The sequence below is a fragment of the Bidens hawaiensis genome, unplaced genomic scaffold (genome assembly GCF_021521415.1).
Source record: "Bidens hawaiensis isolate Kalapana, Puna unplaced genomic scaffold, B.hawaiensis_p1.1 tig00419396_1, whole genome shotgun sequence".
NCBI lineage: Eukaryota > Viridiplantae > Streptophyta > Magnoliopsida > Asterales > Asteraceae > Bidens > Bidens hawaiensis.
Window position 1 is genome coordinate 73,428 of NW_027504847.1, and position 72,089 is coordinate 145,516.

At 39.4% G+C, this 72,089-nt stretch overlaps 1 protein-coding gene and 1 pseudogene across 1 annotated transcript; both read left to right on the plus strand.

The window, feature by feature from the left end:
* Window positions 1-10,481: 10,481 nt before the first annotated feature.
* Window positions 10,482-14,561, plus strand: LOC143608623 (putative protein S-acyltransferase 7). The gene is made up of 5 exons (XM_077083620.1): window positions 10,482-10,731; window positions 12,322-12,504; window positions 12,588-12,884; window positions 12,955-13,188; window positions 13,968-14,561. Exons 1-5 carry the CDS (start codon window positions 10,648-10,650, stop codon window positions 14,409-14,411), a joined length of 1,242 nt encoding a protein of 413 aa, XP_076939735.1. The 5' UTR covers window positions 10,482-10,647; the 3' UTR covers window positions 14,412-14,561.
* Window positions 14,562-32,002: 17,441 nt separating this feature from the next.
* Window positions 32,003-46,425, plus strand: LOC143608618 (putative disease resistance RPP13-like protein 1; annotated as a pseudogene).
* The last annotated feature ends 25,664 nt before the right edge of the window (window positions 46,426-72,089 follow it).

Sequence of the window (72,089 nt, forward strand, 5' to 3'; positions counted from 1 at the left end):
GTAGTTAATGACGTTGATCAAGTGTAATTAACTATTTACGTTACTCCTCAGGTTCTACATACTTCCCTTCATGATTTCACTTGTGCTTGTTTATACTCTTAAACAGTTAATCAGTTAAGATCAATTAATCCTATCCCTAACCTGCACTCATTCTTCATTTAGCAAATAAGCCAACATTAACATACACCATTTACCATACACTTTACCTTTACTGAGCTTGCTTGAGTGACACATGGCTATCTTGAACTGGCATCTTCTTTCTTTCTCATTTTAAATCCCATTCTCTGTTCGAGTCTAAGCATGTAGGATGCTTAAATCTCTCGAACTTATGCTCTGATACCAACTTGTAAGGCCCCGAACCCGGTGACCTTACTTTAGCGTCGGATTTACTCATAAACACAGTCCTTCAAATCAGAGTTTATTAAAACTTTTCACGGAATATAAAACATCAATCATTTGTTACAAAACATTAAATCTTTTCCTTGATACCATGACACAAAACTTTATATTTAAAACATCTTTACTTCTTTCTTCAGATGTCAGCCGTCCAATCCATGCCGTGTGTCATCCTCATGCTAACTCTGTAATCAGCTCACCTGCGTGCATACTAAAAGTCAGCTACGCTGAGTGAGTTCTAGTTAACCAAGCAACTTATCATACAACCACTACATGCATCATATACGTATCCGCAGATACGTAGTCCACTATCTAACCTGCTTACATTACCACTTAGCCTCTTATTTACGCCTACCACTTTGCCACCCTGCCACTTTAATAACGTGAATCGTTATGCCACTTTGCCACTTTAATAACGTAAAACGTTATGCCACTTTGCCACTTTAATAACGTAAAACGTTATGCCACTTTGCCACTTTAATAACGAAGGCACGTATAGGCTTACCCTACCACGTACTATCGTTATGCCACTAACACTCTTACTAGACTCTTGCCACTTCTAACACGCTCTACCTTTACTTGTCTACAACACGCTTCATATCATTTACATAATAAGCAAGTCACATCAACAATCATACGCACATAATAACGATGGCACGTACAGGCTTTCCCTATCACGCGCTCACGTTATGCCACTAACACCCTTACTAGACTCTTGCCACTTCTAACACGCTCTACCTCTACTTGTCTACATCACACTTCATATCAGTTCGGTATTTACGTAATAAACAAGTTACATCATATCATTCATACACACTATCAACCACTTGGAATCTACTATCCTTGGCGATACGTGCAATATCCGAAGATCGTTCATGTACCGACAAGCATTATAAAATATATACCTCGTATAACATCTATAGCATACACTTACCACTTAAGGTAAGTGTATTCACACTTCACATCGAGTATGCACACAGCCCCGAAAACATAACAAGGAAATGGGGCTAGAAACTCACCTGAATTCTGCTTCTTCCTCTGGTAGCTGTAAATCCCTTCTTTAACTGAGCTCGGCTGACTGTACAAGTTACACGTATCAATACTCGTCTGATCTAATCTGGTGGCCTAGTATTAGCTTACTTTAACTTATCGCTTTATAATTTATTTTCTAATCAAACTTGGCTTTAGGCGAAGTTAACCCTCGGGCGAACTTAGCTCTAGGCGAAGTTAAACCTCAGGCGAACTTAGCTTCAGGCGAAGTTAAACCTTAGGCGAACTTGGCTTCAGGCGAAGTTATCCTTAGGCGAACTTGGCTTCAGGCGAAGTTATCCTTAGGCGAACTTGGCCCTAGGCGAAGTTATCCTTAGGCGAAGTTACGCTTGAAGGCGAAGTTACGCTTGAAGGCGAAATTCATCAGGCGAACTTAATCTTGCAGGCGAAGTTATCGCGCTGCAGATCTGTTTGCCCATAAATCCTTCGTTTCTTAGCCAAATAACTCGATTTTGGTACCCACGGAATCGTATGATCGGCGCCTACAAATCCCTACCATCAAATCGGCCTAAAATCGACTTTTTAGGGGTCCGATTTGGGCAGTTTGGGTTTCGGGTCCGGTTAACCCATCCAATCCTAACCATTTTCAGTAATATTAGCTTTGTTGGATTTGTTCTTACCTTACCAACTCAGATCTATCAACAAAATCTCGGGTCTCGGCTTCGAATCTTGATCGGTTAGAATGTGTGTGTTTTGAGTGTGTGAAGAAATAGATGTAAATGAAGATATTTTTGGGATTTTGGGGGTATTTATATCCCTGAAATCCCATTCTTATTTAACCCATCTCAATTAATCCACGTCCACAACCCACATCCATTACCCAACACTAGCCCGACCCATACCAACTCCTACTCTTTAATTTATTTCCTGATAACCCGAGTAAACTTTCCCTCTATTATTAAGTAATATAATTAATATTATCTTGAAATTTCGGGATGTTACATCTTGGCTTCAATTCCCTGCAGGTGCTAAGTATGTGAAGGGTTTTGCCTTAACACTGTACTCGCACCTGTCTTATAGTTACTTGGTTGCCAAGGTAAGGGGTATTTTCCCGCTTACTTTTGAATCTTTTTGAAATTTTGAAATTCGAAGAGTTGGTGAAAGGATAAGAACAGTCCAAACTGTTGAAACGTCGTCCAACGGTTTCTTCTGACAGTGTCAGGACGTGCAGGAAGTTATGGCGACGTGACAGTATATGGTCATTCCAGGCGCTTTTTCAGGCGCGTGGGCGCGATTTTTCGGGCGCGTGGCCGCGAAATTAATGGCACGCGTCCTTTCAACAGCTGTTGCCAGCTTGCTCATTGCCACGTGTCATAGTTTCATTGCACCTGCGATTTCTCTCTCTTCCGCATTAAATTCATCGCATTAATTGCGATGAATATATAAAGGGGGAGAGGGTCTTTTATAATTCACACTCACTCTTCTCTTCTTGTAAACGATTTCCGGCGAATACTTTCTGCCAAGCATTCTCCTGAAATCACTCTTCTTTACCTCCAAACCATGTCTTCTACTCACGATTTTGAAGCTGCTGCCGAAGAATCTGACGTGCACGTCGAGATCCCGACGTCTACGTCTGATAAAGACGATAAGAGCACTGCTGGAGAATGCCAGTGTGCTCTTCCGGCCGACCTCTATCGGTACGTCGTCCGGAAGTTCATGCTCGAGTCGTTCGAGCCTGAGTTTCCGGAGCCACACCAGACGGTGTACGATGCCCCCAAGGGCAAGATAGGGGTGTACGCTGCATTCTTCGTTTATGGGAATCTCAGGTTCCCATTGACGAAGTTTGTATACCGTGTCTTGGAGAGGCGCGGCGTGCATCTGACGGAGGTACACCCGATGGCGATCGCCAAGATCCGCCACTTTGAGTGGGTGTGCCTCATTCTGGGCGTGGAGCCCCACGTAGATCGGTTGATGACCTTCTACTCCTGGAGGTGCATCCAGGGTTGGTACACCTTGGTCAATCGGATCAAGGGGTTGAAGATCTGCGCTACCGAGAGCAGTCTTCGGTCGTGGAAGCGTGAGTTTTTTTATATCTCCGCTCGCGTCGTCCCCCTTGCGATGACCTTTAAGAATGGACGAGCACTCCCCGCCCTTCACGCCCTCAACTACCAGGAGGCGGAGTGGTTCGCCAAGATCTCCCGGGTCTAGACTCCGGTATACCGCTTTGCGGAGTCTGGGATGGTGATGCTTGGGATGAGCCGGGTGTGGAAGGAGGCGTCGCAGGTTCCCATCGTCCTCGAATACGGTTTGAACTCTGTCCCTGCTCTGTCTTCTTTGTTGATATAGGTTTTTCTTCTAACTGTTTATATTTTTTTTTTTATTTCTGAGGGGAATGACTTGCAGTCGCTCCTGCATCCGCGGGAGGCTGATGGTCCCGCTCGGATGGGTACTCGTGCTCTAGACGAGAATGAGTTGCCCATCCTTGAACAGACGGCGGATCGGTTCGTGGAGGTCTACCCGCCAGGCCACGAGATCCTGAGCGCCAGGCGGCCAGGTAAGGAGTTATTCAATCCTCGACCTCTCAATGCTGAAACCTCTGCTGTAATTCCTCTAATCTTGTGTTCTGATGAGGAATCCGCAGATGGTCCTCCGTTGGTGCGGAAAAAGAAGGCTGTCGGCGGGAAGGGGAAGGCGAAGGTTGCCTCCACTGCCGATCCGGTGCATCGGTCTGATTCAAAGACCGAAAGCAAGGAGGTGGCGGGGAACCCTGGTGGTGATAAGACCACTGCTCCGGAGGCTGAGACGACCGTCACCTCCGAGCAGCCCAGGACAACGACGGTGAGCGGCGTGAAGAGGCCGGCTCCATCGGGTTCGTCCCCGCCTGTTCGCACTTTTAGGCTCAAGAAAACCCGTAAGTACAAACTTCCTTTACTTTTAACTTCATATCTTTCCGCCATTATACTTATATCTTCTTTGTGCAGGCGTGGATGCTACCGCATTCCAGGGTGGAGCGGGGAGGAGCACCTCCGGACCCATGACGGTAGGCTTGGTCAACCTACCTGAGGCGATGACCCAGGCGGCTGCGCCTGCTTCAGTTGGTTCAGTTGCTCACCCAGTTGAGCCAACTGTTCCAACTGTGATGACATCTCCGCCGGCTGTCAGTGCCATATTTACTGAATCTTTCACTGAGCCGGCGGTGACTATTTCTGCGGGTACTTCCGCAGCGGCGACCACGGTTGTGAGTTCACCTCCGTTGGTTTCTACCGCGCCGGCCTCCATGCCTCTGACGTCGGCAGCTACAGCCAATCATTCAGGTATGCTTGGGGCTTCTCGCCAACCTCTGCCTCCTTCCCATCTGCCTGACCTCTTGGATGGATTTCCCTTGGGTTCAGGTGATGGGTTTGGCGGCTATCGGCCTGTTGTCGACCCTACAGGTGCGTAGGGTTCTTTTGGCCTTTTTTTTTTTATATATATATCATCTTTTCCTAACTGCTTTTTGTTTTTTGCAGTGTCGGATTCCAATGAATTGTATGTTCCATGATGGAACATCCGCCGAGGAACAACCCTTCGCACGGCTGTGGAGTGCGTGGAGTGGGCTCGTCACGCAGCTCCCAGTGGTGCGTTGGGGGAAGCAATGGCTAGCTACCAGGAGGGTAGGCTAACCAACGAGCTTCGGATTCTCCTGGCCTGGATGCAGCCGCGCGTCGAGCTGCTCTGTCGTGAAAATGACAAGTTAAAAGCAGCTTGTATTCAAGAAGTAGCTCAGGCGCGGGCTGTCCGGGAGGAGAACAAGAGGCTTGCCGCAGTGGCTGCGGAAAAGGAGAAGGCCTTCAAGGCCCTCGAGGTTGAAGTTCAGGCCCGTCTCGAGGCCCGTTCCAAGGCGGCCCAAGCTGTTAACGAACAGCTTCAGCTGGCTAAGGAAACTGCACGGAACGCAACCGAGAGGGCCACCAAGGCTGAAGCTGTTGCTGAGCCTCTACGCCTCTAGAATGAGGAACTTAAAGCCAAACTAGAGGCGCTCCAACAGGCTCATGATGCCTTGGCGATGGAAGACGCCAAGAAGCTCCAAGAGATCTTGGACCAGAGGGGGGTACTTGACCATACTGAGCGGAAGCTAAAGGGCGTTGAAGAGGCTGCGGCTAAAGAAGTGTTGCTTGCCAACCTCAACAAAAGTGAAGCCGAACGCGCCCGTAACCAAGCTCAAGCTGCCCTCCAGGAGGCTCTGGTTACCAAGGAATGGCTTCTTCGAGAAGCGTTGTCGCAGGTAAGCTTAGCTTCCTAATGTCTTCACGCTTTTCTTTGTAAATAGAAAAGGTTTTGATACTTGTATTTTTTCTTGTAGGTTGTGCATCGAGTCTTCACGGACACATCATACGACGATGCCATGAGCGCAGCCCTCAACGCTTCTCATGAGGATGGGGAAAAGGCCGGCTTCCTGCTTGGTCTAGGGTTCGTTGAGAAAGGCATCCCGCCTTCCAATTTCCCTTTGTATGATGTTGATACTGAAGCTGTATATGACCAAGCAGTGAATCAGTATGCCGCCTTCCCGTATCCGGTGGTGGAGAAGGTGAACGAAGTTGCTGCTGCTGATGATGGGCTAGCTATCCTTAAAGCATTCCTTGAACCGCCACGCTCTACTGATGGTGCTGGTCCAAGTGGAAGTGGTCCTGAAGCTTGATCCTGAAGATCCCTTCCCACTGTTAGGATAGGTTTACCTTGTATAGATTTATATTCTTGTAGGCGGGTAGTTACCCGGCCTTCTTGTAATGAATATTATGAAATATAAATCTTTGTGCGGGTAAGACCGCTACTTTCACTGGATGACTTGCTTTATAAACGTTATATGACTTGCTCATGCATACTTTAGTTTAAATTAGCAATTTTCCAAGTGTTTAGAATAAGTTAACCTTTGAACGTGGTAGATAATAGGTTGAAGTTTTGCTTCCTCCTTCGTGATTGTGCGGGTAGGACCGTCACTTGCACTTAGTAGGATGGCTAAACTTTACCTATATCTGACCTGCGTGGAGGTTTTCCTCATCTTTTAAGAAATTTTCTAAGTGTTTAGAATAAATTAACCTTTGAACGTGGTAGATAATAGGTTGAAGTTTTTCTTCCTCTTTCGTGATTGTGCGGGTAGGACCGTCACTTGCACTTAGTAGGATGGCTAAACTTTACCTACATCTAACCTGCGTGGAGGTTTTCCTCATCCTTCTGTTAGAAATTTTCTAAAGTATTTTGAATAAGTTAACCGTTCGACGCGCGGTTGTCAATAGGTTCGGTTTCCTCTCATGATTTCTGCTGTTAGGACCGGCACTTTCATTTAGTTGGATGACCAAAGTTTACCTATGACTGACCTGCGTGAAGGTTTGCCGTTTTTTGGGTTTATGCGGGTTTTGCCGCCTTCCCCACGCAACGACTTTCCACGTAATTATGCGGTGAAAACCGGCATATCAGTGTTGAGTAAATTAACCGTTCGACGCGCGGTTGTTAATAGGTTAGTGCAATTTCCTCTATCATGATTCGTGCGGTTAGGACCGGCACTTTCATTTAGTGGGATGACTGAACTTTACCTATGACTGACCTGCGTGAAGGTTTGCCGTTTTTTTTGGGTTTATGCGGGTTTTGCCGCCTTCCCCACGCAACGACTTTCCACGTAATTATGCGGTGAAAACCGGCATCAGTGTTGAGTAAATTAACCGTTCGACGCGCGGTTGTTAATAGGTTAGTGTTCAGTTTCCTCTATCATGATTCGTGCGGTTAGGACCGGCACTTTCATTTAGTGGGATGACTGAACTTTACCTATGACTGACATGCGTGAAGGTTTGCCGTTTTTTGGGTTTATGCTGGTTTTGCCGCCTTCCCCACGCAACGACTTTCCACGTAATTATGCGGTGAAAACCGGCATATTAGTGTTGAATAAATTAACCGTTCGACGCGCGGTTGTTAATAGGTTACTGTTCAGTTTCCTCTATCATGATTCGTGCGGATAGACCGGCACTTTCATTTAGTGGGATGACTGAACTTTACCTTTAACTGACCTGCGTGAAGGTTTGCCGTTTTTTGGGTTTATGCGGGTTTTGCCGCCTTCCCCACGCAACGACTTCTTTCACACTTATGTATGCGGTGAAGACCGGCATATCCGTGTGGAAAGTTCATAAGTATAAATGTAAAATCATCAGCGTCGATGTTCTAAGGAGAATCATTTCCATTAGAAGTGGCTCTGGGCCTTTTCTTTACAAATTTGGATTTGATCTACATGCAAACTGTGTAATTGAGCTCCCTTCCATGTTGTTGTGATGGGAGTGCCATCGAGCCGATATGCACCTGGTTCGGGATCTCGTTGTTTACGCAGTATGTAGTCTCCGGCATTGAAGCTGCAATTTTATTCGTGTTTTCCCCAGCTAGGGTTCTACACGCATCAGCCTGCTAAGCGTTCGTTACGCCACGAGGTGTGCGAGCGTCCCATCTCTGACAAATGCTTCGACGATGTCCTTTACGTCTGTGCATTCTTCAGTGTTGTGGCCTTTTGTCCTGTGAAAGTCACAGTATTTGCTCCGATCAGCATTGTGACGATGTCGGATTATTGGAGCCTTTGGCCATGGGAGCTCCTCAGTGGCGAATATCTCGGTGACGCTTTTGGTGAGTGGCGTCCATCTGGAGTTCTGGTTCGACTGTACGTTATCCCTTCCGCCTAACCGATGTTGCAAGCCGGATGAGGTGTCAAAGTTTACCCTTGACTGCCAAATGCCTAGCTTCCGCTTTTTGTTTAGTCGGGCGGTAAGGACGTTGTCTTCTCTTGTTTTCTGGGTGTAGAGGTTTGTGCTCTGGGGGAGATCTCTACCCAGTTGCTTCTCCGTTTCCGCAAAGCGTTTAGCTGCTGTCATGATGGCATCCCATGTGGATGGCATGCCATCTTTACCCGTTAAGGTGCGGATGAGCTCTGGGTCGTTCGCGCCCTGGATGAAAGCAGCGCGAACAAGATCTTCGCTAATATTACCCAGACTTAGCTTCTTTGAGTTGAAGCGAGTGATGAAGTCTGGCAAAGGTTCATCTTCCTCTCGAATGCATTTGAGGATTGTCCATTGCTCTTCGGTATACTTTCTTTGTTGGCTGAAGTGTTGGCTAAATTTCTGCTGGAAGTCTTCCCAATCGTAGATGTGGTGGACAGGTAGACGATCGAACCACGCTCTAGCTGCCCCAACAAGCGTCATTTGGAACATGTAACACCACGTAGGTTCCGTCCAACTACTGACGGTTGCCCCCGCTATGAACCTGTTCAAATGATCGTCTGGATCAGATATACCATCGTAAGTGCCGATGTTGGACATCTGTTTGGCACTTTTCGGGACGATTGCTTCCGCAATGTCCCTTGCAAATTTGGACGTTCCCGCCTTTGCAGCAGTTGGTGTAAATATTTTGGAGAACTCACGTGGGTTTCCACCCGCGTTTTTTGGTTTGAAGGTTTCTCCAAAATGCCTTCTCGGTTGGGAGTCCGTTTCCTTACGCTTCCCTTTCGCCCTATGACGAGGGTTTGCGTCACTATCGGATTCCTCCGAATCATCGTCAAAGTACTCTACGAATTCATCAACCTGTTGGAGTAAACGTAAGCGTTCATCCAACTCAGCTTGGAATTCTTTTTGACGTGCTTCCGCCCACGCTTTAACTTCATCGAGTGTTTGGCGGGGGAGCCTCGTTCGTTGTCTCTAACTGGGTATCGGTGAATCCCAGTGAGCGATTGTTTACTTCACTTGCCCCAGCTTGGGTAACTGGGGTAGTGTTCGTAAAATTTACTGCACTTGCCCCGGCTTGGGTAACCGGGGTAGTGTTCGTAAAAACTGTGTAGTCGCCGGTATTCCCCCCAGTAGCTGGGGTTGTGGTTACCGGAGTTTCTTTAACCATCTTTCCAGAAGTTTGAAAAAACTGAAAAGAAATTAAGTTCTAGCTTTTATGCACGGATGGCGCCAATGAAGAAACACTAATCGACCCCGGGCAGATTACGGATAATCTGGGGGTTAAATAGATGTTTCCCACGAGGGGTTAGACCCGGCAAAAATGGTTCTTCTGATAACCTGCAAAACAGACACCGTGAGCTCGTCACTGAGAAGGGGGGGGGGGGTACCTCCTTGTGACCACCCTCCGGCGTGAGAATCAGACTAGATTGCTCTTGAATATAAGTGTATATTAAGAGATTGCTAGAGCAGATATCAGGTATAAGATGTAAGATATAAGATAAGATGAGATGATCATACCATTTGGGGTATTTATAGCCGAAGGTAGGTTTCCAAGAGGGTATAGCCGGTTGAATAGTATTCCTGTTCTACCAACTGTGGCCTACGCACGTGCCATGCTGGTAGTTGGTGGGTAGGCAGCGGCTGACAGTGACTAGGCCTGCTGTGTACTATTCCTTTTCCACCAACTGCAGGCTATGCACGTGGTATGACAGGAGTTGGTGAGTAGGTAGCGGCTAATAGTGACATACAGTACAAGAGCATGCTGCTCGCCATACTGTTGTCAATGGGCTGTCGTATCTCTGGTCAGATCTTTTGCCCATACCTCGTCAGGTACAGTACAAAAGATCTTCCAGTATCGTACGGACTGACTCATTTGGGCGGGAGTATTCCCCCTCCCGCCTTTGTGCGGGATTGTTCCCGGCTTTGCTCATTCCTTCAGGTGACTACTGAATTATTGAGAGCTAAGTGCCTTGTGCGTGTAGCCTTGCTGCGCGGGTGACCTTCCCTGATGGCTTGTATCCGCAGCTGCGGGAACAGGCGGAGTACTTCACCATTGGGAGGCGTTTCCTGCGGGAACAGCTTGCGTACTGCGCGTAAGGACGTCACGTCTCTGAGCATGGTGGGTCCTGCGGATCCAGTTGGTTTCTGCGCAGACGTCTCTCTTCAAGGTGAGTCCTGTGGGTTCAACTGGGCTCTGCTGGGACCTACCTCTTCACCATCATATTAACTAAAATGATACAACGAAAATGAAGTAAAAATTTTTAAATTATTTTATTAAGATAATAATAATAATAACTTTACAAAAGCATACACCACTTTGTATTATTATCTTTGACATAAATTTGAAAACAAAACAAACAATTAATTTCCATCTGCCGTTTCCTTTTGACACATTAATTCCAATTCCATTAATGGAGTGGGTCAGTCAATAACCCGCCACCGTTAGCCGTCCTTTTCACCTTCCTTAAACATAAACATATACTTACTTTTACTTACACACCAAACAACCTTAACCTTTACAACAACCAATATGCATCACGTACATCCACCGCCGTCATCCGCCCCTCACTCGCCGGAGGTCCTCCGCACCTACCAGACCTGGAAAGGAACCAACGTATGTTCACTTATTATTATTATTGTAGATCGGAGTGGTTGAATTGTGATTTGGCATTGACTGATCTAGTGATTGAATCTATGATCTGGGTTTAGTTTCATTTTTTATAAATCTAGGGTTTTGCTTAATCATCATCAATTGGTTAATGGATCAGGTTTTAATAATAAGTTTTTATGTGTGTCCTAAATTTTAGGCATTTTTGTGTTGTATTAACATTAAAAAGGTGTGATTTTGTTTGATTATTTTGAAATGATGTGGTTTATGAAAGTAATTAGAGCTTTGATTGTTTTAATTTTGTGCATTTTTATATCTATCAATTGGGTTGTGATGATATTAGGTTTTTTTTTTTTTTTTTTTGGTTGAAACGAGTGAATTGAGACCGAATAATGAAATTCACTATTTTCGACGGGTTGAACCCGTGATTTAAGGTCACAAATCAGCAACCTTGATAGACGATAACAGATAGATCACGAGATACTAGGTTTTGGTTCTGTTTTATTTTTATTTTTTTTATTATTTAGGGTTTTGGTTGAAATGTGTTAATTCAGACCGAGTAATGAATTTACTATTTTCGACGGGTTGAACCCGTGATTTAAGGTCACAAAGCAGCAACCTTGATAGACTGTAACTGACGGATCACGGCAATGAATTGTTATACATGCCCTTAATTAGGCAATTTTGCCATGAGTGAACTGTGTAAGGTGTTTTCGTTTGAATATTTAGAAATGATGTTGTTTATATAAGTAATTAGAGCTTTGAAGTGTTATAATGATGTGCATTTTTTTATTTATCAGTCGGGTGTGATTTGGCATTAACTGATCTAGTTTATGAGTTTACGGTTCGGTTTTAGTTTTTTTTTTCCTTTCAGATTTAGGGTTTTGGTTGAAACATGTGAGACGAAACCGAAACTAGATTTGTGCTGTTTCCGACAGCTTGAACCAATGATCTCAAGGTCACAAAGCAGTAACCGTACTGGTTGCTCCAAGGCCCGCCATCATTAATTAAAGTTGTTAGTGGACACTAATTGACAGTGTGCACTTAATTTTAGGCAATTTTGTCACTAGTGAACTGTATTAGCATGTGTACGGTACTAAAAGGTGCTTTCGTTTGAATATATAGAAATGGCATGTTTAATAAAAGTAATTAGAGCTTTGATTGTTATATTTTTGTGTATTTTTTTTATTTATCAATTGGGTTGTGATTTGACATTAACTGATCTAATTTATGAGTTTACAATTCGGTTTTAGTTTTTTTCCTTTCAAATTTAGGGTTTTGGTTGAAACATGTGAGATGAAACCGAATAATGAAATTTATAAACTAGATTTGTGCGGGAAGCTGTTTCCGACGGCTTGAAGACATGACCTCAAGTAAAAGTAGTTAATAGACACTAATTGACAGCGTGCACTTAATTTTAGGCAATTTTGTTTTGTCGCCAGTGAACTATAATAGTATATGCACGGTGTGCTAAAAGGTGTTTTCGTTTGATTATTTTGAAACGATGTGCTTTGTATGAGCAATTAGAGCTTTGAAGTGTCATAAATTTGTGCTTTTTTTCTGATCAAATAACGTGCTTTGATTTCTACTTTGCAGATATTTTTTCTTGGTGGAAGGCTTATATTCGGACCGGATGTCGGTTCTGTTTTCCTATCCATGTTCTTAATAGTTGCACCTGTCGCAGTTTTCTGTGCGTTTGTTGCACGGAAGTTGATTGATGATTTTCCTCATCATTTGGGAATATTAATTTGGGCGGTGGCAATAGTATTCACATTTTATGTAAGTTCTCTTAACTTGGTAATATATTTTTCGTTACATTAATGTTTCTATGTAAATGCTAATAATATTTTATACTTTTGCAGGTAATAACCCTTCTTCTAGTGACGTCTGGGCGGGACCCGGGTATAATTCCTAGAAATTTACACCCGCCACAACCAGATACAACAGATCAGGGTATAGACGTCGGACCAGGTCAAACTCCACAGTTACGCTTGCCTCGTGTCAAAGAAGTAATGGTCAACGGGATGACTGTTAAAGTCAAATACTGTGATACCTGCATGTTGTACCGACCTCTACGTTGCTCTCATTGTTCAATATGCGACAATTGTGTGGAACGATTCGATCATCATTGCCCATGGGTCGGACAATGTATTGGACGGGTAAGTTTAATAGCATATTTTCGCTTGTATAATGATTTATTGTTGACGGTTATTATGTTTCTTGTTGCAGCGTAACTACCGGTTTTTCTTCATGTTTGTGTCGTCGGCAACTCTGCTTTGCATTTATGTGTTTTCCATTTGTTGGGTGTATGTAATAAGGATCATGCACAGTGAAAACACTTCAATATGGAGAGCATTAATCAAGACTCCTGCATCTATCGCGCTAATAATTTACACCTTTTTATCAGTTTGGTTTGTTGGCGGTCTCACCATTTTTCATCTTTATCTCATCAGCACAAACCAGGTAATACATTAATTATGATATGATTAAGAAACATGTTTGCGTATTCCATCAAATGTAAATCCATCAAATGTAAATTGATGCAGTTTTGGAAGCGATTAATGGCTCAAGAAACTTATGACTAATCAAAGACAATAAAACGAACCATATGTTTTAAGCACAAAGTTCTTTATCATTAAAATTCAATCAAAAACTCAGAAATGAAACAACCAAGAATCCCTATGTATACTAAACAACCAAAAGAGATAAACACGGAAATAAAATAATTATCAAAACTAATAAAAGGTTAACAAATCGTAGCCTTATTTATGCTCCATCTCTGCATCATAAAGTACTTACAAATGTTTATAAAATACATCTAAACAGACGGAAAAAAGTGGCGTTGAATATGTATACAGCAAACTATTTATGTTGAAAGTTGAAACGTTGTTGATTAAAACGGTAAAAAGGGTAAACAACGTCATTTACAAAAATCTAACCCGTAGCGCAACTTTGATGACACGTTCGTTTGTTCTTCGAATCTTCGATCACTTGTACATTACCGTTAACAGTTTGGTTTTGAACAAAATTTATATTGATGTATAGATGAAAATAAGCACGTTTATTAGCACAACATGGAACTTTATAAAACATTGAATTTTAAAAGTTATGAGGGCAAAACAGAAAAAAAGTTGTTAATGGTCCACGTGGCATAACATGACTGGTTAAAAAACAAAATACAAAAAGAATTATTAGAGTAATAAGTTATATTTTGAAATCCTGTTTTGTGTCTATATTTGCAGTCAACATATGAAAACTTTCGATACAGATACGACCGATCCGAAAATCCATACAACAGGGGCATTTTTGGAAACTTCAAGGAGGTTTTCTGTACCAGCATTCCTCCATCGAAGAACAACTTCCGAGCATTCGTGGTTCGAGAGCCTCAACTTCCAACTAGAGTCACCTGGGGCAGTTTTGTAAATTCAAACATAGAGAAAGTTCCAAGCGACGTTGAAATGAGTAGCATGAAGCCTGGGTGGAAGAACGAGGCCATGGCGGGAGATGCTGGCGGTGCTGCTGGCGGGAATGGAATTGCTAGGCGGGCTAGCTTGGGACGGAGCGGAAGCTGGGATTTACAAAGTGACATTGCTTCGATCACGGGTGTTGGGTACTCGGACCGGTTCAGCCGCGGTGGAAGCAGTGCCAGCTTAGGTGGCAGTCTGGTGGATGTACCGGTCAAATGACAGGCCAGCTTTGACTGTAAGAAGATGTTAAGTGAGTTGGATTTGTGTATCGTATACCCTTAAAAATTGGGGTATAGATATAGTTGACTAGTTGAGGTCTTTGGTGTGTATATTTTTTTAACCGTTATAATTTATGTAGATAATTGAACTAATTAATTGTTATCTGATATATTTTTTATATCATTAAAACAATTTAAAATAGAAAAATCTATAATAACTTGCTATGTGTAGATCAGTAGATGTGTTTATTTCTGGACTAATAATATCAGTATACATGCAAATTGTTAATGATTTATATTATTAATGTATAATATTATGGCATTTTATCAAAATTCATATGCATATACCAATAAAAGCCATTTATCATAATAATGTTAATAATAATAATAATAATAATAATAATAATAATAATAATAATAATAATAATAATCTGTTCACCTGGTTCTCAACATGATATTAGTTTTGAAATGAACGCGTTCGTTTTAAATGGAAAATTATGAGAACCATCCAATATGACAAAGACACGATCATGTTCAATACAGAAGCACTTTAAATGGAAATATACGAGAACCTAAATTTGTAGGAAATTTATGAGAACCTAAATTTGTAGAAGCTAGGGTGTTGAATTACTTGCAAAGCGAAGGGTGGAGTAGGTCATTGCATAATCATTTTATATTTTCCGGTTAAAGTAGAAGCAAAAGTGTATCATGCCTCTCATCGGGGGTTTCCTCCTAGGGAGAGTCTTGTTTTGAAGATTAGGAGCGTTCAATGAATAATGGACGGTTGAAATTTCATCTCAGAGCTCGAACTCGGGTATTGGTGATTGGTAGGCCTAATGAGTTAAAAAGGAGTCAAAACGCCATTAAAAAAGTAGAAGTAAAAATTGTTTGTGTTTCTCTACACACATAGCAGTATAGCACTGTATGCACATTACTACATTAGCTCATATACATCAATATGATGTAATATTTTGCTTGATATTGTAGTTTTCTTCAATATATATTCTTTTAAACTTGTTAGTTTTTACGGTAAGAAAAGCTACCCTTAACTAATTTATTAATAAAATATATACAAATTACTTTTCAAGAGAGGAAAGCATCTACGATCAATAACCAATTGACGAGATCAAATCCACATGTTAACATAATGCTCTTAAAAGTCTTTTATGCTTTTCTTTCTCTTTCAATTTAAAAATAGATCCCAAATTCATCAAGCCATATAAAAAAGATTTTGGGTAATGTAAAATTAAAAATATAATAAGGAAAAATTATTAAAATAGACATTCTGATATTTGACATTGAATAATATTATCTATATCTATACTATATATAAAGATAATCCTCTGACTTCTTAATTTTTAAGAGGTCCAACTTTAATTGCTCATTGTACCATCTTTCTTATATGTCTTAAGTTGGTTAAGAGGGTATAATGGTATTTAAATTATAATTACATATTTTACCCCTCAACTATATTAAACTTTTGAAATTTATATCATAGTTACCTTTCCACCCCTTAAGTTTATTAATGTATTTGACAAGTTTATTTATTTTTTTGTTTCATTCTATATCTCTTAATATATAATGCATTAAAAAAAAACTGAACGTACCATTGAAACGTGCATATTATTGTCGACGTTTCGATATAAAGCTTGTTGAATATCAAGGTGCAAATTATAATGTACAAGTCATCGTTGCATCAATGTACAAGTCTTTGAAGGATGTAAGTTTCAACTTTTTTTTTATTTTTAATCTCTTGAAATATTTTTTTTCTGCCTTATGTATGCATCTTTATTCATATTTTATTAAAATATATCTCAATACAAATAAATAAAAAGTTAGTATTGTTAACAATTTTGAACTAAGTTTTAAAAAATTTGGTATGCATTAAAATTCATATAAATATCATATTTAATGATGGTAAACTATTAAAAAAATCTATACAAGTAAAAATCAATCTTAGTTACATATATGAGTTGTAGTTTAAAATGAACTAGGTAACACACCAAGCGCGTCACGCAAGACTTATGGTAATTTTAGTAAAGTCACCAACTACAAAAAAAAGCAATAAACAAACATAAACTTGTGTTGCGATGGCGAACATACACAAATCCGCTCAGTGTCAGGTTACGACACCAGATTCAAACCAAAAGATAAATTAATCAACAAACCCGTAACAACCCAAAAAAAAAACATGTTGTGAGCATACGCGTATCCGACCGATATCAACAGCGATGACATTAGATAAACAAAACCGTGCGTCACGGTTGCGAAGCGACGCGAGTTCAAGCACAAATACAACAAATGATAGTATTTAAAAAAAACAAATATAATAGTTGACATGACCTAATCATGTTCAGCCACATGAATCAATGGCGTGCTTACGACAGCAAACATTGGCGTTGTCGGGGTATGGTACTAAGAACCCTAATTTATTGTGTTTTGGGCTTATTTTATTATATGGGCTAATACATTTGTTTTTGGGCTGAGGGGGTTTTGTGGAGGTAACCCTAACTGGGCTAGGCCCGTTAGGGTACCATGATGGTGGCCATGAGGCTCCCTATATAAGGAGGTCTCCACCTCCTTATCAATGGTTGGCAAATAGCTCAATAAGAGCCACCACCATATTTTTGTGTCTGTGAACAAGAGATCCTCTGGATTTCTTAGCGGTCACCTCCACACCCCCAAAAGTCACAGCAGATCACAGCAGCGGTCGGAGCAGAAGCAAGCAAGTCGTGGTTCGTTCATCTCGAAGTCCGTGGAAACATCGTCATGGGTCAGGTCAGATTCATTTCACGTTTTTACATTTTGGCGCCATCCGTGGGACGGCAAGGAACCACACTTCGCTTCTCGTTTCGGCCCTCCGATCTGTCCATCAGCATCTCAGATCTACGGATCTGTTCATCAGATCTAGGGATCTGTTCATCAAGATCTACAGATCTGTTCATCAAGATCTCAGATATACGGATCAATATTCCAGATCTGTTCATCAATATTCCAGATCTGTTCATCAATATCCTAGATCTGTTCATCAATATTCCAGATCTGTTCATCGATATCTCAGATCTACGATTTCTTCTCTCAGATATGTTCTTCCGTAGATCTAAAAAATATTTCCAGATCTGGAAATACTATCAGATCTGTTGGAAGAAATACACAGGAAGAAATACTATCGGATCTGAACAATGATCTGGAAATACACAGGAAGAAATACCCGATATTTTGGGGAAAACCCTCATATCTGTGCTGAATCAGATCTGGGTTCGCTCACGCATCAAGCATGCTCAAACATTTGCATGCTCACGCATCGATGCTCACGCATCAAGCATGCTCAAGCATCAAGCATGCTCAAACATTTGCATGCTCACGCATCGATGCTCACGCATCAAGCATGCTCAAGCATCAAGCATGCTCAAACATTTGCATGCTCACGCATCGATGCTCACGCATCAAGCATGCTCAAGCATCAAGCATGCTCAAACATTTGCATGCTCACGCATCGATGCTCAAGCATCAAGCATGCTCTCGCATCGATGCTCAAACATCAAGCATGCTCAAACATTTGCATGCTCACGCATCGATGCTCACGCATCAAGCATGCTCAAGCATCAAGCATGCTCAAACATTTGCATGCTCAAGCATCGATGCTCAAGCATCAAGCATGCTCTCGCATCGATACTCAAACATCAAGCATGCTCATGGCGCATAGCACATGTTCAAGCATGCTCAAGCATCAAGCATGCTCAAACATCAAGTGTGCTCACGCATCGATGCTCAAGCATCAAGCATGCTCTCGCATCGATGCTCAAACATCAAGCATGCTCAAACATGCGCGCAGGCACCAAGCGCGCCAAAGGTCAACCCACAGGATACAGACCGAGGCTTAAAATCAAGATGTCATGAAGACAGCCAAAACCTATGCTCATGGCGCATTGCACATGCTCAAGCATGCTCAAGCATCAAGCATGCTCAACCATGCGCGCAGGCACCGAGCGCGCGAAAGGTCAACCCACAGGATACAGACCGAGGCTTAAAATCAAGATGTCATGAAGACAGCCAAAACCTATGCTCATGGCGCATAGCACATGCTCAAGCATGCTCAAGCATCAAGCATGCTCAAACATTTGCATGCTCACGCATCGATGCTCACGCATCAAGCATCCTCACGCATCGATGCTCAAGCATCAAGCATGCTCAAACATCAAGCATGCTCACGCATCACGCATGCTCACACATCATAGATGCTCACGCATTCAAAATCTCTAGATCATGCGCGCTACCGCGGATCAACTTCGGATTCCGCATGCGCGCTCCCGGCGATCACTCTTCGCCACAGCGGTTTGCATTCGCGCCACCGCATACATTTTTTTTGCATACATGTTTCACACTTCCTTTTATTAATTTGAGCAATATGACAACATTATATTGACATCAAACTAAAAATAAAACGAAGTAAAACATACATGCGCGAGCTTCAAGCTCAAACGCGTTGACGAGTCTTAACTCTAAAACGTCAGGGCCTTAGCCCAAAAATATGAGTCTTAGCTCAAACTTAAAAGTTTGGAATACTCAGACCCACAGGACTCGCGCCAAGGGTGGAATACTCATAAACCCACATGCCTCGCGCCAAGGGTGGAATACTCAGACCCACAGGCCTCGCGCCAAGGGTGGAATACTCATAAACCCACAGGCCTCGCGCCAAGGGTGGAATACTCATAAACCCATATGGCTACGCGCCATACTAAAAGGTTCGGCCACGAGTCGCGCAAGCACCTATGACATCATTATTATTATCTGGCCGTTTGTGCCTCCATTATTATTTTGAAGACAAGCCGGGATAGTCATCCTGCGCAGAAGAGGCCCTTGTCGGCCGGTCATTATCATCATATTAAAGCTCGTAAGTCGCCATGCGCGCAGGCTCTCATTATTCTACAAGCTCGTAAATCGCCTCACGCGCCAGCTTTATTATTCTTAGCTCATAAGTCGCCTCACGCGCCAGCTTTATTATTCTTAGCTCGTAAGTCGCCTCACGCGCCAGCTTTATTATTTTACAGCTCGTAAGTCGCCGCGCGCGCCAAGCTTTATTATTCTTAGCTCGTAAGTCGCCTCACGCGCCAGCTTTATTATTCTTAGCTCGTAAGTCGCCGCGCACAGCCAAGCTTTATTATTCTTAGCTCGTAAGTCGCCTCACGCGCCAGCTTTATTATTCTTAGCTCGTAAGTCGCCTCACGCGCCAGCTTTATTATTCTTAGCTCGTAAGTCGCCTCACGCGCCAGCTTTATTATTTTACAGCTCGTAAGTCGCCGCGCGCGCCAAGCTTTATTATTCTTAGCTCGTAAGTCGCCTCACGCGCCAGCTTTATTATTTTACAGCTCGTAAGTCGCCGCGTGCGCCAAGCTTTATTATTCTTAGCTCGTAAGTCACCTCACGCGCCAGCTTTATTATTTTACAGCTCGTAAGTCGCCACGCGCGCCAAGTTTTATTATTCTTAGCTCGTAAGTCGCCGCGCGCGCCAAGCTTTATTATTCTTAGCTCGTAAGTCGCCTCACGCGCCAGCTTTATTATTCTTAGCTCGTAAGTCGCCTCACGTGCCAGCTTTATTATTCTTAGCTCGTAAGTCGCCTCACGCGCCAGCTTTATTATTCTTAGCCCGTAAGTCGCCTCACGCGCCAGCTTTATTATTTTACAGCTCGTAAGTCGCCGCGCGCGCCAAGCTTTATTATTCCTAGCTCGTAAGTCGCCTCACGCGCCAGCTTTATTATTTTACAGCTCGTAAGTCGCCTTGCGCGCCAGCTTCATTAATCTACAAGCTCGTAAGTCGCCTCGCGCGCCAGCTTCTTTATTATTACAGCTCGTAAGTCGCCATGCGCGCAGGCTCTCATTATTCTACAAGCTCGTCAGTCGTCTCACGCGCCAGCTTTATTATTTTACAGCTCGTAAGTCGCCACGCGCGCCAAGCTTTATTATTCTTAGCTCGTAAGTCGCCTCACGCGCCAGCTTTATTATTCTTAGCTCGTAAGTCGCCGCACGCGCCAGCTTTATTACTCTCAGCTCGTAAGTCGCCTCGCGCGCAGGCTTTTATTATTCTCAGCTCGTAAGTCGCTTCGCGCGCAGGCTTTTGTTATTATAGCTCATAAGTCGCCTCGCGCGCAAGCTTTATTATCAGGCCCCGCGCCACTATTATTATGATGCGTGCTATATCTTATTCATACTAGTGCACCATCATCATCATAAGGATCACAACATGTCATCATCATGGAGAAAACCTCCCAAAACTCAAAGACAAGGCCGAAGAAAAGGGAAGAAACCGCCTCACGATCTAACACACTTTATAAAGTCCAGTGCTCCACCTAAACGCTTGCACGCCTAGGAGCAACACTGGACTTGGGGGGCTTGTCGGGGTATGGTACTAAGAACCCTAATTTATTGTGTTTTGGGCTTATTTTATTATATGGGCTAATACATTTGTTTTTGGGCTGAGGGGGTTTTGTGGAGGTAACCCTACCTGGGCTAGGCCCATTAGGGTACCATGATGGTGGCCATGAGGCTCCCTATATAAGGAGGTCTCCACCTCCTTATCAATGGTTGGCAAATAGCTCAATAAGAGCCACCACCATATTTTTGTGTCTGTGAACAAGAGATCCTCTGGATTTCTTAGCGGTCACCTCCACACCCCCAAAAGTCACAGCAGATCACAGCAGCGGTCGGAGCAGAAGCAAGCAAGTCGTGGTTCGTTCATCTCGAAGTCCGTGGAAACATCGTCATGGGTCAGGTCAGATTCATTTCACGTTTCTACAGGCGTGACCTAACCTTGTAACTCTTTTTATAACAATTTTGACAATGAAGAATGGTGGTCGAATAATGCAGATGACGTAATTGAGGTGTGAAAAGTCTATGACATAGCCGAGTTCTGATTCGGAACCGTTGGTGGCGCCAGACATACGGCGGTGGTGTGGTGGTTCAGTCATCAGTTGGGTGAATCATCACCGTCGCGGGCTTCGTCTTTTTGGTATGAACCCTAAATCGGGTCCCTGTTCTAACACTTGGTGGCGGCCGACTTCTGATCTGCCATGGTTGTTGATTGTGGTGGCCTATGGCAACCATTGTTTCTTTCGTCCTACCAATAACAATCACGCTTTTTGATGTTATAAGCTTAGTTTTAGTTTCAGCTTCAGCTTAAAGCTAGGAATAACATTTTGGATGTGTAGGCACATACTGAAAACAAATTGCATATGAAACATTCAATGTTTTGGGCTAATTTGCCTCAGTAATTACAGTTTCAATGATACTCACTTTTAGCGATGTGTTTGATTTTGATTTTTAACTAAGTTAGGTTGGTTACATTTCGAGCATGATGTTGATTATGACAAAATGTGAATCCGAGATTCAGGTGGAAGTGAACAAAAAGTCAGCTTTTTGATTCTGGAGCCCCTGACCAAAAACAAATATTAAAAGTTATTTTGATGTCTGATCGGTTATTTACCAATTATCATCGTCAAATGTGGTCTACTGTTAACTGAACAACAATTGTATATAAGGCCTACTTTGAATTGGCTTGGTAGATAAGGGATATGATGGTCATGTATCCGAGCCCATGATGATAATAGCCTATCATTACCGGGTTCTGATTCGTAACCGTTGGTGGCCTTTGAGTCGTATTGGCTAAAATTTACCGACTGTGATTCGGTGTTTTGCCACCAGCTTACCATTGTTGATAACGACTATGGTGATTATATATCTGAGTCTATGATGATTTGTTTTCTTATTCGTTTATTTTGTGGACGTCAATGTAGTTTGAAAGAAGTTTTGGTTAATAACAACATTTATGACTTACTTTGGTCAATAGCTATGATGATCATGTATCTGAGCCTACGATGATTGTCGTCTACCGTTGTCGGGTTCCAAATCGGAACCCTTGGTGACGGTGGAAATATAGTTTACTACTGTAATTTACCACCCCGGCAACGCGGGGTCAACCTACTTGTTTGTTTTAAATACTATCATTTTTAATGATTAACACCCTTTTGACTTGTAACCCAAATCCGTCCGACCTGACTCATTCGCTAGTGAAGAGGTAGGTCCCAGCAGAGGCGGTTAGGACCCGCAAGACTTCCTTAAAAGGAGACGTCTGCGCAGTTGAACACGCAAGACTCCTTAAACGGACGTCTGCGCAGTTGAACCCGCAGACTTCACCATAGGGACGTCTGCGCCGCGACCTACCAAACCTGCAGGACCCACCACGCTCTGAGTTGTGACGACCTCACATGCGGTACGCAAGCTGGTCCCGCAGGAAATGCCTCCCTATGGTTTCCAAGTATCCCCTGTTCCCGCAGGTGCGGATACCCGCCATTAGGGTCTGGCCACCCGCGCAGCATGGCTACACGCATAAGGCTCAGACTCGTAATAATTCAGTAGTCACCTGAAGAAGGAATGAGCAAAGCCGGGAACATTCCCGCATAAAGGCGGGAGGGGGAAAACTCCCGCCTAAATGAGCCAGTCCGTATAATAATGGAGGATCTTTTGTGTGATACCTGACGAGGTATGGACAAAAGATCTGACCAACGATACGACAGCTCACTGACAGCAGCATGGCAACACGCCACAGCACTGTGACCAATAGCCGCCGCCTGCTCACCAACTCCTGCCATACCACGTGCCTAGCTTGTAGTTGGTGGAAAAGGAAAAGTGAACAGCACGCCTGGTCACTATCAGCCGCTACCTATCCACCAATTACCAGCAGAGCACGTGCGTAGGCCACAGTTGGCAGAGTACTAGGCCGGCTAAACCTCCTTGGAAACCCACATTCGGCTATAAAAGACATCAAATGGTAATATCTTACATCATCTAATATCTTATATAATTTACCTGATAACTGCTCTAGTATTATTAATATACTTTTATATTCAAAGAGTAATATAGACTGATTCTCACGCCGGAGGGTGGTCACAAGGAGGAACCCCCCCCCCCTTTCTTAGTGACGAGCTCACGGTGTCTGTTTTGCAGGTTATCGGAAGAACCATCTTGCCGGAATTAACCCCTCGTGGGAAACGTCTCTTGGACCCTCAGGTTACTCGTAATCTGTCGGGGTTCGACTGGTGTTTCTTCATTGGCGCCATCCGTACATAAAGCTAGAACTTTATTTTTCTCCAGTTTTTTCAAAACTTCTGGAAAGATGGTTAAGGATACTCCGGTCCCGAAACCGAGTAACCAAGAGACTCCGGTAATTACGACCCCAGCTATAAGGGGGAATACCGAGTACACAAACTTTACGAACACTACCCCAGCTACCCAAGCCGGGGCAAGTGAAGTAAATAATCAGACACTGGGATTCACCGATACCCAGTTAGAAAATCAACAGACGAGGCTCCCCTGCCAAACACTCGATGAGGTTAAAGCGTGGGCCAAAGCACGTCAAAAAGAGTTCCAAGCTGAGTTGGATGAACGTTTACGTTCAATCCAACAAGTGGAAGAATTCGAGTACGATGATGATTCGGAGGAATCCGAGGAAGACGCGAACCCTCGTCATAGGGCGAAAGGGAAGCGTAAAGAAACGGATTCCCAACCGAGAAGGCGTTTTGGAGAAGCATTCAGTCCAATAAACGTGGGCAACAGCCCACGGGACTTCTCCAAAACATTCACGCCAACTGCGGCAAGGGCGGGAACGTCCAAATTCGCAAGGGACATTGCGGAAGCAATCGCCCCAAGAAGTGCCAAACAAATGTCTAACATAGGCACGTACGATGGTATTTCTGACCCTGACGATCACTTGAACAGATTCATCGCGGGGGCGACCGTCAGTAACTGTACGGAACCCACGTGGTGTTATATGTTCCAAATGACGCTGGTCGGGGCAGCTAGAGCGTGGTTCGACCGTCTGCCGGTCCACCACATCTATGATTGGGCAGACTTCCAACAGAAGTTCAGCCAACACTTTAGTCAGCAAAGAAAGTACACTGAGGAGCAGTGGACAATCCTCAAGTGCGTCCGAGAGGACGAAGAATCTTTGCCTGACTACATCACTCGCTTCAACTCGAAGAAGCTAAGCCTGGGCAACGTTAGCGAAGATCTCGTTCGCGCCGCTTTCATCCAGGGCACAAACGACCCGGAACTCATCCGCACCCTGACGGGCAAAGATGGCATGCCATCCACATGGGATGCCATCATGACCGCAGCTAAACGCTTTGCGGAAACCGAGAGGCAACTAGGTAGAGATCTTCCACAGAGCACGAACCTCTACACCCAGAAGACAAGGGAAAACAACGTCCTTACCGCCCGATTAAACAAAAAGCGGAAGCTGGGCATTTGGCAGTCAAGGGTAAACTTTGACACCCCGTCCGGTTTCCAACATCGGTTGGGCGGAAGAGACAACATGAAACCGGATAAGAACTCCAGGTGGACGCCGCTCACAAAGAGTGTGACCGAGATATTCGCCACGGAGGAGCTCCCGTGGCCAAAGGCTCCGTTTATCCGGCATCGCCACAACGCTGATCGGAGAAAGTATTGTGATTTTCACAAAGTCAAAGGCCACAACACTGAAGAATGCTTAGACGTAAAGGACTTGGTCGAAGCATTTGTCAAGGATGGGACACTCGCGCACCTTGTGGCGAAGTGAGCGTCGAGCAGGCTGATGCGTGAACCCCACCTGGGGAAACGCACGAATAAAAATCGCAGCTTCAACAGAGACTACATACTGCGTAAACAACGAGATCCCGAACAAGATACATGTCGGCTCGATGGTGCTCCCATCCAAGCCACGCCTAATGGGAGCTCAATTACACAGTTTGTATGTAGATCAATTCCAAATTTGTAAAGAAAAGGCCTAGAGCCACTTCTAATGGAAACGATTCTCCTTCAAATTGAAGCTGATGATTTTATATTTGTATTTTATGAACTTTGCACATGAAGATGCCGGTATCCGCCGCATCAAGTGAAGAATCGTTGCGTGGGGAAGGCGGAAAAACCCGCACAAACCCAAAAGCATCAAACCTTCACGCAGGTGAGTTAAAGGGGAAAGGTTCAGCCATCCCACTATGTGAAAGTGCCGGTATATCCGCATGAATCTTGGTAGAGGAAGCTGAACACTAACCTATTAACAACCACGCGTTGAATGGTCGATTCGAACACTAATGCCGGTAGTCATCGCATCAAGTCATTGCGTGGGGAAGGCGGCAAAACCCGCACAAACCCAAAAAACGACAGAACCTTCACGCAGGTCAGTTAAAGAGGAAAGGTTCAGCCATCCCACTATGTGAAAGTGCCGGTATATCCGCATGAATCCTGGTAGAGGAAGCTGAACACTAACCTATTAACAACCATGCGTTGAACGGTCGATTCGAACACTAATGCCGGTATTCACCGCATCAAGTGAAGAATCGTTGTGTGGGGAAGGCGGCAAAACCCGCATAAACCCAGAATGACAAGACCTTCATGCAGGACAGTTAAAGGGGAAGAGTTCAGCCATCCCACTATGTGAAAGTGCCGGTATACCCGCATGAATCCTGGTAGCGGAAGCTGAACACTAATTCATTAACAACCGCGCGTTGAACGGTTAAAAGTCATTCTGAAAGGATAAGGAAAAACCTATGCGCAGGTCAGACATAGGTAAAGTTTAGCCATCCTACCAAGTGCAAGTGCCGGTCCTATCCGCACACTCACAAAGGGGGAAGCAAAACTTCAACCTACTGTCAACCACATTCAAGGTTAACTTATTCTAAACACTTGGGAAATCGCTAATTTAAACTAAGTATGCAAGTCATATAAGGTTTATAAAGCAATGAACCCAAAGGAAATAACAGTCTTATCCGCAAAAAGATTTGTATTTCACAAAATATATATTACAAGAATGGACGGGTAACTACCCGCCTACAAAACAAAATCTAGTCTATCTTAGCGGCGGGAAGGGATCTTCAGAATCAAGCTTCAGGACCACTTCCACTTGGACCCGCCCCATCAGTAGAGCGTGACGGTTCAAGGAAAGCCTTGAGGATAGCAAGTCCATCATCAGCAGCAGCGACTTCGTTCACCTTCTCCACCACCGGATGCGGGAAGGCGGCATATTGGTTCACCGCTTGGTCATATGCAGCTTCGGTGTCCACATCGAACAAAGGGAAGTTGGAAGGCGGGAAGCCTTTCTCAACGAACCCTAGACCAAGCAGGAAGCCGGCCTTTTCCCCATCCTCATGAGAAGCATTGAGGGCTGCGCTCATGGCATCATCGTAAGTAGTCTCTGAGAAGACCCGATGCACAACCTACAAAGAAAATACAAGTGTCAAACACCTTTTCTATGTACAAAGGAAAGCGTGAAGACGTAAAGCTAAACATACCTGAGACAACGCTTCTCGAAGAAGCCACTCCTTGGCAACCAGAGCTTCTTGGAGGGCGGCTTGAGCTTGGGTGCAGGCGCGTTCGGCTTCGCTTTTGTTAAGGTTGGCAAGTAGCACTTCCTTTGCGGCAGCCTCTTCGACGCCCTTAAGTTTCCGCTCGGTATGGTCAAGCACGCCCCTCTGGTCCAAGATCTCCTGGAGCTTCTTGGCATCTTCCATCGCCAAGGCATCATGAGCACGTTGGAGAGCCTCTAATTTGGCCTTGAGCTCCTCGTTCTCCACGCGTAAAGGCTCAGCAACGGCTTCAGCCTTGGTGGCCCTCTCGGTCGCGTTCCTCGCAGTCTCCTTAGCCAGCCGAAGCTGTTCGTTAACAGCTTGGGCAGCCTTGGAGCGGGCCTTGAGTCGCGCTTGAACCTCAACCTCGAGGGCCTTGAAGGCCTTCTCCTTCTCCGCAGCAGCTGCGGACAGTTGTTGGTTCTCCTCCCGAAGAGCCCGCGCTTGAGATACGTCCTTGGCGCGAGCTGCTCTTAACTTGTCGTTTTCACGACAAAGCAGCTCGACGCGCGGCTGCATCCGGGCCTGGAGAACCCGAAGCTCATTGGTTAGCCTACCCTCCTGGTAGCTAGCCATGGCTTCCCCCAACGCACCATGGGGAGCAGCGTGGCGAGCCCATTCCACGCACTCCACAGGGGTACGAAGGGTTGTTCCTCGGCGTATGTTCCATCGTGGAACATACACTTCATTGGAATCCGACACTGCAAAAGAAATAAAGCAGTTAGGAAAAGATGAAGAAAAAATATAAAAGCCAAAAAGAACCCTACGCACCTGTAGGGTCGATCACAGGCCGATAGCCACCGAACCCATCGCCTGAACCTAAGGGAAATCCATCCAAAAGGTCGGGCAGATGGGAAGGTGACAAAGATTGGCGAGAAGCCCTGCGCGTACCTGATGGGCCGGCAGTCGTTGCCGGTGGCGGAGGCATAGTAGCGGCCGCCGTGGTCGCCGTCGGGGTCGCCGCCGCAGAATCTGCAGCAATCGTAACCGCCGGTTCGGTGAAAGATGCTGTAAAAATCGCACTTACCACCGGCGGTGACGTCATCTCGGCTGGAACAGTCGGCTCAAAGGAGTGAGCAATTGATCCAGCGGTAGCAGGCGCAGGCGCCTGTGTCGTCGCCTCAGGTAGGCTGACCGAGCCTACCGTCATCGGCGGAGAGGTACTCCTCTGCGCTCCACCCTGGAATGCGTCAACATCCACGCCTGCACAAGAAGATAAGTGTTTCAATAAATTTAGAAAGTGAAATCTACAAAGATAAGAAGGATGTTTGTACTTACGGGTTCTCTTGAGCTTGAACGTACGGACGGGCGGGGACGAACCCGATGGAGCCGGTCTCTTGATGCCGGTCACCGTCGTCGTCATTGGTTCTCCGGAGGTAACAGTTGTAGCCTCCGGAGCAGTGGTCTTCCCACCACCGGGGTTCCCCGCCACCTCTTCATTATCTGACTCAGTGTCAGATAAGACCACTGGATCGGCTGTGGAGGCCACCTTCTCCTTCCCTTTCCCACCGGCAGCCTTCCTCTTCCGCACCAACGGAGGACCATCTGCGGATTCCTCAGAAGAAGATGGGATGTCAGGAATTCCAGCAGCAGGTACAGCATTGAAGGGTGGAGGATAGAATAACGCCTTACCTGGCCGCCGGTGGCTCAGGATCTCGTGGCCCAGCGGATAGACCTCCACAAACCGATCCGCTGTTTGTTCCAGGATGGGCAACTCGTTCTCGTCTAGAGCACGAGTACCCACCCGCACGGGACCGTCAGCTTCCCGCGGGTACAGGAGCGACTCCAAATCGTTCCCCTCTGAAAGAAAAGAAACAGTTAGAAGACAAACTCATATCAGCAAAAAAGACAAGACATACCATAAGGAATAGAATTCAAACCGTATTCGAGAAGAATGGGAAACCGAGACGCCTCCTTCCATACCCGGCTCATCCCCAGCATTACCATCCCGGACTCCGGAAACCGGTAAACCGGAGATTGGACAAGAGATATCTTCGCGAACCATTCCGCCTCCTGGTAGCTGGAAGCGTGAAGGCTCGGAAGCGCTTGCCCCTTCTTAAACTTCATGGCAATGGGGATGGCGCGGGCAGAAATGTAGAAGAACTCCCGCTTCCACGATCGGAGACTGCGCTCGGTCGCGCAAATCTTCAAACCCTTGATCCGGGTTGTCAGGGTGTACCACCCCTGGATGCACCTCCAAGTATAGAAGGTCATCAGGCGGTCCACATAGGGCTCAATGCCCAGAATTCGGCACACCCACTCGAAGTGCCGAACCTTGGCAATCGCCATCGGATGCACCTCGGTCAGGTGCACACCGTGCCTCTCCAGGACACGGTACACAAACTTTGTCAATGGGAACCTAAGGTTCCCATAAACAAAGAATGCAGCATATACCCCGATCTTGCCACTGGGGGCATCGTACACAGTCTGCTGAGGTTCAGGAAACTCAGGCTCAAGAGACTCAAGCATGAATTTCCTGACAACATACTGGTACAGATCGATAGGTAGAGCACACTGGCACTCGCCAGCAGTACTCCTATCGTCGGCTACAGCTTCAGCATCATGAGAAGACATATTGCAGAGGAAGAAGAAACGATTTCGGAGGAATGCTCAATTAAATAAGAGAGTATTCACCAGAAATCGCCTTAGAGATGAAGAGAAGTGAAGATGTGAATTACAAAAGACCCTCTCCCCCTTTATATAGGGATCGCAATTAATGCGATGAATTTAATGCGAATGAGAGAGAAATTGAAGGTGCAATGAAATAGTGACATGTGGCACCAGGCAAGCTGGCAACAGCTGTTGAAAGGACGAGTGAATTTAATTTAGCGGCCACGCGGCCAGAAAATCGCGCCCACGCGCCGTAAAAAGCGTCTGGAATGACCATATAATGTCACGTCGCCATAACGTCCTGACACGTCCTGACACAGTCAGAAGAAACCGTCGCACGACGACTGTTCTTATCCTTTCACCAACTCTTCAAATTTCAAATATTCAAAAAGATTCGAAAAGTAAGCGGGAAAAACCCCTCACCCTGGCTATCCAGTTGTCCGTAAGACGGCTGCGGGTACAGTGTTAAGGCAAAACCCTTCACGTACCTAGCACCCGCAGGGAACAGAGGCCAAGAGAACCCAATTATGAAGTCGGGTGCGGGTACAGTGTTAAGGCAAAACCCTTCACATACCTAGCACCCGCAGGGAACGGAAACCGGAAAAACCCAATTATGAAGCCAGGTGCGGGTACAGTGTTAAGGCAAAACCCTTCACATACCTAGCACCCGCAGGGAACGGAAACCGGAAAAACCCAATTATGAAGCCGGGTGCGGTTACAGTGTTAAGGCAAAACCCTTCACATACCTAGCACCCGTAGGGAACGGAAACCGGAAAAACCCCGACTATAAAGCCGGGTGCGGGTACAGTGTTAAGGCAAAACCCTTCACATACCTAGCACCCGTAAAAAGTCATACCTCGGCATCCAATTGTAAGTCGGGCGCGGGTACAGTGTTAAGGCAAAACCCTTCACATACCTAGCGCCCGCAGGGGATTAAACGCCAGGAACACCTCGGCAACCATAAGTCAGGTGCGGGTACAGTGTTAAGGCAAAACCCTTCACGAACCTAGCCCTGCAGGGATTTAACGCCAGGGATACCTTGGGAGTAAAGTAACTAATAAGACGAAGTGCGGGTACAGCGTCAAGGCAAAACCCTTCGCATACCGAGCACTCCATGGGAATTGAAACCAAGAAGGATCTTCTGGGCCATGCTTGCAGAAACGGGATTAACATCCCCGCATAGCGGGAACGTCAAGAACTAGATTGTTTGAAACTTCAGGATGGAATTGGTGGTTATAACATGATTGATCACTATGTTCAAAACCACCAAGACCTCATGGAGAATCTACACAAAAGGTTCTAAACGCTCCTGACTTGCGGGGAGGTTACAGACCTATCCGCATCATCCCAGAGATCAAGCAGAACATTGGGAAATTCTGCGTGACATTGGGAAACCCGTGGGTAAGACTTCCCGCGGAAAACCCATAAAACTAAACCCTTTTCGAAAACCCCTTTCTTAAGTCCAAAAGTTCACCTCACTTTATTAAACATTCATGAGCAGAACATTGGACTGGGGGGACTTGAAGAGGTAGGTCCCAGCAGAGGCGGTTAGGACCCGCAAGACTTCCTTAAAAGGAGACGTCTGCGCAGTTGAACACGCAAGACTCCTTAAACGGACGTCTGCGCAGTTGAACCCGCAGACTTCACCATAGGGACGTCTGCGCCGCGACCTTCCAAACCTGCAGGACCCACCACGCTCTGAGTTGTGACGACCTCACATGCGGTACGCAAGCTGGTCCCGCAGGAAATGCCTCCCTATGGTTCCAAGTATCCCCTGTTCCCGCAGGTGCGGATACCCGCCATTAGGGACTGGCCACCCGCGCAGCATGGCTACACGCATAAGGCTCAGACTCGTAATAATTCAGTAGTCACCTGAAGAAGGAATGAGCAAAGCCGGGAACATTCCCGCATAAAGGCGGGAGGGGGAAAACTCCCGCCTAAATGAGCCAGTCCGTATAATAATGGAGGATCTTTTGTGTGATACCTGACGAGGTATGGACAAAAGATCTGACCAACGATACGACAGCTCACTGACAGCAGCATGGCAACACGCCACAGCACTGTGACCAATAGCCGCCGCCTGCTCACCAACTCCTGCCATACCACGTGCCTAGCCTGTAGTTGGTGGAAAAAGAAAAGTGAACAGCACGCCTGGTCACTATCAGCCGCTACCTATCCACCAATTACCAGCAGAGCACGTGCGTAGGCCACAGTTGGCAGAGTACTAGGCCGGCTAAACCTCCTTGGAAACCCACCTTCGGCTATAAAAGACATCAAATGGTAATATCTTACATCATCTAATATCTTATATAATTTACCTGATAACTGCTCTAGTATTATTAATATACTTTTATATTCAAAGAGTAATATAGACTGATTCTCACGCCGGAGGGTGGTCACAAGGAGGAACCCCCCCCCCTTTCTTAGTGACGAGCTCACGGTGTCTGTTTTGCAGGTTATCGGAAGAACCATCTTGCCGGAATTAACCCCTCGTGGGAAACGTCTCTTGGACCCTCAGGTTACTCGTAATCTGTCGGGGTTCGACTGGTGTTTCTTCAGCTAGGCTTACCCGAACGTCATCCGTTTACCATGTCGAACATCCACATATAGTAAACATGCCCATGCTCAAATATATATATGTATAACATTCTATATATTTGATAGCTTTTCTTTTAACAGTGTTTATGCTAATAAACAAGTATTTATTTCATTTAATGTAATTCTTAAAAGTTAAGAGCAACCCCATGTAATTAATAAACTGAAATCTAAAGTCACATATTCTTTTAATTTAATTGCCGGCCAATTAATTTGCTCATCCAAAAGTCAAGTGGCTTCCGTGTAAAATATGCAAAAGACTGTTACAAAGTTGACCAATACAATGTTTGAAATGATCACCATAAACAAAAGCTGAAATCACTCTTGCAAACTCATCTAACAATGGCTGAAATTGTTGCTTCTGCCGTCCTCAATGCGGTTTTCGAGAAACTAGCCGATGAAGCCATCAAGAAGCTTGTTCGGTCACAGGGAATTCATTCAGAGGTGAAGAAACTCGAGAGGACATTGTCCCAGATTCAAGCTTTTATTAATGATACATCACAAAAAGAAATAAATGATGAATCTGTTAAACAATGGTTGAATAGTCTCCATCATTTGGCTTACGACATCGATGACATACTTGATGATCTGGCAACTGAAGCTATGCGTTGTGAGATAACCGAGGAATCAAGACGAGTTTGTAGCAAGGTAAGAAAGCTCCTCCCAACTTGTTGTACAAGTATCTCAATAAGTAATAGATTGTGTCACAAGTTAGATGATATTACTACCAAGTTAGAAGATCTAGCAAAGGAAAAAACCTCTCTAGGTTTAATTGTGAGAGATGAAAGGCCAAAGAATATGAGTAGAAGAAATGAGACTTCTTTGCCAGATGCATCTGGCATCGTGGGGCGAGACGCAGATAAAGAGAAATTGCTTAGAAGGTTGTTGGTGGACGACCCATGTGATCAAAAGTTCAGCATCGTACCCATAGTTGGAATGGGTGGTGTAGGTAAAACCACCCTAGATAGACTTTTATATAACGAAACACAAGTGAAGGGTCACTTTGAACTCAAGGCATGGGTTTGTGTTTCGGATGAGTTTGATATCTTTAAGGTAAGCAAAACCATGTTTCAAGCTATGACTAGAGAAAGTAGGGATTTTGAAGATTTAAATCAGCTTCAAATGGCACTTGTAGAGCAACTTGCAAACAAAAGATTTCTACTAGTGCTTGATGATGTGTGGAGTGAAAACTATGGTGATTGGGAAATTTTAGTGCGCCCGTTTCATTCAGGGGCTTATGGAAGTAAAGTTATCATGACAACTCGTAAGGAGCATTTGCTAAAAAAGCTAGGGTTGGATCATCTAGACCATTTGAAGAGTTTGTCACATGACGATGCCATGTCTTTATTTGCTCAACATGCGTTAGGTGTTGACAACTTTGATTCACATGAAACACTTAGACCATTAGGTGAAGGTATTGTGAAAAAATGTGGTGGTTTGCCTTTGGCTTTAAGAGTACTTGGAAGGCTATTGCGGACAAAAACAAATGAAGAAGATTGGGATGGCGTGTTGAATAGTGTGATATGGGATTTAGAAAGTGTCAATGAGATTCTTCCGGCTCTTAGGCTAAGCTATCATGATCTTTCTGCATGTTTAAAGCAATTGTTTGCATATTGCTCCTTGTTTCCCAAGGACTTTATGTTTGACAAGGAAGAATTGATTCTATTGTGGATGGCTGAAGGGTTTTTAAACCAATCCAAGACGAACAAATCTCCAGAACGTTTAGGCTATGAATATTTCGAAATGTTATTATCAAGGTCATTTTTTCAACTTGCACCTAATGAGGAATCGTTGTTTTTGATGCACGACCTCATGAATGACTTAGCTACATTTATTGCAGGAGATTCGTTTCTAAGGCTTGACAATCACACGGAGATGAAGAGGGAAATTTTGGCAAAGTACCATCATATGTCATTTATTCCTAAAAAATATGTTGCTTACCAAAAATTGGAGACGTTGAAAGGAGTTAAAAGTTTAAGAACATTGTTAGCAGCATCGGTTAGAGTGAAACAAAGATTTGGATACTTTTACTTATCTAGTAAGATCTTGGTTGACTTACTTCCTGGGTTATCATTGTTAAGGGTTCTTTGTTTGAGTGGTTTTCAGATAAGTGAGGTACCGAATTTCATTGGTTGTTTAAAGCACTTGCGATATCTTAATCTGTCTCAAACTCAAATCAAAGAGTTACCTGAAAATGTGGGAAATTTGTATAACTTACAAACATTGATTGTTTTTGGTTGTTGGAGTTTAACTAAGTTGCCTAAAAGCCTTTTGAGGCTTAAAAATTTGCTGCATTTTGACATTAGAGATACTCCGCTTTAAAAAAAGACACCCTTAATGATTGGTAACTTAAAAAGCTTACAAACTCTCACAAAGATCATCATCGGAGAGGATGACGGCTTGACAATATCAGAGCTTAAAGAGCTAAAGAATCTCCATGGGAAAACTCCCATTAAGGGATTGGACAAAGTTCAAACTATGATGCATGCTCGAGAAGCAAACTTGTCGCTAAAAAAGCTTATTGAGCTAGAGTTGGAATGGGATAACGTGGTTGGTGGTTTTCGAAATGAAACACTAGAGAAGGAGGTCCTTGATGTGCTGAATCCTCATGGTAATAACCTTAGAAAACTCGAAATCTTTTCATATGGCGGTATAGAGTTTCCTGATTGGGTTGGGGATCCATCGTTTTGTAAGTTGGTTCATGTGTCCATACGTAACTGTAGAAAATGTACATCTCTACCAGCACTTGGGCGGCTACCCTTACTTAAGAAGTTGGTTATTCGAGGCATGGACAACGTTGAAGTTGTAGGTTTGGAGTTACTTGGGAATAATAGTATCACATTCCCATCACTAGAAATCTTAAGTTTTGGAGATATGCAAAGTTGGAAGGTATGGTCAACCAATAATGGGGGTGCACATAGAGTGTTTCCATGCCTTCAAGAACTTTATATAAGATGTTGTCCTAATTTGGTTGAAGTCTCACTTGAAACACCGCCTATGCTCAGGGTTCTAATAGTCACTGGTTGTGGTTATGGGGTCGTGAGAAGTCTGTTGGAAGTAATTTCGGACTCCAAGTCACAAGTCGGTGAACCTGAGGGACCAATATTGACAAGTAGGTCATAGTGGTTATGTTTCCTAATTGTATTGTAATTATAATTGGTAATGTCTTGGCTAGCAAGTTAGGTTAGTCTATATAAACCAAGTCATGGTTAGACATTATAGGTGGTGTGGTGCTAGGTGCAACCGAGTTAGGGTTCATCTAAGAGACACACATGAGATGTAACCGAGTTAGGGTTCATCTAGAGTGAGGTTGGTGTAACCGAGTTAGGGTTCATCAAGAGTCAAACCGAGTTAGGGTTTGATAGATATTGTAATCAGTTTTTTGAGTTAGATTTTCTGATTAATAAACAAGAGTTATTCGTTTAGTTTGTGTGTTGATTATCGATACGGGACTTGAATTGGTATCAGAGCCAAGTTCAAGAAATCGTCAAGGACGTGACCGAAGACTCAAGACATCGAAAGTCGTGATTGATAAGGAGAGTTCGGTCAAGCCATCTTCGGCGATCGAGACAAGGGTCGAAGAAGGGACTGATATTTGGTGACCGAAAGAGAGAGACGCTCTTTTCTGATCAGCGGAGTCCGTCACGTGCGGCTTGTTATTCTGCTCAAAAGTCAAGGTTGGTTTGATTTTTGGTGACCACGAATTGAAAGAAAAAAGTTAGCATAAGTAAACAAAGAAGGGTTTTGGTGCTCATTCGGAAAAAAAGGAATTTAAAAGTTATATTTGACTTTTCGGTGTCGAGGAATTAAAAGAAGAAAATATAGAACAAGTTGGGTTTAATTTATTTTCTTTATTGGTTTAGCATGTTTGGTTTAGCCATTAAACTTTGATTACTATTTGGGTTGGACAAGTGGGTTCAATACAAGGTTCGTTTAGATCAAGGTTTTGATTTAAAGGATGTGCTCGTGTTTTGATTTGGAAATAAAAGAAGATCAAGGAAGATTGTTGTTCGCTCGATTAGATGATCGGGATTGCAGCCAAAGGAGTGGTTATGCGTTTTCATACGACCGAGTGAATGGTCGGGGACAGGGTCACAAAGGCAGTCGAGTTCGGGGGAGCCGAAGAACACATCTATGGATCAAGAAAAGTTCCGGGGAGATCAAGACCAAGATGAATGTGAAAACCGAGAAGGTCAAGTCATGGGTCAAATCAAACAGGGCAAAAGAGACATGCTCGAAGTTGAAGATTCACCTATTTCGAGTCAGAAATTAGGGGGTGATTGTTGGAAGTAATTTCAGACTCCAAGTCACAAGTCGGTGAACTTGAGGGACCAATATCGACAAGTAGGTCATAGTGGTTATGTTTCCTAATTGTATTGTAATTATAATTGGTAATGTCTTGGCTAACAATTTAGGTTAGTCTATATAAACCAAGTCATGGTTAGACATTATAGGTGGTGTGGTGCTAGGTGCAACCGAGTTAGGGTTCATCTAAGAGACACACATGAGATGTAACCGAGTTAGGGTTCATCTAGAGTGAGGTTGGTGTAACCGAGTTAGGGTTCATCAAGAGTCAAACCGTGTTAGGGTTTGATAGATATTGTAATCAATTTTTTGAGTTAGATTTTCTTATTAATAAACAAGAGTTATTCGTTTAGTTTGTGTGTTGATTTTCGATACGGGACTTGAAAGTCTAGTTCGTGCAACTTCTTATATCACCAGTTTAGAAATTGAATATATTTCAGGGCTTACCGATGAGAAGTGGTTAGGTGTTATGGAGCATCTTGAGTTGGTTGAAGAGCTAAAGATCTAGGATTGTAATGAAATAAGATACTTGTGGAAAACAGAAGCAAGCACGAGTAATATTCTTATGAATTTAAAGAAGTTACAAGTGTCTTATTGTTCGAATACTGTGAGATTAGGAGAAAGAGATGATGATGATGGGAGCAACCCCCCAACACGTCTTAAGATTTTTGAGGTACAAAACTGTAGAAGTATGGTTACGTGTAGTTGTCCAAATAGCGTGGAGAGATTGACGCTCTATGATTGTGGCTCGCTTACATCAGTCTCCTTCCCAACACGACACAATCTCAAGTCGCTTACAATCTACAACTGCAACGAAGTGATGGAAAAAGTGTTGGAATACCGTATGCCCGAGACACATAATTAGGTTAATGTGGCTAGTCGTGTTTGATCCAAGTCGGGTCATACCCAATAACGAGTTAGACACACACCAATTATGTATTTGTTGAGATATGATCTATAAAACAAATACAGAACACGACACATTCAGAAATCGGGTTTCTGAATGATTACTTGAAAATGTTAAATAAATTAATTGGTTAATTTATTTATTCAAATAATTATTATTGGAATGATTATTTAAACATGTGTTCTTTTATAAAATGGTTTATAAAAGAAGGGGTGTTTATATATTTTATAATGTATAAAATATATATATCATTTAAAACATGAGTCACATACACTCCATACACTTGGTCAAAGTTGGTAAAGAGTTGATGTAGGTTGAGTAAGACTTACTTGACCAAGACCTAACCAAGGATTTGATTGAGATATGATCTCATTTTAAATAGCATCAACATACTTTCAAGTAAGAAGAGAGATATACAATACCTTTTCTCTCTTGCTTTTGGTTCGGCCGAAGACAAGAAAAGAAGAGGTTCGGGTCTCGTTTTTCTCGTGTTCAAGCTCCCTAACATAGCTCGGTGTGTGTTGGAGGCTCGGGGTATCTTCCGTTTGAGGATCTTCCCTTTGAAAGTCTAGCATCAACATCATCATCTTCTTCAACCATCAACTACATCTCTTAAAGGTTTAAGAATGTAAGTTTTACAATCTTTGATAGTTTAGTTTTTTCCCGTATTATTTGATCTTTTGTCTCGGGTTTCTAATCTTAAGATTAATGGTAATCTTGAAACAAGAATAAAGGGTTATTCATAGATTAACATATCATAAAACTTGTAATATATATATATATATATATGGATACATATGTTTAAGTTTGTGATTATCACGCTTCCGCCTTAATTAATGACTAGTTAAATGGTTAACTAAGTTTAAAATTTCCATAGAAACTCAACAAATGGCATCAAGAGCCGGGATACGGGAAACTAAGCTTCGGGTTTTCGGTTTTATATTTTCCCCTTGAAAGATTTTATACAAAAAATTAACATGCATGATTTTCTGTATTTAATCTTGTTATATTTTTTTGGCTTTGTTCAAAAAAAAAATAATAATAATAATAATAATAATAATAATATAAAACCGAGTATATGGGCCGAAGCCCAATTCGGGTGATATTGGGCCGAAGCCAACTTGTTTTGGTTATTGGGCTAACCGGAAAAAAAAAGGGGGAGAAAGCTATATGGGCCGAAGCCCATTTTTGGTTAAATGGGCCGAAGCCCATGAGACTTCCTATTGGGCCGAAGCCCATGTGTTTTGCACATGTGGGCCGAAGCCCATAATCAAATTATTGGGTTGGATTAGGCCCGATAAGGTCAAGGGGTTTTGGAACGGGTTCCTAAGACATAACGGGTTATGTTTGTTAAAACTAGACCGAGCCGTAGACCAAATGGATATTTGTTGTGATTGTGATTAATTATTCAAAGTTTCGGTTTGTAATAATTAATTATGGGCAATTTTGTAATTATTTATTCATATGGGTATGTAATAAATAGATTATTTGCAATATCTTTATTTTATAGAAAAATGTATTAGGACATTTGTTTTGTAAAATTAAAGAAGGTTGCAAAATTGGAAGCTAAGGTCCAAATTACAAGCCCATTGGATCACAAAAGGGGTTGAAGAAGATGCTCGACGTTTTTGGATGCGGGATCGAGTGGGAGCTACAACATCCATGTGTCATGTGTCCCTTAGGATCGGACCTAAGACACACACTTGTTTCGGCTAACAAGTGTGGTCTAACTTAGTGGCTCGTGTCTAGTATAATTGTGTATGCTTGTTAATGATTGTTTGATTATGTGGTTGCTAGATATTAGGATATCAACTTCGTCACATAGAATTAATTAACAAAGCATAAAACGGGTTCTAATAATTATCGGTAATTACGTGACACGTAGTTTAATAAAATGGATTTATTAACTAGCCGTCTCACGCCCATAATAAAATGGTTTTATTATAAATTAGAATTTTGAAAATGGTTTCAAAATAATCATGTTACTAAATGCATGTTAGAACATGATTTAAAGTTTTACAACTAGAATTATTAAAACTAAAAATCCCTTTTAAAATTAAGGATAACAAGTTAAACACCATCCTTTTGTATAACGCTTAACATATTAGTAAGCTCTTAGTGGGAAAAAGGTCACCTAACCGCGTAGAGCAAATTAATATGTTGAGGTAATATTGGCATATAAATGGGAAAAAGGTCACCTAACCGTTTGTATGTTAATATTACAAGTTGATACAAGTAGGACGACTTAAATTGGAACCATGTGAAGAGGGTCACCCAAGCATGGGGTCTAATAGGTGTTGATGGGATAAACATGCCGACACGAAATATGATTTCGAACCGGTCCCATAAACTCTAGAAGTTGCAAAAGGGTTTGCAATTGTTATGAATAACTACCTTGATAAACCGACAATGGGAAAAAGGTCACCTAACCGGAGTCGTGTTTATCGTTGGATTCTAGATTTTAATTATTAATTATATTTGGTATATATATAAAAGGGTATTAATAATTAAAATATGTAAAACACTAAAATGAACTTAATTAAAATTCTGCAGATGGCCGCACACGTCGACGACAACATAATCCCTAACGTCCAAAACGTATCTCTCCGATCTATTCTCGCTAAAGACCGTCTTAACCACAATAACTTTTCGGATTGGTTCCGAAATTTAAGGATTGTTCTAAAACAAGAAAAATTATATCATGTTTTGGAAACACCTATCCCCAACGAACCGGAAGAGGGAAGTGAGGTCGAATACATGAATTGGGTCAAACACACGGAAGATTCCATTCAAGTGTCATGCCTCATGTTGGCGACTATGGTTCCCGAAATCCAAAAGGATTTCGAAAACCATAATGCGTACGACATGATTACTCAACTTAAGGAAATGTTCCTTAAGCAGTCGAGGGTTGAAAGGTTCGAAACGGTTCGAGCCTTGCATGCATGTAGAATGGATGATAATCAACCAGTTTCAACTTATGTACTTAAGATGAAAAGTTACATTGATCGCCTCGCCAAGCTCAATTGTCCCATCTCAAAAGAGTTAGCAACGGATTTGATCCTTAACTCTTTGTCGAAAAGGTTCGACACTTTCGTGTTAAATTATAACATGAATGGGTGGGACAAAAACATTGGAGAACTTCACTCAATGCTTAAAACAGCCGAGGCGAGCATGGGTAAAAGTGTTTTACCCGTGTTTGCGATCAATGAAGGTGGATCCAAGAATCGATCTCAGCCCAATCCTAAGGCTAAGGTAGCAAAAAGAAAGGGTCCTCCTGTGCATCTTAAGGGTAAGGGCAAGGCACCGGTTATGGCAAAGAAACAAAAGGTTGTGGAACCGAGGGGTCATAAGGATGATCCTTGTTTTGGTTGTGGGGAGACCGGACATTGGAAACGCAATTGCCCGGTCTACCTAAAAGAGCTAAGAGACAAGAGGAATGCGGGGCATGCCTCGGGTAATGTCTTTATGATTAATATTGAGCTAAATCTTATTTCTTCTAACACATGGGTATTGGATACCGGATGTGGAACTCATATTTGCAATTGGTTGCAGGGGTTCAAAAGGAATGAAGACTTAAAGAAGGGCGAAGTGAGTCTTTTCATGGGCAACGGTGCAAGGGTGCACGTGGTCGCTAGAGGAGACTTCACTTTATCGCTTCCAAGTGGTTTGGAAGTTGTTTTGAGAAATGTTTTGTATGCTCCTAGTTTGACTAGGAATATTATTTCCATGCACCTTCTTAGACAATGTAACTTTGACTTTAAATTTGTAAAATCAGAAATGCATGTATCATCTAATGGTATCTTTTATTTTAAAGCTGTACCAAACAACGGTATTTATGAATTGGTTCATGACAATACCTCAAATAGCTCATTATATCAAACTTCCACTAAAAGACTCAAAAAGGATTTGAGTGACTCCTACATTTGGCATTGTCGTCTTGGACACATAAACAAGAATCGTGTAAATACTCTCCAAAAGAATGATCTTTTGAAAACAAATGAGTTAGGTTCGTTTGATGAGTGTGAATCTTGTATTCAAGGCAAGATGACCAAAGAACCTTTTAAAGGTACAAATGAAAGGGCTAAGGACTTGTTAGGTATCATACATACGGATGTATGCGGACCTCTCAAGCCCACTAGTAGGAATAGTGAAAGGTACTTCATTACCTTTACCGACGATTTTAGTCGATATGGGTATGTGTATCTAATTAAACACAAACATGAAGCCTTTGAAATGTTCAAGGAATTTCAAAATGAAGTACAAAATCAGCTCGACCGAACAATCAAGGTACTCCGCTCCGATAGAGGAGGCGAATACCTAAGTGATGCTTTTCAATGTCATCTTAGAGATTGTGGAATTATTTCACAGTTCACTCCTCCTGGAACTCCTCAACATAACGGAGTATCCGAGAGGAGGAATAGAACACTGTTGGACATGGTTCGATCAATGATGGCAAGAAGCTCACTACCGCCATCATTTTGGGGATATGCGCTACTTACAGCGGCTCGTATTTTGAATATGGCCCCGACCAAAAAGGTGGATCGAATACCCTATGAAGTGTGGCATGGAAAGGTTCCATCCTTTTCATATTTAAGGGTATGGGGATGCATAGTTTATGTTAAACGTGACACCCCAAATAAGCTTGAGGCTCGATCCATCAGGTGTATCTTCATAGGATACCCAAAGGATGATATAGGATATATATTCTATGATCCTAGTGAACAAAAGGTGTTTGTTTCACGCAAAGGATACTTCTTAGAAACTAAGTTCCTTATGGAAGGACCTAGTGAAAAGAGAGTGGAACTTGAAGAGGTTCAAGAATCACTGGATGATACACAGTTGGTCGATACTAGTTTTCAACACGAGGATGTTGAAGGTGATCAAATGGTTGATCATACACACGTTGCTCGCAGATCTAGTAGGATTAGTCGACCTCCCAAGAAATATGGATTTCTTGTGGATGATTGCTACTTGGTCGATTCGGATGAACCGATCTCCTACAAAGATGCTATGTCACAACCTGATTGTGACAAGTGGCTTGAAGCCATGAGCGCCGAGATGCAATCCATGCACGATAACCAAGTTTGGGAATTGGTTGATCGTCCACTTAACTCCAAAATGGTTGGATGTAAGTGGGTCTTCAAGAAGAAGACCGATATGCATGGAAATTTAGATACTTACAAAGCACGACTTGTAGCAAAATGTTTCACGCAAACTCAAGGGATTGATTATGATGAAACCTTCTCGCCGGTCGCGATGCTTAAGTCGATCAGGATATTATTTGCCATTGCAGCTCATTTTGATTATGAGATATGGCAAATGGATGTCAAGAACGCTTTTCTTAATGGATATCTTGAGGAAGATGTCCATATGGTTCAACCTGAAGGTTTTGTCGATCCATCTAATCCTGATAAAGTATGTAAGTTAAGGAAATCAATCTACGGGTTGAAACAAGCATCACGGATGTGGAATCATCGTTTTAATGAAGAAATCAAAGCGTTTGGTTTCGTCCAAAACGGTGATGAGGCGTGTGTGTATAAATGGGCTAGTGGGAGTATAATCATGTTCCTTATTTTGTATGTCGATGATATACTTTTATTTGGAAATGATATACCAAGTATGGAGAGCGTTAAAGCGTGGTTGAGTAGTCGTTTCTCAATTAAGGATCTTGGAGAAGCGACATATATCTTGGGAATAAAGGTCTATAGGGATAGACAAAGGAAATTGATCGGACTCAATCAAAGTGCGTACATTGATAAAATCCTGAAAAGGTTCAGGATGGAAAACTCTAAGAAAGGTTTGGTACCTATTCCTAGAGGAACCGTGTTAAGCTCATCCCAAAGTCCTAGCTCTAAGGAAGAGCAGGATAGGATGAAGCATGTTCCTTATGCTTCGGCAATAGGATCTATTATGTATGCAATGATGTGCACCAGACCGGACGTCTCGTATGCTTTAAGCATAACGAGTAGATACCAGCACAACCCAGGTGACAGTCATTGGATGGCTGTCAAGAATATATTAAAATACCTTAGAAGGACTAAGGATATGTTTTTAATATATGGGTCTGGTGAGGAGGAACTCGTCGTAAAGGGTTACGTGGATGCGAGTTTCCAAACTGACCGAGATGATTCTCGGTCACAGTCGGGATATGTCTTCATTTTGAATGGAGGCGCTGTCTCTTGGAAGAGTTCGAAGCAGGATGTTGTCGCGTTATCCACTACAGAATCTGAGTACATCGCCGCTTCAATGGCAGCCCAAGAGGCTGCATGGATGAAAAAGTTCATCATGGATCTAGGGATTATCTCTACCATTCAGGAGCCCCTAGAGATATTCTGTGACAATGAGGGTGCTATTGTACAGATCAAGGAGCCTCGTGCTCATCAGAAAACGAGGCACATTGAGCGCAGATTCAACTACATAAGGGATGAAGTTGAAAAGGGAAAGATATGTATTCATAAAGTTCATACCGATCAAAATATTGCGGACCCACTCACGAAGCTCCTCGATAGGCCAAAGCATGAGGGTCATGTTTGTGCATTAGGACTTCGGTATTCTAGTGAGTGGATTTAATCTGTGTTTAGTGTTTATATAAGAACGAATGTAATGGGTATCTCATGAAAATTAATTATGTTTTAATTATTCAATGAGTTATGTTCTATATTTGCATGTTTAATCCATGAATGACTTATGTTGTTCTAAACGTCCGTAGTCGATCATACTTGTGGGAACAAGTATGAAGGTAAGACTATTATGAACCCGTATTGGTTGATATTCATGTGATGAATATAGGGCATAGGTTTGCCACCAAAGTTCATAGATATTTGTGGGATACAAATATTGGACTGACCCGCTCTCAAGGATCACTGCATGGAGTTAGTATAACTAATCATAAGTAATCCTTGAGTAAAGGCGAGTATCATTGTGTCCTTTGACCTGAGATGCATATTGGATCTGGTTTTTCATCAAGTCTGATAACTTGACTCTCTTCTTTGTTATTTCGGTAACACGATGACGTAAAAGAAAGAGCTCAGATATCATACGAGATGTCAACGAGGATGTATGCAGTCAAGATGGGATTTGTTCCTCTTATGTGTTGAGAGTTTAGATGTCTAAGGCCTGTTAAGTTAAATCATTGAGAGAATGATCACTCTGTGTCTCTTCGATTTGACAGGACATCTAGTAACAAAGGGATGTAGTGATAAGACTTACCTATATCATATCAAGTATGGACTTGAAGGGGATGATGTTATTGAATGGCACTTAGTCAAACACACTAGGGATGGTGACCTGTTGTTAGGCGGTATTCACCATTAGCATTAACTTCCTATGAGTCTCGTGCAAGTGGGAGATTGTTGGAATACCGTATGCCCGAGACACATAATTAGGTTAATGTGGCTAGTCGTGTTTGATCCAAGTCGGGTCATACCCAATAACGAGTTAGACACACACCAATTATGTATTTGTTGAGATATGATCTATAAAACAAATACAGAACACGACACATTCAGAAATCGGGTTTCTGAATAATTACTTGAAAATGTTAAATAAATTAATTGGTTAATTTATTTATTCAAATAATTATTATTGGAATGATTATTTAAACATGTGTTCTTTTATAAAATGATTTATAAAAGAAGGGGTGTTCATATATTTTATAAGGTATAAAATATATATATCATTTAAAACATGAGTCACATACACTCCATACACTTGGTCAAAGTTGGTAAAGAGTTGATGTAGGTTGAGTAAGACTTACTTGACCAAGACCTAACCAAGGATTTGATTGAGATATGATCTCATTTTAAATAGCATCAACATACTTTCAAGTAAGAAGAGAGATATACAATACATTTTCTCTCTTGCTTTTGGTTCGGCCGAAGACAAGAAAAGAAGAGGTTCGGGTCTCGTTTTTCTCGTGTTCAAGCTCCCTAACATAGCTCGGTGTGTGTTGGAGGCTCGGGGTATCTTCCGTTTGAGGATCTTCCCTTTGAAAGTCTAGCATCAACATCATCATCTTCTTCAACCATCAACTACATCTCTTAAAGGTTTAAGAATGTAAGTTTTACAATCTTTGATAGTTTAGTTTTTTCCCGTATTATTTGATCTTTTGTCTCGGGTTTCTAATCTTAAGATTAATGGTAATCTTGAAACAAGAATAAAGGGTTATTCATAGATTAACATATCATAAAACTTGTAATATATATATATATATATGGATACATATGTTTAAGTTTGTGATTATCACGCTTCCGCCTTAATTAATGACTAGTTAAATGGTTAACTAAGTTTAAAATTTCCATAGAAACCCAACAAAAAGTGTTTGGAGTCAGAGAAATGACTAACCACCAAAGCATGTCGACGCTTGAATATGTAAATATAAAACGTTTGCCGAATCTAAAATCAATCGTTGAGTTAAATCATTCGATTCACCTCACCAACTTAATCATACAAGATTGCCAAAATATGAAGTCATTTCCTCAACTGCAGCTACCGAATCTAATCCAACTGATAATAGAAGATTGTCCAAATATGGAGTCATTTCCAGACAACGAGCTGCCAAATTTTACCTCATTAAAAGATCTAGTAATCAAAAACTGCCCGTGTATGGACGCTTCGTTTTCTTGCGCACTTTGGCCTCCCAAATTTTGTTCTCTTGAGATAGGAGGGTTGAAGAAGTGCGTCTCGATGTGGGGCCCACAAAATTATCCAAATTCTCTTGTTAAACTACAATTATTTGGCAAACATTCATGTAACAATCATCAAGTGTCTCATGTTCTTCCTTCATCTCTTACGTCTCTCGGAATAAATAATTTCGAGAAGTTGGAATCGCTTTCCATGAGACCCCAACACCTCACATCTCTCCAACATCTTCACATTAACAACTGCCCGGAAATGATTCATCTACCAACAATGTTGTTGCCTTCAATTTTGAGTTTGAAAATATTTGAATGTCCAAAACTGAAAGAAAAGAGTTGTAGAAGAAACTCTTACTATTGGCCCCACATTTCTCATATCCCTTGCATCTACATCGACTGGGAATTGCTAAAAGGTATATATATATATATATATGCTCCTCTTAAGCCATTATGACTACTATTTCTTTTATTTAATATGTGTATAACTAAATAATTATCTCAGTCTGTTTATTAACAAGGACCAATTTATTGACATTTTGAATAGTTTTCCTTTTAGTGATAAGTATATGTTTTTGACATCGATGGATCGATGTAGGAGGAACCCGTGTGTCCTAGGGATCTTTTTCTGTTTGACGGTACGTCATTTGTACTCTTATTTTTCTTGATTCTTTTATAGATGACAATTTCGACCATTCGTTAATGAATAGGTAAATTTGGGTTGTGCTATATATGAAAAGGTTCACTATAGCACAACCCGATTCGATCCTATGTTTTGAACTGTGAAGCTCAATATTGCTACTTTAATAAAGTGTGGTTTGTTTATAATTACTCAAAAAAACTTGTCATGTTGCACTTATGATGTATGAAACTAATATTCATGGTAAATCGTAAACTTTTTATTGCATAATTTTGATGCCTCTAATTCATGCAAAAGGGACATGCTAAATCTTATTTGCCTTGTTCAAGTTATGTGTTCTTTTGTTGTGTATGTTAATTTGCCGTTAGACTAGGGGTGTGCATGACACCAAAATAATTAAACCATAACTGGAGGAGTAACCAACGTAACCAAACCGGAAATACTAAACCTAATAGAAAAACAACGGCTTGGTTTTAAGTCTTTTAAAAACGACTTTTTAATTGGGTTTTGGGTTTGCATTAACTAAAACCGAACCATATTAACTAAAACCAATTGGTTTAAAATCATTTATAAAATAATTAATAAATGGTGTAACCTAAAACATCTTAGATCCATATATGTAATAATCAATTAATTGGGGCATTTTTTTCCAGCTTAAAATTTTTAAGCGCATGTATATTCGGCTTTTAAAAACCAAAAATAAACTGAACCATTTGTGAAGAGTGAAACTAAACGGTTTTTAAAAACCAAAATCCGAAAATTTGGTTTTCGGTTCGGGTAGAGAGAAAAAAAACTAACCCCATCGACATATGCACATTGCACACCCATGTTATAAATTTCAAATATTAACGTTGACAGCTTAACATTATTATTATAATAAATACAAAATTACAAAAATACACAAGTGGACATTTATGACTACTTATCCAAATATCCGGTGGTTGTCTGCCGGTCACATTATATGCAAAATAAAATTGTTGACCAGTACAGTTGTGGAAATCATCATAAATAGCGACTTGTACCCCTCAAGTCGTCTCATTTTAACTCTCTTTATTTATTTAGTTACTATAAGAGATTAAATTTGAATTTTCTCAATCATGTTTAGCTAATAATTTTTGTTATTTGAATCATACACATAACTACATAAGCTATATATAAAGTTTAGAAAAATATATCAACAATGGGTTTCAATATACTTCCGTATGTTATGGGGTTATCTAGACATCTAGTACCACCCTTTGGATATTATGTTATATATGTTTTGTTTTAAGGCAAACATTCAACACCTAACATATATCTCGTTAATTATTCTGTCAATTTTTTTTGTTTGGCCACAGATTTTTGAGCACGATTGATAAGACGGAAAAAAAAATGTAATAGAACTAAACCTGTTGTGAAAAGTGAAATCTACCGGTTTTTGAAACCATACCAGCCTATCCACACGGTCACGGCCCTAGACTATTCACCCGATATTATTAAAAATCTTTTACTCTCTTTTACACCTAATATTATTAAAAACATTTTATCCGTTAGAAAATTCACCATTATTGATAATCAAATTCACATATATTTCCTATAATAATATATAGTTACAATTTTAACCCTTGTAAAGGTCGTTTTTTGAAACGTTAATGTAATTTACGGTGCTCATTTTAATAACAAGATTGACTACGCAAGCTAACGGAGTATTGTATGTGATTTAAAGGTGGATAAGAAAGGTTTAATGCAAAATAATTGTATAGAAATTAATCAGCTATTCATGACAGGTAAACGATAAAGGAAAATTACGAAAATAATTGATAATCGCTTGAAAGTATTCTTTAATTATCATATCATACATGATGTAGTGGTAAGATTGTAAGATATCTCCGTTCTGTTATATTCTAAAAGTGAACGGTTTAAATCCTGCAAAATGAATGTGGGAGTAGTTTCTAGGGTAGATAATTTGTCGTTCATAAAATATATATACATGTTACAAATATACTTTTCATAGTGTTTAACTGTTTATGGTAATAAATACAGAGTATTTAATTATCTCAAATGAATTGTTTTCTAAAAGCAACACATGCGAACAACTAGCTCTAGTTAGTAAAAATAAAAATTTCTAATAATGTCCTTTTGAAGAGAGATTCGAGAATTATCCTCAGTGAAAGAATTCCAAGAGTATCCCTCCAAGCTTGTCACCAAAGCCGTGTGTTTTAGGCGGCACAACGAGTTTTTTCTTCCAACAAAAGATGTCGCATGTCACCAAAAAAGTCGACCCATGTGTTTGCCAAATATTTGTTCGGGCCTCATAGATTTTTGTTCCTATCTTTGGTCGAGTTGCATGGATTTTCCAATTTTTTGTCAGGGGGGCATAGATTTTTTCAGAATTTTGACCGGGATGCTTATATTTTTCAAATTTTAAGTTAGAACGCATAGAATTTTCAAATTTTTGGTTGAGACGCAAAGATTTTTAAAAACATTTTGGTCGACAATAAACATGTCGTGACGACTAAACAACACACAGTTGACATTTTGGAGGGAACAAAACTAGAATTTGATTTCTTAAGGGTAAGAATCTCTCCTCCATAATAGAACCTTAGCAAAGTTGGTGGCATAGTCTACGAAGAATGAGATATAGGCAGCCATATCTCTATCTCACCGGATAGAGAGAGAACTTTCAGTATGAGCCTCGGCTCTAGAATAGAAAAAAGAAAAACCCAACACTTTACTAGAAAAAAAGCCTTTAATGACATGTGCATTATGACACGCGGAGATTTATGACACGCATATGGGCATGTCATTAAAAAATTGTCATAATTTTTAAAATTTTTAAGATTTATGACACGTATATTTGCATGTCATAGATATAGTGTCATAACTTAAAAAAAGTAACCAAATAGAAGATGCATGTCATGTATGCGTGTCATCTTAAATTCAAAATATAAAAAATTTAATACCCTCCCTGTACTACTCTCAAACACCACGATGTTAGGGTTCATTCTCCACAATTTAGCCGGCCTCTCTTCTCCATCAGTCCGACCTTTGCAAGTTGAACACCACGATTCCTCACGCTAGGGTTCATTTTCAGCACAATCGTGTTTTCTTTTACTCTCCTCTGGTGTGGGCTATTAGTCGGGCAATTGGCCGGAGAGCTAGAGCTTTCGTCGTGTGAACATGTGCTTCTGATTTTCTAGTTATTTATGGTGAGTATTGACCTTACTGATTTCTTTAATTTTATTGTTTGTCTAATTTAGATTTTTAGGTTGTAAATTGGTCAAATTGAAGTTGTTGGGATTGGGGTTTTAGATATCTTTTTCTTGGTGCACGCCAACTGTTTGATGAAATGCTATTCGTTTTTGTTTTTATATGGTTGTGATTCCAGCCAGAATTTTGTAGTTAGCCGATTGAAACTAGAGTGGATTAAAATTAGAGATTAGGGTTCTTATTTTTTGTAGATGTTTATTTTTTGGAGTGGACTGAAACATTAGGTGTTCCTTAATGTTTATAAAAGTAAAGATTGCTGCATTTTTTGTGTTCTCAGTTTGGTTTAAGTAGAAAATAAGAGTTATTGTATGCAGCTTAGAAGTAATTCATACATGTAACTTTATGTGTGTTGATGAATTTGTGTGCACATGAATGGTTCAGCTTAGCTATGTTTTAATATAGATATCGACTTGATGTTGGCATATATATAACAGATTTTTAAGTAGATTTTAAAATTGAAATCACTTTTAGTTAAGAGTAATTTGATGTACATTTTAGAATATAAAATTGTTCTCTCTTTACAGTTTCTTACAATTTTTTACTGTCACAAGAACTTGATAAAATAATCATGATCTCAAAGGAAACAAATCGATATATAGAAAAGGTGAAACACCAAGAGTTTGGAATTGGATTCCACACTCTTTTTTTATTACCAGCCAAGAACCATATTAGGTGGCTAAAAACTTAAATACATGTCTATATTATACATCCCATATTATGTGCGATTTCAAAATCTTGATTTTTTATCTTAATGTCACAGGCTGGGGTGTTGTTTATGGTAATAAATACGGAGTATTTAATTATCTCAAATGAATTGTTTTCTAAAAGCAACACATGCGAACAACTAGCTCTAGTTAGTAAAAATAAAAATTTCTAATAATGTCCTTTTGAAGAGAGATTCGAGAATTATCCTCAGTGAAAGAATTCCAAGAGTATCCCTCCAAGCTTGTCACCAAAGCCGTGTGTTTTAGGCGGCACAACGAGTTTTTTCTTCCAACAAAAGATGTCGCATGTCACCAAAAAAGTCGACCCATGTGTTTGCCAAATATTTGTTCGGGCCTCATAGATTTTTGTTCCTATCTTTGGTCGAGTTGCATGGATTTTCCAATTTTTTTGTCAGGGGGGGCATAGATTTTTTCAGAATTTTGACCGGGATGCTTATATTTTTCAAATTCTAAGTTAGAACGCATAGAATTTTCAAATTTTTGGTTGAGACGCAAAGATTTTTAAAAACATTTTTGTCGACAATAAACATGTCGTGACGACTAAACAACACACAGTTGACATTTTGGAGGGAACAAAACTAGAATTTGATTTCTTAAGGGTAAGAATCTCTCCTCCATAATAGAACCTTAGCAAAGTTGGTGGCATAGTCTACGAAGAATGAGATATAGGCAGCCATATCTCTATCTCACCGGATAGAGAGAGAACTTTCAGTATGAGCCTCGGCTCTAGAATAGAAAAAAGAAAAACCCAACACTTTACTAGAAAAAAAGCCTTTAATGACATGTGCATTATGACACGCGGAGATTTATGACACGCATATGGGCATGTCATTAAAAAATTGTCATAATTTTTAAAATTTTTAAGATTTATGACACGTATATTTGAATGTCATAGATAAAGTGTCATAACTTAAAAAAAGTAACCAAATAGAAGATGCATGTCATGTATGCGTGTCATCTTAAATTCAAAATATAAAAAATTTAATACCCTCCCTGTACTACTCTCAAACACCACGATGTTAGGGTTCATTCTCCACAATTTAGCCGGCCTCTCTTCTCCATCAGTCCGACCTTTGCAAGTTGAACACCACGATTCCTCACGCTAGGGTTCATTTTCAGCACAATCGTGTTTTCTTTTACTCTCCTCTGGTGTGGGCTATTAGTCGGGCAATTGGCCGGAGAGCTAGAGCTTTCGTCGTGTGAACATGTGCTTCTGATTTTCTAGTTATTTATGGTGAGTATTGACCTTACTGATTTCTTTAATTTTATTGTTTGTCTAATTTAGATTTTTAGGTTGTAAATTGGTCAAATTGAAGTTGTTGGGATTGGGGTTTTAGATATCTTTTTCTTGGTGCACGCCAACTGTTTGATGAAATGCTATTCGTTTTTGTTTTTATATGGTTGTGATTCCAGCCAGAATTTTGTAGTTAGCCGATTGAAACTAGAGTGGATTAAAATTAGAGATTAGGGTTCTTATTTTTTGTAGATGTTTATTTTTTGGAGTGGACTGAAACATTAGGTGTTCCTTAATGTTTATAAAAGTAAAGATTGCTGCATTTTTTGTGTTCTCAGTTTGGTTTAAGTAGAAAATAAGAGTTATTGTATGCAGCTTAGAAGTAATTCATACATGTAACTTTATGTGTGTTGATGAATTTGTGTGCACATGAATGGTTCAGCTTAGCTATGTTTTAATATAGATATCGACTTGATGTTTGAAGAAACGTGGATCGGCTCACTGGTAGACGATCAACTTTCCTCGGGTATGAGTATGCTATTTCACCGATGGTTCTCCGGAGTATGAGTTCTTCCACCTACAAAACGAGCAGCACCGTGAACTTACCCCTCAGAAAGGGACAGAGGGGTCCTCTTTGGGGTAACCCTCCAGTGTGAGAATAAGAGATTGTAGGAGAAGATAATAATAATCTGAGAGTGAGTAAGGAATTGGAATGTATTTTCTTGCTTACCTCCCCTTGTGGAGGTGGTGTGGTATTTATAGTGTTATGGTTTCCAATGATTGGGCTCAGATCCCATTAGGGCCTTTTTGGCCTCCTCCTATTGCTTTGCGCCACGTGTCCTTAGGACACCTGGTGCTTTTTCATTGATTATTCTCTGACCCAGGCATTTTACCTGACCCATGTGCAATCACGTGGTAGCACATGGGTTTTGCTGAGTTGTCCACCTTTCATTGGCAGCTGTCAACATCAGCATATTCTTATTCCTTAAAGGATACATTCTGGAAGGTTGTCTGACGAGCACAATCAAGGTTGTCCTTATCCTGATTTGGATAAGGACGAGGTTGATTATGTGCACGTGTGATATGCGCCTATCCTGAGGATGCGCGAAGTCTTCTCTTTGTTCTCACGCGCAGATGTTTCATGCGCAGATGTGATATGCGCAAGCATATGTAATATGCGCCACGCGCAGATGTGATATGCGTGAGCATATATGATGCGTGAGCATGCGATATGCGCCACGCGCAGATGCGCCACGCGCAGATGTGATATGCGTGAGCATATATGGTGCGCGAGCATGTGATACGCGTGAGCATATGTGATGCGTGAGCATATATGATATGCGTGAGCATATGTGATGCGTGAGCATATATGATATGCGTGAGCATATGTGATGCGTGAGCATATGTGATATGCGCCGTGCGCATAGGTTTTGGCTTTGTGCCTTCATGATATCTTGATTTCAAGCCTCTTGTCTATATCTTGTGGGTTGACCCGCCCCGCTCGATGTTAAGGCGGGTACATACCTCTTCAATGTTGGCATATATATAACAGATTTTTAAGTAGATTTTAAAATTGAAATCACTTTTAGTTAAGAGTAATTTGATGTACATTTTAGAATATAAAATTGTTCTCTCTTTACAGTTTCTTACAATTTTTTACTGTCACAAGAACTTGATAAAATAATCATGATCTCAAAGGAAACAAATCGATATATAGAAAAGGTGAAACACCAAGAGTTTGGAATTGGATTCCACGCTCTTTTTTTATTACCAGCCAAGAACCATATTAGGTGGCTAAAAACTTAAATACATGTCTATATTATACATCCCATATTATGTGCGATTTCAAAATCTTGATTTTTTATCTTAATGTCACAGGCTGGGGTGTTGTTTAAAGGAACCTTGCAACGAAATAGCCTGACCTGTTTGAAGCAAGAAAGTTGAAACTTGAAGCTAATGATCTGTTTTGGTGGAGGATAGGTTCATTTGGTGGAATCTATGCATTATATATATGTTATGTGCTGTAAGAAAAATCATATGTATGTTTTATGGATATGCGCTATATGTTGATCAAGTTTAATTGTGCATAGTCAAGTCAACCAGGGATGTCTTAAAGTTGATGGAAAGTGACCAGGTGAACCGCGCTGTAAGTTTGAAAACTCTCAACAAACAAAGTAGTTGATCCCACAAGTTCACAAAATTTATCTTGTTTGCAGCTTCATGCGTACTTGAGGACATACGAGCTACATCAAATGGTGCAAGTTTCCAGCTTATTAGCAAAATCGTGAGCTATTAAGAGTGTGAAACAGATATTATGAGAGCTTAAAAAAGGTTTACTTTTGTTGGTTTATTTAAATAAACGAAAGGAAATGGACAAAATGTTTTTGTTCAGTTAATTTGACGAACGAACATGAACACACGTTTTGTTCGTTCGTGAGCGTCTGTTTATGTTTGATCGTTTATTTATGTTCGTTTATGCTTCCTCGTTTAAATTTGTGAAAAATAATTGTCTGCAGTTAAAGAATATGTGTTTATATGAACATTACAAGAAGGTTTGTGCGGCTGCAGTTAAGGAACTTTCACACAGAATAACGATAATTAATCAAAATTATAATCAATATCACATTTTATACTTAATAAACCTCATATGTTAATCAGGTTTAAAAAAAAGACCACTTCCAGCTCTCATTTCTAGCACTATGCTGACTTCGAATTTAGAGGAAATTCTGTCATTTTAATTTTGTTATCAGAACAGCCACTGGAAAGATTTCATATAATTGCGGATGCTGGCAGTGGAGCTGGTGGCTTTTTTGCTGTGAGGTAATTTTTTTATCTTTAATTATTAAAACAGACTTTATTATTAATTGGGGAACTTACTCTTTTTTTATTGTTTATTTTTATATATTTGCAAGGAAAGGTGCTAGAACCTTTAAGCGCAGTTAAATACGGCAGTCAATTTTAGAACCAGATGGTCATAATTACCGTCTGACTCAAAATTAGTTAGGTAATTTTTTAGTTATTTGTAAAGTAATTTTTTAGTTATATTAAATGATTTTTCCAAGTGTTACAAATCTTGTTTTACGTGTATGAGCTTCTTCGAGCTTTGAAGTATATACATATGACGAGATCGACGTCTAAGATGATCATCTGGTCAACATTGAACAAGAAGTCACTGTTTTGGAGGCTGCATGTTCAGAAATTACTAAAGACATATTTCTTTTAGATGATATTATTGTAAAATAAACATTACAGGTGCATTATTTTAATTAATTTTTATTTATTTGTTTAAACTATACAATGCTAACGAGTTTTTGGCTGGTATTAATCAAATAGAACAACAAGCATCTTTAGGCTCTATTGATGATTTAATCCGTCACTTTGTCAAATACGAATATTGGCAGGTACGCATTATTTGACTTGTTAACTTATAACGGGTCGATCCAAGTAAATGTTAACATATATGTTGGACACACTCTCAAGTCTATAACTGCATATTTGGGAAAGTGGTGCGTCGGATGCCATGAGCTCTAAAATTTCTTTTGTTTATTTTTTTCCGAGGTCGAGGGAATTATAGATGAACAAACGATGCTGATAATGATGGAATTCAAGATGAATAGTCAAGTTTTGGGCCACATTTATTTTCGGGTGATATTTTGTATCGACAAACAGTATTTTAGTTAACTTTGACGTATTTGTTAACATATTAGACTTATGATGTCTATAATAAGAGATGGATTGTTTTGATATATATATATATATATATATATATATATATATATATATTATTTGGTATTATCAGAATATAATTGTCGTGAAAATTAATAATAAGCATTTTTTTTAAAACACCTAAAACAATGACACGCATCAATGCACGTCGTAGATATCCGTCATAAATGTGTGTCGTAATCGCTTGTCATAAGCGCGTGTCATAAAATATGACACACATTTCATTTTATGGCGGGGCTTCAATGACTCGCATTTGCGTGTCATATACACCCTTTAATGACACACAATACGTGTCATTAGAGACCTTTTTTCTAGTAGTGACACATGTAATAAATTCAATTATTAACGTTGACAGCTTAACATTATAATCAATTCACGATTACGTAAATACACAAGCATAAATTTAAGACTACCTAATCGAAATATCAAGTGGCTGCCTGCCGGATACAACATGCAAGAGACTTTAAAAAGTGTTGACTAATACATTGTTAAAAGTCATTATAATCTATAAACAACGACTAAATCGTTAGTCATGTCCATACACTTATCTTCTCAACAACCCTCAAGTCTTCTCATTTTAAGTCTTCATTCTTATTCAATTTCTATAAAATATTTCATTTGTATTTTCTTAATCATGTTAAACTAATAAATTTATTATATAAATCACATACCTAAGTTATATAAAGTTTACAAAAAGAAATCAACACATGTGTTTTAATGGGTACTACCATATGTTATATGGGACTATCTAGCACCATGCTTTGGATATATTACGTTTTGTCGAATGTTTATTTTCCTTAAGCAACACGTAGTATATCCAAAGCACGGTGCTAAATAATCCAGCAACGTATGGCACCGGGACTGAAACCTTGTGTTGATTTCTTTTGTAAAGTTTATAAAATATTGGCTTGATTTAATAACAAAATTAATAGCCAAACTTTGAACACTTTTGATCAAGAATGTACAATGAAATATTTTGTAGCATATAAAGAGCCTTACAATGGGGAGAGAAACACCATGAATGATACAACATTGCCTACAACATGTACATGAAACAAATCGTTAGTAAACACACAAGACATATGGATTATGAAAAGTGCATCATGTATTTGCAAAGAAATTAATAACATCAATCAACAGTGGTTTCCCTTACCAAATTAATTTATGTAATATATAGCAAGACCAAATGCAAGAGTAAGATGAGCAAAGCTAATTACTCTTATCTCTTAGTCCTCACAAGTGGTGCACATAAAAGGGTGAGTGATGGGTTTATATAGGCAAGGTGTGATGAGAGTGGTGGGTGTGTCTATTTTATAGACTTGCTGGAAAAATAAAAAATATTCCAAATTAAGTATGCACTCATCTTCTCATTACCCCTCAAGTCGTCTCATTTAAAGTCTAGTATAATATTTTGTTTGTATATTCTCAATTATATGACTAATGGGTCTCTTGCTCCTAATGCTGCTACGTTTCTGAAAAGAGTTCAGCTGGTCGTGCACAGTAACTCAACGACGCCGAAGAACGATAACTTTTTTTCAATATGATCGGTTTTGTCATTCAAAAGGAGGTGGCGGCACAGCTTGTTGCTCCTTTATCCGCCTCTCTATTATAATTGGATCCTTTTATTATGACTAATGGGACTACTAAACAGTTTTTAATCATATTTAGCTAATAATTTTGTTATTTAAATCATACACTAAAATTATGTAAAGTTTAAAAAGGAAATCAACATATTATTATTTATATTTTAAAGATCAAATTAAAATTTGCATAAATATATAACACAAACCAAACTACATCTGGATAATGGGTAAGCGAGCAACAAGCTTTAGAGATATTACGTTTTGTTATACATTTGTCTTAAGCAATATTACATAACATATTAAAAGCACGGTGCTAAATAATCCAATATCGCATGTACGTCTAATGTTTCCTCGTGAAATTGAGAATACTAATTGGGTAGTATGCTGTATTTTATAATGATTTTAGCCTGTTATTTAACAAATGTTTTTAATCTTAAAATTTTCTTTATGACATAATAAAGGTTGAGCTATCCTGATGTCACGCCAGGAATATTTAGTCGACCTTTAATGTATTAATTTGTGATTAACCATGGGATGGGTAGAAATTCAACTCATGTTATTATGATATATATGAAATAAGTCATGGTAAATCATAAAACTTTTATTGCGTGATTTTGATGACTTTGATTGTTGCAAGGACATATAAACCGATTATGCTTCTAAATAACAATCTAAAATCTGAATGAAATAAGAAAAATCAATATTTAACTAATTTATAAGAAATTAATAAATGATGTATCTAAAACATTTTCGGTCCAAATGTGTAATAGTCATTAATCGAATAATCGTTGATTAATAAAAGAACTTTAGGTTCAAATTGATTATTTTGCGCCACTTTTTTGCCTAAAAAGTTTAAACCCGAACAATAAAACGAAAAATAATTGAAACAAACTCATGTTAAAAACGGAAACTAAATGGTTTAAAAAACTAAAAAACCAAAATTTTCTATTTTATAGTTCAATTGAAGCCCAAAACTAACATTTGCACACTCCAAGTATAGACTATTCTATGTGTTGTAGAATATTTTAGGGCATTCAATCTTTATTTATTAAACTTAAGTTACTGGGAATATTGTCATTAGTTAGTTTTGGTTTTTATCTATATCTATACTATATATAATACATGAGATATGGGAAAATTAAGACATCTCATGTTAAGTAATTTACAACTTTTAATGCCTAAGGTACACCTTATACAGCATGTAAGAGAGGGACAAATTTGTCATTGTAAAATATGTCTTGAAATAGTTACAACATTGTCCCTTCAACTTCAAGCAACTTTTGTAAATTTTAGGAATAAGTACTATTTTTGACCTTTATCTTTACCTATATATTCATTTTAATTTTAATTGTAAATAACTTCCCACCAATGATTTTTCAACGGCCATAACTTTTTCATACGTTAATATTTTTTATAAAAAAATACACCATAAAAATGAGCATTTTATTGTCTTTAATTTGGGTATGGTATTGCTATAAATTTTCAAATAAAAAAATTAACATATTACGTATGGGTGTTCACAATTCGGTTTTAACCGTTTCTAAGTTATACTGTGAGCAAAACCGTTGGTTCGATTTTTTGTTATTGAGAACCGAAATTGAACCGTAGAAACTTTAAACTGAATTGTTACCGTAATGGTTTTGGTTTCACGCATTGAGCTTCAATAATAAGTTTACCGTTCGGTCCGGTTTTATATGGCCAATTTTCTGTATAAACCATAAACCAAACTGTTTGCGAAGGTTTGAACATTCGGAAACCGGCTTACCAAAAGTGATGATTGGTTCAAACGTTTTCAAGGTTTCAAACGAACCTTGAACATCCACAATTGTTACATGATTACTATGATTTTTGTTCCCCGTCGCATCGCGGGTCCCCCACTACCAACCGGTGAACGGTCTCACAATTTCAAACGGAATAATGAACTTCCATAAATTTGTTACATGATTATCAAAGTATGTGTTTCCCGCTGCATCGCGCGGGCACTCTTCTAGTATTTGTAACACATGAGCAAGTTTTCCTTTAAGAATAACTTACACGCTTTCTAAATATACTTTTAAGTTACATCTATTATCGATCACAAAACTTAAACTGTCACTCATTTGAAAGGGAAAGTCTTACCAACACCTTGGTACAACCAGGACAAAAGACCATAGGTACACACGAGCCAAGTTAGGCGTTACAATTTTAACCCTTATAAGGCTAAAAGGCATAATATTGTAACTGATACAAGTTTGTAAAAGATCATCTTACTAAAAATACCATATCAGATTATCAAGTCAAAACAAAATGGTTCATTTCACTAAACATTTAACAAAAGATAACAAAACCAAGCAAGTGCAACGACTAACAGCATCCACAACAAGCATCCACAACAAGCATCGGTTCCCAAGGTTTGAATCTACGTGGCAGGTTACAAACCCAATACAAACATTAGTTTACCATTGTAGAGTAAAGTTCTTGGGTTAGAAGTCCTTTCCTGCAAACATGAAATGGACTTTGAGATGACACATTTCTCTTTCCCTATCTTACATCCACATATATATACATTATATATATAATTTTAATAATTTTTTAATGAGGTTTGTAAAGGTTTGTTGTTGTGAAAAAAAGTGTGGTTTTTTAGAAAAGTTTGGAATATGATGTGGCGGTTTGTAAGGTTTTGTTGTTGTGGATGCTCTAATTACTGGATTCCAATTGTTTGATAGTGGTTTTCACAACAAGTGACGCGCATGGGAAGCCTAAAACGATTTTGGAAATCTGCAATTCTGGATCCTCGACACAAAAGAATATCCTCATGACGTGCTTCAGTACGGGTATAAGCTTAACAATATCCAACTCATTTACCGAGTTACAACAATTCAAAATCTTTAATACATTCAGATGCTCCAACATAATATCTGAATGATATTGTGTAAAGGAGCGCGTCGCATAATTGTCCATCCAACCATTGCCATTCATCTACATGAATGGTCGTGTGTGAGTGTATTTTGATAAAATAATAAAAAGGAGAATACAACGTTTATTCTTGATATTTACCGTTAGCTTAAGTTTCTCCAGGTTTGGAGCGCTTCGGAGCAAAAGTGCGGTAAAATCAATACGAAATGGTTACCAAAGGATACATCATCGATAGAATAGACTGGTTGGACCAAAACACTTAAACCATAGACAAGACAAAGATTAGCAGATCACCAAAGTAAAAGCAGGTATATATCATGTGATTAGGGGTGTGCAAGGAACCGAAAATCCAAACCGAAACAAAAATCGATGGTTTGGTTTTATGTTTTTATAAAAACCAAACTTACGATTCGGTTTTGGTTTTGGTTTTGCATGAAATAACAATAAAGGAAAGAAGTTAAAGAACCAACATACTCATATTTGGTTATGTTTACAATATTATTCCAAACACCATATCATATCATAACATGAACATTATGTGGTATGGGCAACAGTCAACGAGTATAGTGTTGGAATTACGTATGCCCGAGACACATACTTAAACTAATGTGGCTAACTGTGTTTGATCCAAGTCGGGTCATACCCAATAACAAGCTAGACAACACCAAATGTATTCTTTAATGATTTGATCACTTAAACGAATACCGAACACTACGTGTTTAGAAAATTGGTTTTCTAAACAAACACACTTGAGGATTTAAATAAATTATCTGGATAATTTGTTTATATATAAATTAATTATTTAATTGGTTAAATAATTATGTAAATGCATGTACATTTTATAAAATTAAGTTTTATAAAATGAATGGAGATGGTTTTAAAATGGTTAAAACAAAATAACAAAAAAAAAAAAAAAAAAAAGAAAGAAGCCGTCCACCCCATGTGGGTGGAAGGTTTTGGTCCAATCAAAATCTTTTGCTCCATGTGATAACCTCTTTATGAATCTCCAATAACAAGACATGCATTCAAGTCTTTTTTGGGATCTTTCAAGTGTTGAAAAAATTCAAAAAAAATCCTCTCTCTTTTCTCTCTAAACTCACGGCTCACTTTGGGCAGAAAATAGTGAGCTTTGTGAGCTAGTTTGGTGTTCATAAATCCTAGCAAAACAACTTGGTGTTGTCACAAATAGCTTGGGGTATCACACTCTTGAGGTCTTCTTCTTTGGAGGCTTGTCATTCATCCACCATCATCTTCAACAACCCACTTGTTCTTCTAAAGGTAGAAGAAGGTACAATTTACATTTTGTGAGCATCTTGTTCTTGTAATTTTGATCCTTGGCTTCGGGTTTTAGTTTTAACATAATGGTATGTTCATTAACAAGTTTTAAAATATAAGCTTCCGTTGCGTTTTTCTAGTTAAATATGGTTAACTTGAACTTTGATAATCTTGTATAAAACCCAACAATGGCATCAAGAGCCGGTTACAAGGACTTATGCTTCTTTTGTATTCATAAATTTCGGATTTTTCATGGGTGAAAAGGGAAGTCCGAAAATTTTGGTGGATTTTACCCCTCATGGTTTTGTAAGATCTTGACATGCATGGAAAGATCTTAGGAAACCATTTAACATTTGGATGTTGAAATATCAAAATTGCAAAATTTTGGGGGGGGGGGGGGGCCGTAGCCTCTTGGGGGGGGGGCCGATTCCTTTTTGATGGATTTTGGGCATTGGTTGCTTAGGTTGCATGCTTAGAACATTTGGTATGTTTGGATGTGTCATAACCGAAACCTAGACCTTGGATGTGTTGATTGTTGTTTGTGTATGTTGATTATGTTTATTATTCAATATGGTTGTAATAATTCATAATCTTAGGCTTGTGTAATTTATTTATTCATAAATTGGTATGTAATAAATAGATTAGTTGTATTTTCCTTTTTTTAAAAAAAAAAATATGTATTAGGATACATTTTGTAAAAATTGAAGATGCAAGAATTGGTGGATTTGGGCCTTGGACCGAAATTTTGGGCTTGTTGGGCCTCACCGGCCCATCATGGGATTCAAGCCCATTAGGCCCATAAATTTCACTCTTGGGCCCAAGAAGACTTTTGGAAGTTTGGAGCCCATTAACAAGCCCAACAAGAACACAACAACTTGGAGAGGATACTTGAAGCATTTGGATGCAAGATCAAGTGGGAGTCAACATTCCATCCTTGTGTCATGTTTTGTCCCTTAGGTGTGACTAATGACCTACACTTGTTTCGGCTAACAAGTATGGTCATATTTAGTGGTTCTCGGTTATGACTATATTTTTTGCATGTGTATGCTTGGTTGTTTGTTTTAGTTTATGTAATGTGTGGTTGATAGATATTAGGATATCCAAACCGTCACATAGGAACGACAACTAGCATAAAACGGGTTCTAATATATATTTGGTAATATCGCGTCAATTAGTTTAATTAAATGGGTTTATTAAAACTAAGCGATCACTCACCTATAATAAAATTGGTTTTATTATAACTAGAACCTTGAAAATTGGTTTTCAAAATCGCCATATTTCTAAATGCATGTTAGGATATGGCATAATGTTTTTCAACTAGAATATTTGAAAATTTAAAATCCCTTTTTCATAATTACCAAGGAAACAAGTCTAACACCATCCTTTTGTATGACACTTAACGTATTAGGGAACTTTAAATGGGATAAAGGTCACCTAACCATTTTGAGCAAACTAATATACTTAGGGTAATATTAACATATTTGTGGGATAAAGGTCACCTAACCACTTGTATGTTAATCTTACATGTTTATACAAGAAGGACGACTTGAATTGGAAACCATGTGATAAAGGTCACCTAAGCATGGGATCCAATGGTGTTGATGGGATAAACATGCCAACACGAAATAAGGATTTCGAATGGTCCCATACCTCTAGAAGTTGCAAAGGGTTGCAATTGTCAAGATTGACTACCTTGTTAAATCAAATAACGGGATAAAGGTCACCTAACCGAAATTTGATTTATCGTTGGATTCTAGAATTTAATTATTATTTTAAAATCTGGAATAAAAGGGTATTAATAATTAAATTGATTATAATACTAAATAGAACTTTGTTAAAATTTGTAGATGGCCGCTAACAATGCAAACACCTCTACCCATAACACCCGTAACCTATCCTTAAGAACCATCCTTGAAAAGGATCGTCTAAACCATAATAACTTTATGGATTGGTATCGCAACTTGAGAATAGTTCTCAAGCAAGAAGAGATATCATATGTCTTAGACGATCCCATTCCCGATGAGCCTAACGTGGAAGATGAGGAGGCGTATAACAATTGGGTCAAGTACACCAAAGATTCGGTGCAAGCCTCTTGCCTCATGTTGGGGACTATGATTCCCGAAATCCAAAAGGATTTCGAGCATCATGGGGCATACGACATGATAACTCAATTGAAGGAAATGTTCCTTCAACAAGCTAGAGCGGAACGTTTCGAAACGGTTCGAGCGTTTCATGCATGTCGTATGGAGGAAACCCAAAGCGTCTCATCTTATGTCCTAAAGATGAAAAGCTACATCGAAAAGCTTCGTAGGTTGAATTGTCCCGTGTCTAATGAGTTGGCTACGGATTTGATCCTCAACTCTTTGACCAAAAGGTTTGAAACCTTTGTCATGAATTATAACATGAATGGATGGGACAAAAGCATTGGTGAGCTTCACGCAATGCTAAGAACGGCCGAAGCGGGAATGGGTAAAAGGGTTTTACCCGTTCTAACAATCAATGAAGGAAAAAGGGGACATAACTCCAACCCCAAAGCAAGTGTTGCTAAGGGCAAGGGCCACGTCCAAGGAAAGGGAAAGAAGAAAGCCATCACGCCCACCAAACCGAAGGAAAAGAAGCAAAAGGTTGCGGCGCAAGATCCATGCTTTGAGTGTGGAGAGATAGGTCATTGGAAAAGGAATTGTCCGACCTATCTCAATGCGTTAAAAGATAAGAGGGATGCGGGGCATACCTCAGGTATTATCTTTACTATACATATTGAACTAAATGTTATTTCTTCAAATACATGGGTACTTGATACCGGATGTGGAACTCACATTTGCAATTTGTTGCAGGGGTTCAAAAGAAGTAAACAACTCAACAAAGGGGACATTAGTCTCTTTATGGGCAATGGAGCAAGAGTTGAAGTCCAAGCCCAAGGAGACTACTTGTTAAAGCTTCCAAGTGGTTTGGAAGTAATTTTGAAGAATGTTTTGTATGCTCCTAAGTTAAGGAGAAACATTATTTCCGTGTCCCTTTTAAAACAATGTGGCTTTGATCTTAAATTTATAGATTATGATATTCATGTTTTGATGAATGGCATGTTTTATTTTAAAGCTATACCCATGAATGGTATATATGAAATAGATCAAAGTGGTATGTCACATAGTAGTTCAATGTACAATGTCAACACCAAGAAACTCAAGAAGGACTTGGGAGATTCCTATCTTTGGCATTGTCGCCTTGGACATATAAGCAAGAATCGCATGCAAACTCTTCGAAAGAGTGGTATTCTAGAAACAAATGAGTATGATTCATTTGATGTATGTGAATCTTGTTTACAAGGCAAAATGACAAAGCAACCCTTTAATAAAACTTTTGAAAGGTCAAAAGAGTTATTGGGTATCATACATTCAGATGTATGTGGTCCTTTTAGACCAATGACTAGGAATGGTGAAAGATACTTCATTACCTTTATTGACGATTATAGTCGATATGGTTATGTGTACTTAATGAAACACAAAGATGAAGCTTTTGAAATGTTCAAAGACTTCAAAACTGAAGTAGAAAGACAACTCAAGACAACAATCAAAGTACTTCGTAGTGATAGAGGAGGTGAATACCTAAGTGGTGTTTTTCAAGATCATCTTAAGAGTTGTGGAATTATTTCACAACTTACTCCACCTGGAACACCACAACATAATGGTGTGTCTGAAAGGAGAAATCGTACCCTATTAGATATGGTTCGATCGATGATGGCTAGAAGCACTTTACCTCTATCATTTTGGGGCTATGCTTTACTTTCCGCTGTTCGCATATTGAATATGGCTCCAACCAAGAAAGTGGAGAAGACACCTTTTGAAATATGGCATGGAAAGGCTCCATCGCTATCATTCTTAAAAGTTTGGGGTTGTGAAGCTTATGTAAAGCAATACACCCCAAACAAATTAGAAGTCCGATCCACTAAGTGTATCTTTATAGGTTATCCTAAAGATGATATAGGATATTACTTTTACGACCCTAGTGAGCAAAATGTTATTATTGCTCGAAAGGGTAAGTTCTTGGAAACTAAGTTCCTTGAGGAAGGAACTAATAGTAGAACAGTGAAATTTGATGAGGATCAAGAATCACAAGATGATACACAATTGGTTGATACTAGCACTCAACAAGAGGTTGTTGAAAGTGATCAAGTGGTTGATCAAAACACACAAAACGTTCGCAGATCTGGTAGAGTTAGCAATCCACCTGAAAGATATGGATTTTTTGTAGAAGGTTGCTACGTGGTAGATTCGGATGAACCAACCACATACCGTGATGCAATGTCCAAGAATGATTGTGACAAATGGCTTGAAGCCATGAACGTTGAGATGCAATCCATGTATGACAACCAAGTTTGGGAATTGGTTGAACTACCACTCAACTCCAAAGCTGTTGGAAGTAAGTGGGTTTTCAAAAGAAAAACTGATATGCATGGAAACTTGGATACTTATAAAGCAAGACTTGTAGCTAAGGGTTTCACTCAAACTCAAGGGGTTGATTATGATGAAACTTTTTCGCCTGTGGCAATGCTAAAGTCTATTAGGATATTATTTGCCATAGCTGCACATTATGATTATGAAATTTGGCAAATGGATGTCAAGACCGCTTTCCTAAATGGATATCTTGAGGAAGATGTCTATATGGTTCAGCCTGAAGGTTTGGTCGATCCGAAACATCCTAATAAAGTATGCAAGTTAAAGAAATCAATCTATGGATTGAAACAAGCATCTAGAACTTGGAATCATCGTTTTGATGAAGAAATCAAAAATTTTGGATTCATCAAGAATGCTGATGAGGCTTGTGTGTATAAGAAAGCTAGTGGGAGTATAATTACCTTCTTAGTATTGTATGTCGATGACATTCTACTATTTGGAAATGACATTCCAACCATGGAAAGCGTTAAGGCTTGGCTTGGAAGTAGATTTTCCATCAAGGATCTTGGTGAAGCTGCCTATATTTTGGGAATAAAGATCTATAGGGATAGGTCAAGGCGCTTGATAGGTTTGAACCAAAGTACATACATTGATAAGATCTTGAAAAGGTTCAAGATGGAAAACTCCAAGAAAGGTTTTGTACCTATTCAAAGAGGGACCATATTGAGTTCAGCTCAATGCCCAAGCTCAAAGGGTGAGCAAGAGACAATGAAACAAATCCCATATGCTTCTGCTATAGGATCCATCATGTATGCGATGATATGTACTAGACCGGATGTGTCATGCGCTTTGAGCATGACAAGCAGATATCAACAGAATCCAGGAAACAGTCATTGGATGGCTGTTAAGAACATATTGAAATACCTTAGGAGAACTAAGGATATGTTTCTGATATATGGATCTGGTGAGGAGGAACTCGCCATAAAAGGTTACACGGATGCGAGCTTCCAAACTGATCGAGATGATTCTCGATCACAATCTGGGTATGTGTTCACTCTTAATGGAGGAGCTGTCTCTTGGAAGAGCTCAAAACAGGAAGTGGTAGCATTGTCCACTACAGAATCTGAATACATCGCCGCTTCATTGGCAGCTCAGGAAGCTGCATGGTTGAAGAAATTCATTACTGATCTAGGGGTGGTCTCTACCATTCAAGACCCCCTAGAAATCTTTTGTGACAACGAGGGAGCGATTGCTCAAATCAAGGAACCTCGTTCGCACCAAAAGACAAGGCACATAGAGCGGAGATTCAACTACATAAGGGATGAAGTTGAAAAAAGAAAGATATGTATTCGCAAAGTTGGAACTGATCAAAATCTTGCAGATCCATTTACGAAGCTCCTAGAAAGACCGAAACATGAGCGTCATGCGAGTGGCTTAGGACTTCGATATTCTAGTAATTGGATTTGATCTATTTTGTATTTACGTTTAAAAACTTTTGTAATTTAACTCTTTTATATGATTATGGAATCTTGAGTTAAATTCTAATTTTTGCATGTTTAATCCATGAATAAGTTATCTTATTCTAAAAGTCCGTAGTCGATCACATTTGTGGGAACAAATATGAAGCAAGACTATTATGAACTAGGATTGGTGGATATTCATAAGGAATGAATATGGAGCATAGGTTTGCTGCCAAAGTTCATAGATATTTGTGGGATACAAATATTGGACTGACCCGCTCTCAATATTACTACATGGAGTCGATTGACTTGATCATTAGTAATCTTGAGTAAAGGAGAATTTCATATTATCCTTAGACCTGAGATGTATATTGGGTCTTGATTTTCACCAAGTATTACACTTTGACTCTCCCCTTCGCTATTCGTAAAAGATGGTACATAAGGATGAGCTCAGGTGGAGTATAAAAGTGATAGTGAGAGGCGTATACAGTCAAGATGGAATTTGTTCCTCTTATGTGTTGAGAGTTTAGATGTCTAAGGCCTGATAAAGTTGAATTGTAAAGAGAATGATCGCCTATGTCTCTTAGATTCAACATGACATCTAGTAACAAAGGGATATAATGATAGATTCACCTAAATCATATCAAGTAAGGGACTTGAAGGGATGATGTTATTGAATGGCACTTCGTCAAACACATTAGGGGTGGTGAACTGTTGTTAGGCGGTATTCACCACTTGCATTAATTTTCTATGTATCTCGTGCAAGTGGGAGATTGTTGGAATTACGTATGCCCGAGACACATACTTAAACTAATGTGGCTAACTGTGTTTGATCCAAGTCGGGTCATACCCAATAACAAGCTAGACAACACCAAATGTATTCTTTAATGATTTGATCACTTAAACGAATACCGAACACTACGTGTTTAGAAAATTGGTTTTCTAAACAAACACACTTGAGGATTTAAATAAATTATCTGGATAATTTGTTTATATATAAATTAATTATTTAATTGGTTAAATAATTATGTAAATGCATGTACATTTTATAAAATTAAGTTTTATAAAATGAATGGAGATGGTTTTAAAATGGTTAAAACAAAATAACAAAAAAAAAAAAAAAAAAAAAGAAAGAAGCCGTCCACCCCATGTGGGTGGAAGGTTTTGGTCCAATCAAAATCTTTTGCTCCATGTGATAACCTCTTTATGAATCTCCAATAACAAGACATGCATTCAAGTCTTTTTTGGGATCTTTCAAGTGTTGAAAAAATTCAAAAAAAATCCTCTCTCTTTTCTCTCTAAACTCACGGCTCACTTTGGGCAGAAAATAGTGAGCTTTGTGAGCTAGTTTGGTGTTCATAAATCCTAGCAAAACAACTTGGTGTTGTCACAAATAGCTTGGGGTATCACACTCTTGAGGTCTTCTTCTTTGGAGGCTTGTCATTCATCCACCATCATCTTCAACAACCCACTTGTTCTTCTAAAGGTAGAAGAAGGTACAATTTACATTTTGTGAGCATCTTGTTCTTGTAATTTTGATCCTTGGCTTCGGGTTTTAGTTTTAACATAATGGTATGTTCATTAACAAGTTTTAAAATATAAGCTTCCGTTGCGTTTTTCTAGTTAAATATGGTTAACTTGAACTTTGATAATCTTGTATAAAACCCAACATATAGAAAGCAAGTCAACGACCTAAAATGTTTACTTCATCAGTACAACAGCTTACAAACTTGTAGCAAACTATTAAAGCAGTACCATATATCATATTTTCATAATTACAAATAGGGGTGAAAACGTGCCGAGCCGCTCATGACCTACCCAAGCACGGATTGATAAAAAGTTTAAAACGAGCGGAGCTGTTTCGAGCTCAAGAAAGAAAGCTCGTTTAGGCTCGTGGAGCTTTGTGTATTCCTAAGTTTTACCTCTTTTGGACTTGTATGTATTAGTTTCACACGGCACAGCTGAGCTTTGGCTCGTTTAAGGTTTTACTCCGAATATATAAAAATAATAAAATATATATATATATATATATATATATATATAAATTAAATAATAAACAATGAACGAGCCAAGCTCGAGTCTGGTAAGTCAAAATGAACTGAGCTCATTTACACCTCTAGCGTTGAACAATCAAAGTCAACCAAAATATGCTAAAAGCATGTTCACATTATGTTTAAGTTTTATTGCCCAAAGCTATCGAGACAAATAAGCTATGAACCAAAAAATAACAAAAAACAACAAACAATCAAAGTGTACAAATAAACTCTAACTTCGGATATCCAATATTTCGGATTAAGTTGGTGAAATTCACTATCCGAAATATCCGAATATCCGACTTTGATCACCCCTCGTTCAAAAAATAACAAAAAAAACTAAATTGCCGTTAAAAAAATTGGGAGTAACAAAATGGGTCAAAAATTAGTTTAAGCTAGCATAATTACTTGTTTACACGAAACGTTAAAAGTTGTTTATGGTTGATCCTAACACTATGACATATATGCTTCGATGTATATGTTACATGTTTAGATAACGACAATCTTAAACATCATTTTGTCTGTAGTTTAAATTTTAAATGATATTCTAGTTACTTATAGGAATGGAAACGAGCCGAGTTGCTCGAAATCGGCTAGTGAGAAAGTTCGCTCAAGCCAAGATTAAACAAGTATGAGCTTCACTTGTTGAGCTTGAACCGGCTCGTGAGCCTAAATAACTACGTCATTAAAATAGTTTTTATAATGTATATATTAATTTTTATATATATTTAACAATTATTGATTAATCTATTTATTTTAATATTATGAAAAGTAAACTAAATAATATATATCTACCTATTCTAATAAAGTAAAATAATTGTGACGCATGTCAGTTTGTGGTTAATCCTTACAATTTTTTTCCCTCCAAAACTTATATATGACAAATATAAAAAATTATTCACTTTCCTTTTACAGTCTATTTATATTATATCTAAATAAATTATTCACTTTTATTTAAATTCTATTTGTATTATATCTATATATTTTTATACAAATAAATATTTACATATTATACTAATGTATATTGTTAGAATACTTCACAACATACTTGGTGAAATTCAAAAATCTACAACAAACCATGTTTATTAAATATTGAAAATTTGTGAAAGACTTTAGCTATATCTTTCACATCGAAAGGCCTCATAGTTTTAAATTTTCCTTCAGTTGCATTGCTTCATTATCGTATACCGATTGTAGAACAACCAATTCTCGATTTAAAAGTCAAATATATTTGATGATATAATACGACTATATTTGTAATACATTTTTTACATAATATAAAGAGGCTTAGTTATCTTTTTTTTATTTATATTAAATTATTCATTGTAATTTATACATTAAGTTATCCCGTGTAATACACGGGTTTCTAAAGCTAGTTATGTTATATATTAAACTAGATTTAGAGCCCGTGTAACACACGGGATTATATAAATTATAAAATTACACGTAAAACAAATAATTAGATAACGTATATGAAAAAATGCATTACATTTATGCGTGTATCCATTATATGTGTATATAAATTGATTTTATTTATATCACAAAATGATTTTTTATAAATGAACTTAATAAAAAAATGCACGTGCAACACGTACCCGAGAACGCTCATTTTATTGAAATTTTTATTGTCAGTATAATATATGTATAATTGAAATAATTTAGGAAGCAAACTTCTCATATAATAGTAGTTTTGACCACTCAGCCTAAATACCGAAGGAGTATTACCTTTGTTGAAATATATATATATATATATATATATATATACATATATATATATATATATCAATTTACAACACATAGAAGGAAATGAGAACATTAAATTATAACGACGGATGTTCTTCAAGAACTCTGTTTTTTTAAGCTACACTATGAATTTTTTTTTAAGTTTCATGGGCTTCTTGACTTTGCCATAATGACAACATAAAAAATAATATGTTAACCCATTCAATTTTGTGAATATTTTGCTTCATTTGAGCATAGTTTTGCATGACATGCTTCCCGTACAACGTTCTGATCACCGTTAAAGGAAAAATTAATGCTGACACAAATGTTTCAAATTTGATAAAAGTTAGAACCTTGATAGGCATGAGGGTGGCATGTCGGAAGTGCTCACTGTCTTTTCTTAAATTTTAATAATCGAGAGAAAAATAGTCAATTTGTCAAATCCCAAACCTTTTGATTATTTCCAATATGTCCTTGAAAGTAATTTTGAAACCCGAACCATGTTTAAAATTTTAACTTTCATTCGTTTGACATTTTCAAGTCAACACTGTGAACCCGTAACTAATTTGACGATAAATCTAGTAGTATTCTTAAACTTGTAAAAATACTTAGATTTACCAACTTTTGACTATAAAAATCAAATTTAGGTTCCACAAAACCCGAATCAATCATTGATAAAAAATATCAACAATTTAAATGTGATATACTTTGTTATATATGAAAGTGATTGGTATATATTTACTAAATAACCGAAAAAATATATAGTTTACTAAATTAATCGAAAAAATAAATTGATAGATTTAAAGAACATATTTATAATTTATAAATTTATATAACATTTACTATAAAAATAATAATAATAATAATAATAATAACAGGTAAATGGATTGATTTAAAAAAAATGGATAAACTTTTACGCATAGATTTATAATTTAATGATTAAAAAAATTGCTTTGTAAAATGAAAACATATTCGAGTTTTATTTTTCTATATAATCTTCAATAGTATGTATAGTACAATATGTTAATGATAACATTTGAAATTACATTATTTTCAATCTTTAACAAACATGGTTTGTTGTTAATTTTTAGATTTCACCAAGTATTTTTATGTTAATATTTATTTTAGAATTGAACGTAAAAAGAAAGTGAATATGACATATATTATGATCAATTAAGATCTTGGCTTTGGAGGGAAAAAAGTCGTGAGGTTGAACCACAAACTGACATGTGTCACAATTAATTTCTTTTATTAGAATAGGTAGATTATAAAATAATTGAGAAATACTAAACAAGTCAAGCTCGAGCTTGTAAAACTACTAA

What these genes read in the sequence shown, in the direction of transcription:
- LOC143608623 (XM_077083620.1), top strand. Translation starts at nt 10,648, where the DNA reads ATGCATCACGTACATCCACCGCCGTCATCCGCCCCTCACTCGCCGGAG. An exon ending in AGACCTGGAAAGGAACCAAC is followed by an intron (nt 10,732 to 12,321) that starts GTATGTTCACTT and finishes TCTACTTTGCAG; the next exon opens with ATATTTTTTCTTGGTGGAAG. An exon ending in TCGGACAATGTATTGGACGG is followed by an intron (nt 12,885 to 12,954) that starts GTAAGTTTAATA and finishes TTCTTGTTGCAG; the next exon opens with CGTAACTACCGGTTTTTCTT.